We start from the raw sequence: 62,138 nt of genomic DNA, 5'->3' as shown, positions 1-62,138 counted from the left end.
AGTCAGATCATGAGAAGTTTTATATGAAAACTGTAGCTGTAGTTCTTGATAAGGTTTACAACTTTTTAGTTAATATTTTTAACTTAATGTGGCTTATGGACCAAATATTCGTTACAAGATGTCAGATTTGTGCAGATCTTGACTTCTTTCAAGATGTATATATTGCAATTCCTGCCGATCGAGATAGTCGTGGTGTGGTGAACACCCTTCAATCACCCTCAAGTGCGCTCTACGGATCAGTCATCCGTGTTAGGGCTTTAGGATAGAATATCATGAATTGATCATCACCAAATCATGGGTTTATTTTTCTTTTATTTGTAATGTAGTTGGCATTTGAAAGCATATGTGTTAAGGAGAGAGGGATGCGCCTAATCGTCAGGCGTATTATTAGGAACCCCATACAAATCGGGCGGCCGATTTTTTTTTTTAAAGAAATGTCTCATTGTCCACTAAAAACGGTTACAACTATTGAGATGATGAAACAAAATTGAAACACACTTCGTAAAAATTTCACTGTATATTAAAGCATCGAGCTTTTATATATTGAAACAACAATAAGTTTTGTTCAAAATACCCCAAAACACCACGGGCGGCATGCAATATATTAATTTAACATAGGTGAAAATTGAAAACATATTAAATGAAATATCGAAAAATCGCAAAAGAGTACAATTTCAGACCTGAACCTTCCTCCTCTCCGTGGCTATAAAACAGCAATCAAAGTATCTGATGGAACATTTCTATCCAACATAAACAAACATATATGTACTTTTATTTTATTATAATATAATCATGTGAGATCTCGTTACAACAAATTAATTATGGCAAACACAACGGTCAAATTGGATCATACATATTGTTTGAAGGTTGTTAACAACTTACATGTATATATATATATATGCATGTGAGGAGAGAGAACGTTGATGCTGCTCACGGATGATGCATATGGGATCGTGTCATGTGCATGTATACCTATGAATTAGATGCCCCATATTTTGATCAGGATTAACCGGGTGCCAGTCATAATCATTTTCAGCATCACTAGAAGAAGCTCGTGCCAGTTCATCGATCGACGTTGCATCTGTCATTCAGGAAAGGGTGAGCTTCTCCATGCCTTTAGACCTCAGCAATCGAGATCATCCAACAAAAAAGAAAGATATATGTTAGGGTGGGTGTCCCCTTTATTCCATCAGAAAAGAGCAGCACATATATTGTTCTTTTCCTCGATCGTAGGTAGCCCATCTCACCAGTGTTGTTTTGTAATTTAGCCTTCTTTTTTTTAGAACATATTAGCCTTCTTGATCTATTATTTATGGTGATCCCTTTTCCAGGCAGATAGTTCTATGATGTAGTTAATTAATTACTGGTCAGTAGTAGTGTACCACGTACTAGTACACTAATCTATGTATCATTGGAATTTGGAACTAAAAACGTGCATAAAATGAGCAACATGATCACCTAGAAAAACAATGCCCATTGGACCGGATCTAGATCACTACGGTTGCTATAGCAACAACAACTTAAGCAATACTTTTTCCATCCCAAATTGATCATCATATAAGAGAAAAGGAGAAATCTCAAATTGATTAAAGAGTATCATGCATTAATTGCAGTGCGAACGACCCTTCGGTTCACACACACGTTGAATGCTTATGTATATATTCAATCAGCTTTGATGTGATTTGCAAATTTTGATTTTGCATGTATACATGTAGCTTGGGATTTGTGACTCTTTAGCTTTTCAATGTTGATTAAATAGATTTTTGGTCTTTATATCAAGACCTTATATGATAATTAATTTAGGATGGAGGAAGTAGTATTTATTATCATCGGATGTAAATAAGATGGTCCAAATCAGCGAGATGGATTATAGCAAAATACTGTAGTTAAGAGTAATGTAGCTCAAGATCTGAACCGTTGATCTTCAAACTTGATGTCCAAAATTTCGTGTAGTCGGCTGCCCAACACATGAGCTTGTCTCAACACATGAGACGGTCGTGACAAAGTCTTTCGATAACCTTATTTTGGTAGTGCCCGCTCCATGAACTTTAGTCTCCATTGCACTCTAGACGTATAGTTCCTAACAGTGAGGGGAGTTCTGGTGTTCCCAAGGAAGGAGTAAACCAATCATACACGACGTACCACAATTCATTAGAATTAGCCTTCTTAGTTATCCCCTGTGCAATAAGCTTTCTGCTAGGTGATCTGAATTCCATTGGACCCCTCTCATGCCTGATCATAACCTTTCATGTGGTATGCATAACTAAAATTCTACATCAACGGCTATCAGGGTTCGGAATTTTGGTCACCCCCTTCCCTACACACACCCAGCATTAAACACATTTCGTCTGAAAATTTCATTTTTTTTGAATTTTTTAATATCTATGAATTTATCTGAATTTATTTAAATTTGGTCAAAATTTTTGAAAAAAAATAAAATATGTTCCGGACTGAAATATTCTGAAATTCTGTGTTGGATCTTTTGCACTTCCAAAATTGTTAACACTGACCGCTATATATAGAGCTTAAAATACCGTCTTTTAGGCGCCATTACGAGCACATGATTTCTATATTGTTCTCGTTGAGCTTTTTTAAAAGTATTTCTAAATTCACTAGGGCAACGTGCTTCATATATATCCACGAGTGATAGATATATTACTCACTACAATGAGGAATACTTAACGTCGCGCAGTGGTGACATCGAAACAAAGCAAAATTGGAAAGGCGGCAGATTAGCACGTACAAGATAGATCGAATTAACGCATAATTGTTCATACAGAATAACTGGAAAAATTCCTTTCTTGGCCACTTAGAAATTCGCATATATGCACCCTTTCGTCGTCTTCACCAAAGAAGCTCGTTGCTTGTTTGCTTGCACGGCAGACAATGCATATTTAATATGGACGTCATTACGAAAAGCATATACACCCGCTGTTTTTCCATTTTGATATCATTGAACTTTCTATATTTCACTGTTTGTCTTATTTAACATTTTCATAAATATACATAATTATACATTATTATAATTTTTAAGTAATGAGTCAAATAATAACGATATGCTACCTCCGTCTCTAAATGTTTGACGCCGTTAACCTTTTGACACACGTTTGACCGTTTGTTTTATTTAAATTAATTTATAAAATATGTAAAGCTATATAAGAGTATATTTAATAATAAATGAAATGATATAAAAATAATTAATAATCACGTAAATTTTTTGAATAAGATAAATAGTCAAACGTGTATTAAAAAGTCAACGCTATCATAGAACGGAGGGGGTAATTGACAATTATATAATTTTTTTAAAATAAAACGAATGATTTAGGTAGGCCAAAAATCAAAAGTGTTAAAGTTAAAAAGAGAAGGGAATATAATCACAAAACCCCGCGCCGAGTATTTAAACGACACACAGGACATTTCGTAGTGCTCTGAACTCGATCGGTCGCCGGGATGTCGAGCCACCGTCAGGCGTCGCCGTCGTCGTCGGAATGCCGCCCGCGCGCCGTCCCCGTCACGGACGTGGCTCCGGGCGGGCTGGCGGGCCTGGAGTTGACCCCCACGGTGAAGCGCGGCATGCCGGTGTTGATCACGCCGTCGCCGCACGGGGGCACGAGCGCGGCGGCGGAGGCGGCGCCGTTCCAGGGCATCATCATCTTCAAGGAGAGCGAGGACCCGGCGGCGGCGCGGAACAGGTGGTTCAGGGAGATGCGCGGGTGGCTGATGGTGGTGGCAACGGTGGCGGCGTCGATGTCGTACCAGGCCGGGCTGAACCCGCCGGGGGGCTTCTGGCAGAGCAACGACGCCGACGGCCACCTCGCCGGCAACCCGGTTCTCCGCGACGTGTCGCCGGGGAGATACAAGACGTTCTACTACTTCAACGCGACGACGTTCGTGACGTCGCTGGTGATCTCGGTGCTGCTGATGAGCGAGCGCTTCTACCGGTCGGAGACGAAGGTGGTGACGCTGATGCTCGCCACCTTCGTCGACCTCGCCAGCCTCGTCAGCGCCTACATCGCCGGCTCCACCCGCTTCATGTCCTCCTGCATCTACGTCATCGTCATCACCGGCGTCGCCTTCCTCTGCGTCATCGCCATGGGAGAGTACGCTACGCACACACCAGCTGCACGCCCGCACGCCATGAATCTTGCATTGCGATCAGTGATCAGGACGCATGAATTAACGATGGCGACGAACTGATTTTGATCGTGTGGCCTTTAATTTCAGGGTGCTGGAGAAGATGTGCGAGTTCATCCTGAAGACGTCGCCGTGCATGCTGAGCCTGGCGACGCGCAACTGGTGCCCGGTGCCGAGGGAGGTGGTGGACAAGGCGGCGCAGCAGGCGCAGGGCGACCTGGACCGCGCAAACCAGAGGAAGAAGAAAGCGGCGGCGGGGAGCAACCAGAGGTGCTGCTGCTGCGCCGCCGCGCCGCCGACCGACGACGACGTCTGATCTCGTCTCGACCGGCTCGATCGTTGCGTCGATCTGCCACTCCGGCAGATTTAATTTGATTTCTCCTTAATTAATAAGCTTTTTGCAGGCGTGCATTCATCGTTAACATTGTTCGGCTCATGAAAATTATTATTATTTTTGTCTCCAATCTGTCCGGGCAGTTTTTTCATGCTTAAGTATAGTACCATGTTTGGGTGAATACATATCTATCTTGACTGTAAAAATGAATTATAACTACGGAATGACTATTCAGCACTCAGATGCTGCCATATCTGGTTCAGGGTTTTCCAGATACCCAATAATAAAAGCATGCTCTAATTTATCCCATTCAGAACGAACTGTAAGAACTGTGCTTCGGTGGTTCCTCCAACATTTTCTCTATTTTTAAGTCATTATCCATATGGACACGACTACCTAGCTACCGCTATCCCGATAGGTTTATCGCGCGTGGTGGCTGCCCCCTTTCCCTAAAAAAACAAATTACATTCAAAAAAAAAAAAGGAAAGCACGCGTCCACGTGATCCCTGTAACCCACATTCTCGCCCGTTGATTGCAGTACCCCCAAGTCGCCCGTGTAAACTTTAATAAATTGGGGCAATTTCGTTTCTGCCTCGGTTTCATATTCTAATATTGATTTTATAGTTTTCGTTTTTTGTCCTTATTTTTTTTAATTGAACGAACCGATTACCCCTCCTTTGGATGAAAGGACTAACTGTATTAAATGATATGTTAAATGACTATTTTGTCCCTGCATGAGAATATCAATTTGATCTTTTTTAGTTCTTTGTGTTGTTACCATCTGTTCTAAATCATAAAAATATACAAAAGCAATATATTATTAATTCAAATGACATGTTTAAAAGCTTATAATTTTTTAAAAATTTTGACAGAGTTTCAAAACTATGTCAAATTTTTTTAAAAAATTATAAGTTTCATAGAAATATACAAAAGCAATATATTATTATTCCAAATGTTTAAAAACTTATAATTTTTAAACAGGGATAATTTCGTCATCAACTATTTTGGGAATTAAATCTTTTATTTTTTAAACTAAATATATTGGTCAACTAACGGTCAACATAAATTCTATCTAAAATAGGGGCAAACGGTTCATTCGGATAAAAAAAGAGGGTCAAAACGAAAACCCTAAAAAGAAGGGGTAAAATCAATATTAGACTTGAAAATCAAGGTAGGAATGAAATTGTCCCTAATAAATTCTAAAACTCAATGAATTTCCTACTTCAAAGAGGATATATAAGATATATAGACATATTTACATATACAAATAAAAGAGAGGAAGCAACCTCACTTGAAATAAATTATACCATTGGAATTCTATCAATTTTTGGAAAGTATTGTGGTGTATAAATCGAACCCTGTAATATTGATTTTTCAATACTAATACCACGAAATGAATAGTAAAAAATTAGGATACTAGATAGGATCCGTATCATGTTGGTTTGATAGGACTATAGCATCTAAAAAATACTATCATACATACTGGGATACTGACAACCTTAATTCAAGTGGAGAAAAGATGTGGCATTATATTTTTACTAAAACTGTTTTCTAGAAACAACACTAACTAATACCGGAGAAAATTCTGATGGAAGGCTGCAACTGGAAACTCTTTTAAACCGATCAATGGGATATACCGTATTTTGCATGTCATCGAAATGGTTATGAAAAAATAAAAAAAATTATAAAAAAGATTAATGTGTGATACTTCACTACAGAGACATGTAAGATTAAATTAATCTTCTATAAGTTGTAGAAAAACAAATATGAATATATACATAGTAAGTAATCAGAGCTTAATTTATTCTTTTTGTTACAACTTATAGAGGTCAAATTTTGATATGTATATATGTTTGTCAAGAGATGTATTACCTATTAATATATCTTGGTTTTTTTTAATTTTTCATAACGCAAAGCGAGAGGACATCGCCTCGAGGGTTTAGATTCCATCTGCAACTCTCCTCTCCTGATACAGAGCTACAACACGTGGCATTAACAAAAAAATTTAAGCAAATTGACATTTTTCTCTATCATCTTCTTGGCACCCCTCCTAGAACTACCTGCTGGTTATGTGTCGAGTGGCTATATATACCACCTGAGTAACTTTCTAAAATACTTGAATGTAGTTGTAGTATAAATATAGTATAGTTGAGATTTAACTTGTGTATATATAGTTACTAATATAACTAGTATATAACTAATATATAAGTTTCATAAAAATAAAAAATCCCGCAGCTTTAGTTCTACTTAAATTGAAATTTTATTCTAGTTACGTTATATCATAGCTACATACTACTTACATTATAATTACACTATAGTTATACTGCAGTTACATTTGTAAGGTTTTAAAGAAAAATCACTCGGGTGATTTATAGAAAAACCATGTGCCGATGGCAAACCACAAAAAAAAAAAAAAGGACGAGTTTGTGTAGAATTGTCCATTGTGCAAAGTACCAACAATCCAAGCTTGCACTTTACGGGCTCACGGTAGTAGCGCGGAACATTAAGTATAATATAATATTGATTATTTTATGGGTCTATTAGGAATAGACGTATAGATAGATCGAGTATAAAACCAAAGTTGTTTATTTGTTTTGATTTTCTTATGAACGTGATATACTGCACGTGTAGAGAAGCGGTGGGGTTATTATACGGTTGTCACATGGCATAGAGCATTTGTTTTTCTTTTGTTTTTTTTCAGGGAGGGGAAACATTTATATTTTTTCGGTTTTCTCAGGCTAGGGAGTGTTTTTCATTTCAGTTTTTAAAGATGGAGTGAGCTACTTGGGAGAGAGGTGCTGTGTGATAAGAGGAAGGATGGTTGACAGCGCTTTTAAGTGGCAGAGATATACGCCGGCCCGGTCCCAGGTCCCAGGTACTATTAGTACCTAAACCATGAGAGGCAGTTTTTTTTAAGAACACGGGTGTATATACAGCTATTACTTGCATATCATCTAAATAGTCATAAAAATATAAAAAAAATTTAAAAAGATAGTTTAATATGAGTTATATCACTCCACCAACATACAAGTTTAAATTCATCTTCTACAAGTTGTAGCAAAAATAACAAAAACAATTATGAATATGCGTATAGTTAATTTCAGTTTTATTTGTTTTTTTCTACAACTTGTAAAAGTTGAATTTAAACTTGTATGTTTATGAAGTGATATAACTATATTAATCTATCTTGTCAATTCTTTTATATTTTTTAATAACTATTTAGATGACATGCAAGTACACTCGTGTGCTAAAAACTGTTTTCCCCTAAACCACGCAAGTGTCACCTAGTTGGTCGTGGAGAAGAGATCGACGGGGACTTGTGGGTTAGTGGCAAACCGACCATGGATCTTAAGGTATTCCCGGATCTCAAGTTTTGACTTGTTATTTTTCCAGAGCCTCCCAAAATTCTTGGCTTGTCTAGAACTAACTAGTCATGCGTTCTATGCACCTGAGAGGATATTCCTGGCTTGTTTAGAAGTTAGAACCAGACATATCTCCACAGCTAATGCCTCATCATCTGCAAAATGCTCAAGCAAAATTGGTAGCTCAGAACCTAGTACTTCCCTTAACCCCTACGTCACAAGAAATCAGAACGTATGCACCATAAAGCCTGCGAAAAATTAGCTAATTAAGACAGCTTTAACCATTGTTGGATCATCGATCGCATTTGTACCTACTACATGGCTTCAAATCATCCACTGAACATGGAGGAGGCGGCGCCGGAGCGCGCAAACTCCTCGTCGCCGGCGTCGACGCATCATGACCAGCGGCCGCAGAGCAAGGGCCTGCTGGAGCGGATGCACAAGTGCCTCCTCCTGCTCGCCATCCTCGCCGCCACCGTCACCTACAACGCCGGCCTCAGCCCGCCCGGCGGCGTCTGGGCCGACGACGCCGACGGCCACGTCGCCGGCGACCCCGTGCTCCAGGTGTCCGTCCAGTCCGTCCCAGCGTTAATCTCTGGCTGCTCATATGAATTAAGAACTGTGTTGAGCGAGCTGGCCGTGATCTGACGACGTACGTTGACATGCATGCAGGCGCACTACCCCGTGAGGTACAACATGTTCTTCTTCTGCAACGCGACGGCGTTCGTGGCGTCGCTGATGATCACCATGCTGCTGCTAAGCAGCACCTTCAGCTTCCACGGGTACAGGCTGCGGGCGCTGCAGGCGGCCATGGCGCTGGACCTGCTCGGCCTCCTGGGCGCCTTCGCGGCGGGGAGCTGCCGGAACGTGAGGACGTCGGCCTTCGTGTTCGCCGTCGTGGCCGTCATCGCCGCCTACCTCGTCGCCCACCTGCTGCTGCACTTCTTCATCCACAGCAACCGGTGCCCCTCCGACCGCCACGAGGTGGTGGACCTTCTGAATCTTCACCGGCTGTGCCCTTCCTGCTGCGTCGGCGCCGCCAAGGACGGCGCGCCGGCGGCGGCACAGGCGAGCACGGAAGTACCTGTGGTGTAGTAGATGTTACTAGCTCGATCCCTCTCCATTTCCCCCTCAAGCAGACCTCATTTTTCCGTCGTTCCACACTTCCACGTATACCAATACAAAACTGAAATAATTATAACATCCATCATTTTTACAGGCTCTAATGTATTTATCTTCACTTTTTATAAACATGAATATACTTGTTTCTAAATACGTGTTCCCAATGATCTAAAGTAAAGACTGAAATATAAACTATCATAAAAATCCTTTAAAGCTTAAAAATTTATATTTTGGCTTACAAGCATAAACAGAAGTTGTTTTGAATAAATCGTATTAATCCATTTTTCAAATTTGTAAAGTTTTACGTTGTTATCTTCTTCTTCACACCTTGACATAAAAAAGTAAACACATGTTGGCTTTTTTTTCTAAAGCCTAATGTCATATTTGCAAACGAAAAATAGTTTGTAAATAAAAAATTTATATAAGTGTTTTTGACAATTCAAAAGCATGGACTGAAAATAAACTTTGATTAAAAAAATCCCTAAAATCAATTCTAAATTTAAAGCTAAAAATTTAAATTTTGACTTATAACCATAAGCAAAAGCGAAAGAACGACTGTGTAAGTAAATTGTGCACTGAGTTCACAGCATTAAGAAAATGTGAAGTAGTACGGAATATGATCCTCAAGAAGAAATTAGTAGAACCGTCACAGATCTTTGATCTTAATCTCCTTCGAAGTTTGGAGAAGCAAAGACCAATATCTCACACAAGATGTCTGGAATATACTGTATGCTGAAACACACCTTGGCAGTGGTAGATGTACAAGTACTATTTCAAAACTCATACAAACAGCGGGGATTATTACCTATATTCCCCTTTATGAGCACATCACAAGAGCAATTCAATCAATCATTCATTCGTGTATAAGAATCACACTAGTAGTAGTAATTCATACGCGGTATTAGCCCTTCCTCTGCTTCAGTGATGATCAGTGTCAGCGTTCTATGTCGCCGCCGCCGTCAGACTTCGGGGACGTGGCCGCCGCCGCCGGGAGGCCACCGCGGACCTCATCGCCGCAGGCAAAGGCGATCTCCTGCAGCTTCATCGACGCGGTAGAGCTGAACACCAGCAGCGGCTTCTTCCTCGGCACGGGCACCGGCTCGGCCTCGCGGTTCAGTATCTGCACCACGCGCCGCATCGCCGGCCGCTCGTCGCAGTTGGGGTTCGCGCAGCTCAGCCCGACGAGCAGCAGCCGGAGCATCTCGTCGCGGTCGAAGCCGCCGGAGAGGCGCGGGTCGGCGGCGTCGATGAGGCGGTCCTCGCCGTGGAGGCGCCACACCCAGTCGACGAGGTTGACGTTCTTGCCGCCGGCGTCGTCCTTGTCGATGGGGCGGCGGCCGCAGCACACCTCGAGCAGCACGACGCCGTAGCTGAAGACGTCGGTCTGCTCGGTGGCCTTGCCGGACTGGAGGTACTCCGGCGCGAGGTAGCCCATGGTGCCGGCGGTGAGCGTGGAGACGGGGCTCTTGTTGTGGTCCATGAGGCGGGCGAGGCCGAAGTCGCCGAGGCGCGCGCTGAGGTTGCCGTCGAGCAGGACGTTGCTGGTCTTGATGTCGCGGTGGATCACCCGCTGCTCGCACTCCTGGTGGAGGTAGGACAGCACCGACGCGATGCCGGCCGCCACCGTGTACCGCTCCGGCCACGACAGCGTGCACGGCTCGCCGTAGAGCGCCTTGTCCAGGCTGCCGTTGGGCATGTACTCGTACACCAGCAGCAGCTCGCCCTTGTCGTCGCACCACCCCACCAGCTGGACCAGGTTCTTGTGCCGGAGGCAGGCGATGACGGAGAGCTCGGCGACGAACTCGCTCCGGCTCTGGTGCGCCTGCGTCGACCGCTTCACGGCGTAGTAGGCTGTTGCGCCGGCGGATGATGCGGCGGCCGTCCCCGCCGGCATCGCCGCCTTGTACACCGTCCCGAACGCGCCTTTGCCGATCACCCTGCTCGCGTGGAATCCCCTGGTCGCGGCGCTGAGTTCCTTGTAGCTGAACTTCCTCGGCCCCTTGACCAGCTCCGGCAGGATGCCGGCATGCTTCCGGGAGGTGAGCTCTATCAGCTTCTTGATGGACACCCAGGCGAAGAAGACGAACGACACGGCGAGGGCGACGGGGCCGAGGATGCTCACGGCTAGCCCGAACCTCTTCTTGCGGGAGGCGGCGCCACCGGCGGTCGCCTCGCCGGGGACGGACGCGTTGCTGGTGGCGTTGGAAAAAGAGGAGGAGGAGTTGGTCGCCGACGGGAAACCGAACGTCTGGAAGGTCCATTCCTTGATGGTATGCTGCTGCGTGCTCCCCTCCGTGGACGCCGAGAAGCCGACGTACATGGCGTCCCTGAGATACGGCGAGAGGTCGACGGCGACGGAGAGGACAGGTCGCGTCGGCTTGGCGCCGGAGTAGCTGAGCGACACCTGGAGCTGGTGGTCGCCGCCGTGGTAGTCGATCCACGCCGTGGTGAGGTTGCCGCTGTTGAGGACGACGCCGAACGCGGCGAGGTCGACGGCGTTGATGGACATCGGCGAGCCGAGGTCCAGCCCGACGTGGTTGCCGCTCGGGTCGCCGAACTCCTCGTTCAGCATCGTATCAAACTCAACGGCGACGATGGCGGCGGAGTCGTTGCTGCTCCTGGCGGCAGAGGAGGAGGAGGAGAAGGAGGAGGAGGAGTTGAAGAGGCCGAGGTAGCCTCCGGTGGCGCCGAGCGTGGCGCGGTCGGGGGAGATGAAGAAGGCGATGCCATCGCCGCCGGTGGAGCCGGCGTTCTGGTTGGCGATGACGAAGGAGAACCTGGCCGCGAACGACGCCGCCGCCGCCGCAGCGCCGGTGCCGAACGCGACGGCGCGGCTGCAGAGCACGCTGCCGGCGGAGGAGGACGGCACGCCGGTGTCGCGCGTGAGGCCGACGGAGCCGTTGCGCAGGAACGAGTCCCCCAGCAGCGTCAGGTCGGAGAAGGCCAGCGCCGCCGAGTCGAAGCTGACATTATTGCTGCTGCTGCTGCTGCTCGCCGCCGCTGAACCCGTTAGAACGAGCGGCAAGAGGAGGACGGCGAGGAGGCTGGGAGCTGCCATGGGTGGTGGCGGGGAGGGAATGGGATCGGGGACATGGGATTATCAGATTATGTGGGGGCGCGCGGTGTCCGTGGGATTCCGAGGTGGTATAATGCGGGTCGCGTCGGCTCGGCGGGTGGACACGACGAGCAGAGTTGGCTACTGCCTCGCTCGTATAATAACTTTATTTTTTATTTTTTTTATCTATTATTCATCTTATTTAAAATTTTTTAAAAATTAGTCTCATATAAAATATTATTTATATTTTATTATCTAGAAATAATAAAAATATTATTAAAAAAATTAAATAAAACGAAAAATTAAAATATTATATAAAAACTGAAAAACTATCTTATTTTGGGGCGCGAAGGTAGTACTTGCTCCGGCCGGTTGCGGAGGGAATCGAACCAGAGTTTTTTTAATTATTTAGATGTGGGTAACGGTCGGATTGGCGCGTTTGAACGTAACGGTCGGGGCGGGGAGCAGGTGACTGTACGCGGCAGAGGTGGGGCCATATCGAGATTGGGATGAGGCTGACAGGTGGGGACGGGAGTCTGGTTGGTTGGTCGGTGGATGGGGCCACCACCGTGTCCGATCTGACGTTCATGTCCGGACTCGGACTCCCGAGCAAACATGTGTCGGAAAATGTGGAACGATTCCGGCTGCCACACAGGCCAGCGAAAGACCGAGGAATGGCCGAAATCGCAAAATAATTAATGATTTTGTGTTTAGAGTGGTATTTTAAATGCGTCAGTACGTAGAGTGATATATTTGCAAAATCCTATTTTAGAAATGACATAATGTCCAATTTCTCCTTTCTATATATGTATACAAGAGATTCTATAGTTTTTTTATAAAATTAAGAGAATAATAAAAGTGCAAGTCATGTTATAAAAGAGTAGTTAGCAAATAGAGTTATACAAGTTTGTTGGTGAGGAACAAAATAGTATAAAAGTTGGTATGTGAAAGTTGATACAGAGAACAAAGGCGTTGTTTAGTTTGCAAAAAAATTTAAAAAACATCACATCAAAACTTTAAACATACATTTAAAGTATTAAACGTAGTTTAATTACAAAACAAATTTCAGATTCCGCCTGAAAACCGCGAGATGAATCTTTCGAGTCTAATTAATACGTCATTAGCACATGTTGGTTACTGTAGCACTTATGGTTAATCACGTCCTAATTAGGCTTAAAAGGTTCGTCTCACTATTTCCTCCATAACTGTGTAATTAGTTTTAATGTTTACATATATTTAATACTATATATTTAATGCTTTATTTAGATATCCAAAAATTCAATGTGATGTTTTTGGGAAAAAATTTTAGGAACTAAAACGGGGCCAAAGTATTATGTCGGGTTCACAAATTCATTTATATTTTTGAACAAAACTAAATAGCATAATCTATTATATATTAAGGGACAGTGCGAGTAGATCGTTACCTCAGTCCTCAGGCTTCGACTTGCAATCAGAAGACCTGGACGCTATGTGTTCTGTTATCGATGAAAGATGATGCAAAAAGATTATTTGACTTATTATAGCTATTTAATGGTATAAACTATATATTAAAAATATAGTTTAGAAAAGTGAGATAATGAATATATAAATTTTAGCAGTTCGGAGAACGTGTGTCCGAAAAATAAGAAATAATCTGGGATAAGCTGATAAAAGAACGTAACCCTGATGTTTATATTTTTATTAAAAATTGAAAATCTTATTTGTCATGAAAATTGCCACCATGCCATGTATAGTTTAGTTCTATCAGTCAAGTCGTAATGCATACCTCACTTCCAACATAGAATATGATGTTTGCAAGAAAAATACGAGACAAGTTCAATTCATTGAAGAAAAACAGCTTGTAAAGCGAGAGGAACTTCTCTTTCTTAAAATATTAAATTGTAATTTACCAAACTTCTACCATATTTCATTGTACTTGACACGCTTGATTCATTGTTTTCCTTCAACAAAATTTTAACAACATTCGGTTTGTAAGGTAAGTTTAATTTCTTGCCGTTTCCCCCACCTTTCTAGTTTTCGAGCAACCATTATGTGTGCAAAAATATTAGTGAAGTATTTTTATGCAGAAATACTAAAAAGTGTTCTGACTGTTTCTATATGTATATTAGACACAATTGGGTTTAGACATATATAAAACCTATTTATTGATACAAGGATGAATTTAAGTAAAATCAAAACATAACAGAGAGAGTATTTTGAACACACACATGTTATACCCAACATGGCATCTAAACTATGGGATTGTGTTCGATATCACACACTTTGGAACGTTACATGATTGTAAACGCAATGTTGAAACAATTTAAACCATGTGAGTGCCGGTGTTTCAATATATACTCCATTCATCTCAAAATAAACAAACCTAGAACTAAATTAGATATATCTTAGCACTATAGATTTAGATAAATTTAGATAGAGTTAGTATTTGGATTTTTACTTGATATCCTGTCACAAAGCCACTCTCTCTTTTTTTTTCTTTTCACGTTATAATACTATGTTTAATCAAGAAGTAAGAGATGCTGACAAAAATCGTCGATGACGCAGAGAAGGGGAGAATTAATACAGTTGAATTTTTCCTAGCATTTTCCTAGGGAGAAAATTAATAATTAAACGACCTATAATATATACACAACTACAATCGTAAGATTAAACAACCGCTATGCCAGAAAAAAAAAAGGCTTTTTGCAAATGGGGATCCCAGCCACCTAAGAGCAATGGCATCCAAAAACTAACGGTTTTCACAACTAATGAACTAACCGTCTGTAAATAAATAATTATTTTTGCAGACCACGGTGTCATCCGCTACTCTCAAAAATGGAAGTCGATTCTTTGAAGCAGTGGATAAAGAGCATTGTCTATAATTATAACTTTTCCAACAAAATCTAGAAAAAAATCCAAAAAACAAAAAAAGTCGTCTAATCCTCCATCCTAGCGTCGGCCACTGGCTCGTCGTCTCCGTCAATACCATCGTCACTGTCATCGTCACCTTCACCAGATATGACCTTCCCACGGTCACCGTGGTCGGATCCGGCCGTTGTCATCGTTGCCACCAGACCCCACGTGACTTGCCGTTGTCGATCTCTGTCGGACATGGCCTTCCCATTGTCCCACGGCCTGATTCGCCACTGTCACCAACTCCGCAAGCTGCCCTCCTCGGGATCGTCGTGGCCGGATCTCGCTGCCATCGTCGTAGCTACCTCCTCTAGTGTGTTGAGCTATCGTCCTATCCACCACCTCGATCTGTCGGATCCCCTAGTCTTGTTATCATCCCCACTGGATCCTCGTGCCATGGCCGCCGAGCTGCCACGTGCCACTCGTGAGTACTGAAATAGGGGAGAGTACTCTAAACCCTCGAGGGGATGCCCCCTCATCTATTGTATGCTATCCAAATAGATATAAAATATTTGAAAAAAATTGTAAAGATAGATTAATATAAGATATATCACTATACAAACATGCAAATTTAAATATGACTTCTACAATCCATAACAAAAATAACAAATTGAACTCTGAATAGTATACATATACTCACAGTCATATTTGTTATTTTTATTATGGATTATAGAAGTCATATTTGAACCTGTATATTTATGTAGTAATATATCTTATATTAATCTATCTTTATAATTTTTTTTAATTTTTTAATAACTATTTAGATAACATGTAATAAACGAGTGGACATTCCCTCGAGGGTTTAAAATCCACTCCCCTGAAATAGCACCGTGGTCTTTTGATAACTGTGAATCTGGGGACTAGGATGATGTCCATCACAGATGTATTTCAGGTATATATCTGAGCGACCGCCACTATACCTGTATAATGGATCTGGTTTTGTTTCGAGAGAGACGAATCTATGTGCGAGAGGAAGTTGACCTTGCGCTCTGGAGAAACGGCGATCAAGCAAGAGGGCCCACACGTCAGCATCACGACGCGGCAGCCCAGCCGGCCAGGTGGAAGCCGGCGGCGGCGACACGTCGCCGCGCCCGTTGGACTCCAGTCGGCACCGACGATATCGACAACGACGACGACGACGTCGACGGCCGGCGTGCGTCATGGCGGTCGTTTCCTCTATCTCCAGCCTCCAGCTACCGCAAAACGCCATCGCCGGCCGGTCAAGACTACCTCCACTACGTACGTATATACCACACTGCACATGATGATCGTTTTCCATGCGTTTGCTGCATATTTATTTGCATGCATAGCTCCAAACCCATCATTCATGGCGGCCACAACTGATGCAAAGAGCTAACCGACACAGCTCAGTGAGCACGCATGACGACGACGTCTCTTCCAGCTCTCCGGCCGGCCCAAGTTGCATGCGCGAGGGAGCTAGCGTCACCCTTGGAGTAGTTAATTAATCTTGGCAATTAATCACCACGAAACGCTCGTGATGAATTAATACGATGAGATTAAGTCGAGCTCAAAATGATTCTTCTAGCTAGGCAACGATGGGAATATGAACGGAGTTCGACTAATCAAGAGCAGTAGTGCTCTTAAGCTAGCTTAATTTTAATCATTTTATTACATATGAATCTATGATGTTTTGATCACCGGGAAGTTTAACTTGATCGGCTACTGGTAGCTGGGGCCGACTGGCGCCGGCGAGGCGCTCGACGACGAGCTCCCCTCGTCGGCGGCGGCGCAGCCCCCGCGGCTGCTGCTGCCCTCGCCGTACGGAACTCCTCCGTAGTAGAGAGCCACTGGTGCCGGCACGCCACCGAACACCTCGTGCTGGCCGCCGACGACGACGTGAGGCGCGCCGCCGCCGCCGCCGGGAAGAGCAGGCAAGGCCACGGGGTACCCCTGCACCGCCACCGGCTGAGCTTGTGGCGCGTACATGCTCCGCGGCGCCTGCGCGTACAGGAACGCGTCGACCTCGGACGTCGGTGGCGCCGGCGGCGGTGGCGCGGCGACGACAACCTCGGAGCCGGCGGCGCGGTCACCACCACCGGCGCGGGCGCCCGACCCGCCGCCCTCGGACTCGCGCATCCGGCGCAGGTAGACGCCGAGCGGCGGGACGTAGTCGTCGAAGCCGAGGCGGTCCATGGCCCAGACGAGGTCCTCAGCGGTGACGGTCTTGCGGTGCTCCCGGTGGCACCGGTCGTTGGCCTCGCCGGTGACGAAGCTGATGAACTCGGAGACGCACTCCTGGATCACCTCCTTGGCGTCGTCGGATATCTTGGCGTGGGGCGGCAGCACGCGGCGCATGATGCGGATCACGTTCGCGATCGGCATCAGGCAGTCCTGCTCCCGGACCACCATCGCCGGCGCCGGCTGCTGCTCCGGCGGCGGGCCTCCGTTGGCAAATGCGGGCTCCATTTCGGGGTTAGGGCTTTGGGGATGGAGAGTGGTGGTTTTATATAGAGATTTGGTTGTTCCCCCTTTGCTCTCTAGAATTAAAAGTACTAGAAAGAAAAAATTAAGAAATATCTAACATAGTAACATGTTAATAAAACACCATTAGAGCGTCTACAAAGGTTTTATTAGCCCACACTCTTCGTCGTCACGCGAGTAAAATATAATGACTAAGAGGAGATAGAGGGGATGAAAGAGAAATGTTGCTGCTATATGCGCCACATCCAGCTGGATAATTATTGTCGTTACGATCACGTGATATTCTAATTAAATATTTGAGCGTGATTTTCTAATAAAATATAAACAAGAAATGAATAAATGATTGTTTTTATTAACGTAATCTTTATGACTCATGTATACATTTTGTCATAGTATTTTTAAACTAAATATTTTTAAAATAATTAGTTAAATTTTAAAAGTTTGATGGTATGTTTGCACAAAACGATAGGAATTAGATGGAGTGTGACAATGACTTAGAGTGGCATATAAAGAAAAATTTATTGCATAGAGTGAATAAAAATAAAGAAGACTAATAAATTTTTTTTTGCTGTGTTAGATTAAAAGAAACGTATGTAACTCTATATTTATATATATTGATTAAAATGTTATATTTAGCTCTATCTTTGTAGTACTACACGTAACTACGTTGATTTGTTTAGGAGAGTGGTTTTCGATAAAAAAAAAGTATCCTTTTTATGGTCAACCAATATTGTTTCGAAACGTACCTGGAACATTGGAATTAATTAACGTGGAATTAGGGCATCATATGAAATGTAATATTATATACTACGGAGTACATAGAATCAGTGGAGGGTCTAACGGGCGTTGACCCTTGAAAAATGTCCGGGTTTGCTGGCGTGTGATGATAGAGCAGGAACACTTGACTTTTTTTTTATGTTGGGTACCTCTGGCGTGTGAAAAATGTTTCGGGGTTGAGAAAATTTTAATTCGGGCCAGACCAGCCAATGGATTCATTGAGAGTGCCAAAACATCGTGATTGTATCCATTTGTCTTACGCTGATGCTGATGGAATAGACTTATAGATTTCCTCACTCTATCCCTGCACAAATTCTTGTACAAACACACACACACACACATATATATATATATATATATATATATATATATATATATATATATATATATATATATATATATATATATATATATATATATATATACATGTGCACACACGATCGTGCTATTTCATGCGCAACATGCGGAATAGCTATATATGTAGCGCGCCTTTCGAACGCTCCCATCCTATTTTCTTGTTTTCTCTCGTCCACCAAGTTTAAACTAGAAATATTACTTATTCGGGTTGACAAATCAGCATTGTCTCATTCGATTAAGATGTGTTTGATTCTAGGGATGAGATGGACTGGGATATAACCAACTTATCACTGACCATGTTTTATTGATGGATGAGTTGGTAAATCATCACTCGCTTGATTCATCTAGAGTAATCAAATTACTCTCGAGAGTGACATGGCTAAATTGGTGCACGGCGACGTGGTCCGTGTCCTTGAGTGTCTTGGTCACCCGCGCCTCGTTCCCGGACGGCGTGGTACAGCAGGAGGCGCTGCTTGGCGTCGGCGGCGAGGCTCGTGAACGTCGGGAGGAACGCGAACGCCTCCACCACGTACGTCGTCGGCCGGGCAGAATACGGTGAGCCCGCCACCGCTAGCTCAAGCTCCGGTGGTGGTACATACAGCTCCTCCACGTCGCCGTCTGAGAAAACAAGGCTGGCGAAGGAGAGGCAGGCACCCGCTCATGTCCGCCGGCCCGGGTATCCGCACGCGGCCGACGGCATCATCAGCCGGGAGCCGCTGCGCCTGTCGACGGCGAGGACAGCAGCGATGCTGCTGGTGGCGGAGCTGTCAACCTCTGGAGTGAGAAGGTCGGCGCTGTTCATGGCGGCTCTGAGCCCGCTGCTGTTGTGGCTTGCGCCGACCGGACACAAGGTTGACGCAGAGAGGAGCGTCAGCAGGAGGAAGACGGTGGAGGCATATATTGGGGACTCCGACCATCGATCGCCATTGTCTTGCTTGGTTGGATGTGCGTGTACAACATTTTCAGTACGTGTGGTCCAACCTGTATAATCTTTTTTTAAAATACAACAAATATAACATTTGCACAAGTATAGAATTGATTAAAAGTATTGATATATTAATAATGTATTTTTGTTTTGTGGGATTTTTTTTCTTTTTTTTTCACATACATAGGTCTTGGCTTAGGATATTTGTTTGGGTCCCAAGACCATCCTATATATACACCTGCACCTATAAAGGGTGATTGGAAATGGAAAATAATTTTATGAATAAATTTTTTATATATGTATTCTTAGCGATTTAAAAATCAAGATTGGACAATAAAATTTGATGAACAAAACCCTAAAATCAACTTTAGATTTAAGGGCAAAGTTTTAAATTGTCTTATAAGCGTAATAGTTAAGTAGTGTACAAAACCCTCCTTTCGGAATGGAGTCACCAAGGTGAAAAATAATTATGTGAGAGATCATCGGTTTTTATTTCTCCTCTTTTTAAAACCATCCAAAAACGAATGACACCTGATCGATCGTCCAACCAACATCTATGGTAGATAATTCCACCGCATTGGTAGCTAGATAAAAATGCGTATCACATGAATGTGCCAGTATGGTTTATTTGTTGCTAAATCTGTGTGCTGCCCCTTCTGCTGATTAGCTGGTGGCCTTGTGGCCTTTGCTGATAGTGAATCAAACAACTGGAACAACTGGGTGAGACCTGAGAGATGTTGGTAGCTGGGATGGAAAATGTGGGATCTCAGCTTTATTCCCATGACAACTAAGCCACTCCCATCTTTTCGCTTTTGTTTATGTTTATAAGTTAAAATTTAAATTTTTAACCTTAAATTTAAAATTGATTTAGGGGGTTTTACTATAGTTTATTTTTCAGACTTAGCTTTTAGATCGCCAAGTATATATAGAAAAAAATATTCAAAAATTATTTTTCGTTTGAAGCCCAAACAATCACCCTGATGAGTCAGACTACTAGAACCATTTATGTTTTTATGAGTTGGACTAGTATGGTCATTGGTCAAAAGATTTTGGTTTAAAAATAAGTTTTTGGATGGTTTGTTTTTAAAAGTAAAAATAAAAAAAATAAAATTGTCTTTGTGACTGATTTACACATGTGTCTATATTGCTGAAAGTGATGCAGTGATGGAAAGGTGCTAGGTGCACTGTATTGATACCTCGAGTGGTTGTAGTCTTGGTCTTTTTTTCTTAGCAAGTTTGAGGGGCTCTCTCTATGCCTACCAACTCTATTTTAGTTAAGCATTCACACCACCATTCAAATTTGATTATCCATATTTTCGTTTGGATAACAATCTAAGCTAGACTTATTAGTTCATATATGTTTTATTAATACTTCATCCTTCATATATGTTTTATTAATATTTTGTAATGAACTTCTCTCATGTTGTTTTTACTCGCTTCTCTTGAGATGTGATGTTGAGATATAGGGTGAGGAGAGAGAAACTTCATATTTGGAGTTTCTCTTTTCAATTTGAATAATACTCTATTTTTTAAGGATGGAACGAAATATGTGCTGGAATAATTTTTCCCTCACATATTCTATTTATAAGATGACAATGGTAATAAGTACCTGCTGGTAATGCTCCTAGTCCCATCTACTCCCTCCATACTTAAAAATAACTTTTAGGGATTAGTATAGACATTGAGTTGTTTAGATTTATTTTAAAATTTTGATTCTTTGTGGAGATAGAGGAAGTACTATTGTAGGGTCATATTTCCTGGTAAAACCATTTTTCATGTCAATAAGTTACCATACAGATGGGATGTGTGTATGTGATGCGATCCAGCGTGGTGCTAGCACTAGGTGGAGATATACCTAGATACAAAATTGAACAATTTTACAGTCCTGAGAAGATATTAAGAGGTACCAAATTTTACACTAAAACTTTGATACCTCTCAGTACCTATTCAAGTACTCTAAAATTACTAAACAAAATTTCCATTTCATTGGGTCTTTTTACTGATTTGGACCCTAGTTGTACCATGTATTGGTGCCGTATAGGGGTGGATACTGAGTTGGCTCAGCTCAGCCTAGCATGTCTCTCTTCTGATGATCCAAACGAGCTAAAAGGCTGGCTCGTTTGTTGGCTTGATCGAGACAGCTCGTTTAGCTCACAAGCCAAAAGAAGAAGAGCATATGTGTATCAGTGTGTATGCCATGGAAGGGGCAGAACGGAAGCTCATTGGGGGCAGAGGCCAAACGAGGATGTGATGTTCACCAAACGCCTTCAGAGAGATGTGCCACTAGGCCCACTACACGTAGTGGATGGCTTGAAGCAGGCCAAGCCACAATGTTGATATTGAACACAACATTGTCATGTCAACTGCTTCCTCTCCACCCTCTAGTTCCTATGCACTGTCTCCATCACCATCAAAATTTCAATATACTACCTTCGTCCCTAAATGTTTGATGCCATTAATTTTTTTATACACGTTTGACTCTTCGTCTTAGTCAAAAAATTTACATAATTATAATTATTTTTATATCATCTTATTTATTATTAAATATACTTTTATGCATATATAGTTTTATATATTTGACAAAAAATTGAATAAAACGAAGAGTCAAACGTGTATTAAAAAGTCAACGGTGTCAAACATTTAGGGACGGAGGAAGTATATCCTATCCAGAGCCGAGATTTGAGCTTCACTCACTTGCCGTTGTCGAGGATCGACTCCCATCCTGTGAGGAATAGGCTACCGCCGTAGAACTCCTAAGCCCTTATCCCTCCTCCATCGCCAGAGCTCAAATCTAGGACCCCTCCTACTCTTGTTGCTATTGGGGCTTGACCCCCTTTCCCTTTGGAGCCCGAACAGCTGCTACCACTGAAGCTGAGACAACATATACGTGTGGGTGACAGTGGACAGTAGGACTGTGGTCGGCTATGGCACAAGGGCATCATGAGAAGAGGGCTAGGGGTGCATGCGTTAGGGCATGCACTATGGGGCGCACTCTCTCATGTGCCACCCAAGCCCAGACCACGAATAGGCTACCTAACCTACAGTGTAGGTAGCCCAAGCAAATCTGAGGGAGCAGACTTAAAGAATTGGGATGAGATTTCGCCTCCTCTCTGGACGAGGCGACGCGCAGAGATTGTTGACTCTACAGTGCGGCTCGTAGCTTGAGCTCAGCAGCTCTACGCGCGGCTTCACGTCGAGGGTGTGGTATCCTCCTTAGGAGGCGAATGGCTCTGCAGAGCGCACATGCAAGCCGAGCTGGAGCCACCGCACCTACGTGGCGAGCTGGAGCCGTGCGCCACATAGGTGCACTGTGAGTGCTCTTAGGTGGGGGAGAAGGAGACGAGTATCGTTGCATGGGCACTGATGGCTACCTATGCTTGCCTATGTCCTTCCTGGATCCTGCTAAGGTACTGTATTTTTTCTTCTCCTTGGGGTTATTGTGGGCTGCTATTGGGCCCATGGCTTTGATGGGTTCTTGGCTGCCTGTAGTTGTAGGGCTCTAGCTCGTTTGATTCCTGAACAGCTTGCAATTCATCTCTTTACAAGCATTGTCACTTAGAGTTGTTATCTCGGTTCCACTAAACCGTTGATCCAAATGAACTCTCTCAAAAATTGCAGATAGGAAGGTCATGTTTTTATTTGAAAAGTTTTTGAATGTCAGCTGGATCAGCTTAATCAGGTTGAAACCATGTGTCAAATTGAAAGGTATTTATTCATCCAAAATTACCATTTGAAAGTTTCATCGTGCGGAAGCGCCGATTGAATGTTTTGATTTGATTAGTGTGCTGAATGAAAGTTTCCTTGTTTTGAAGTTTTTTGATATTCAAGTTCAGCATTGTACCTTATTTAATTAGGCAGTGGCTTACTTAATTAGGTCTCATTAATTGAAAAAAACTAATGAAACGTAATAATAATGCAAAAATCCATCAGCCACGTCACAATAAAAATCAGTTATCAGTCAAATGCATTCAATAGCTGAATAGTCGACCCCAAATGTTTGCACAAGCAAGTGAAATGAACAAAATCAAGAAATATTGTGTCCCTCCCGATGAGTAATGCGTCCTTTTGTTGTCCACCTTAACGTCTCATCAGGACACTCCACGTTTCCCTGTATGGCATCTTAGTAGAAGATGATTGTGGCAACGGCAGTAGCTACGCCGGCGATGGCAGCACCGGTTCGGAGAGCAGCAGCACCTGAGTTATCGGCGTCGGCCACATCAGCAGCAGGTCCATCGGGGGTGGGGCCTGCCACGGCAGCAGATGGCTCAGGGGGGCTGGATGCCTCGCTCCCAGCAACCACAGGTGCCTCAGAGCTCTTAGTGGTCGGTGCGGTGGCGGCGGTGGGTGGTGGTCCGGCCTTCCTCGGTGCCGGTGCGATAGTAGCCGGTGCCTTGGCAGGGGTGGCGCCATTTGATGCCCTTGGCGACTCTGCTGGGGCTTGTGCCGCCTCACTAATGACGGCAAAAGCGAGGATGGAGAAGAGGATGACGATCGTGGCACGCGACATCGTATTACTGGTTAGGGATGGCTGATGGCGATGCCACAGCGAAGGTGGGGGGGGTGTAGGATTTTTTTTCCTTGACTTCGTGGGGGGTGAATTGGAAAGGTGAAAAGTTGAGAAACTTATAGGGAGGCTGGTGGCAGCCGGGAGGGGGTCAGAGGATGAGAGGAACTCGCGGGAGAATTGCTGGAGGAGAGGATCGGTGGCTCCCCGGCTGTTGCGCGCCAAATTTTGAAAAGGCAGAGGCACTCTTGAGGGTAGATGGTGCATGCATTCAGTGACCCATTTGTACACCTGCTGCAATCATGGAATTATTGGGCTTTTTTGTTTTTCATTAGGACAGGCAGTTTTATTTAGGCCCAGAGATTCGTGACACTTATCAAGCCCAAAGGAGCATTTTGTATCAAAGGTTCAGAGTACATTCAACCATGGACAATGAGTATGAAAAATAAAATCAGCAACTGTCTGGGATTATATATTTCAGGTGGTTATCAGAAAAGGAGGCCTACAAGTTCACTGATTTGACAATGGAGAGCTCAGAACTGAATAAACATTATCCCCAATTAAATAAGTGTCCAGTTTCTAGTGCTTGATCGATTACCGTCAGTACGGTCTCACACGAATAAACTCGATCAAGCACACATACACATAATTACATCAGCAATTCAACATTATCATACATACACTAGAATATGCACTTGGCGCATCATAGCACAAGGACCTGCAGTTTTAACCGTGCCTCTGCAGCTAAATTCAGATGCTCCTCGTTTGGGTTCTCTCTTGCTGCAGCAAGAGCTCCGGCATATGTAACCCTTTCTTGCTCTATCTTCTCAACCTCAATCTTGTCGATTTCGCTCTGACATAAAAACGTGTAATGCTTAGTTCAAGTGACTGCTCAAAATTCAATGCCGAAAATCGTCAGTCTTCATCAAGTCAAAATTTCTGCGGGTAGCCACCTTAGTAAACTTGTAGAATCAAATGACTTACATATCTCCAGAAATTTGATCCGATTATAATGTTAGTATAAATTGTAAATGGATTTCCTTGGGTAACCCAAATATCAACCATATATCATGGTTTTCAAATTTCAAACACCAATACGACTCGATTTCGGGCTAAAAACTTTTACATGATTATTTACAGAGAACACTGTTTTTAACCATGAGCATGGTAACAATATTTTCAAATAAGCTAATTACCACACCTAACATAAATTTTACAGTGAATGCTACATTGCAACTTTATCCTTAGTAAAAAGCTAGGAGGCATAGAGCAGTGTTGATACATGAACTTGGGTCTCTAGTTAAACTTGCATCAGTCAAGAAGTAGTGTCAGAAGGCATAGATCAAGAATGTTTACTTACCGCTGATTGAAGTGACTCTAATTCATAAGATGATGGCAAGCTACCATCTTGGAGATCACCTGAAACGTTCTCCGAAATTTTTTCAAATAATGCCATCAATGAACCTATCTCAAATTCCATATTAGAGACATCCCCTTGAAGATCTTCTACTTTCTTATTTGATGTCCTCACCTCCCATTCTAATTTCTCTAATGATGCTTGCTTGTCTGCAAGCATAATCTACAGAAGAAAGTAGAACAAACATGTTACATGATTGTACAGGCTTTTAGCACTAAATCAAATATTTAACACAAGAGAACTGTCAGCACAAATGATTTTACCAAGGTCGAGCATATTATTATCAGGTGACCAATAAGGTCGTAAATTGACAAGCAAACAAAACTTTGTATGAAGAATACATGTTCTATTAAATTGAATGGCAAAAGCTTGAGTGTGCACATTTTTATTGTTTCTTATAATTATACATGAGCTAATCATATTAAAAAGTAAAGGTAATAAATTTAAATACTTCCATGAACATCGCTGAAAAAAATCTAAATAGTGATTGTGCAAATTCTAGGATAACATATGAAAAGAACAAATGTGGTAATGAATGAACAAAGCTCAGAAACAGAATTGAGTTAATGCAAGAACATAAAGTACTACTGGCACAACTGCCCAAGCAACTGCTCTATGGTATGTTATTTGTCTGATTTCTTGAATTCCGAAATAAACATAGCAAATAATTGTGGTGTGACCATCTAGAATGTAGTTAAGCATCTCATTCATTTCTTTATTTTGTAATTCCAGAGGCAAAACAAAGCATTCCGACATTCTTTAGAGATCAGAATGAGCATCATCACAATAAATTGGAAGTATTGGAAAATAAGCATTTGGTAAAAGAAAAGAAAAGAAGGATAATAGTTTACAGGTATAAAATATGACAAAATGCAGTGGCAGGTGGGCTGCCAACTTACCTTTGCATTGTGCAACTGAGAATTGGTAGATTTGATCAGTGCTTCTTTCTCGGCGACCTGGCGTCTCAGCTCATCAACAGTCGAATATAATGCATTCATCTCACTCACCGAACTCTCAGCGGATTTCAGTGCTTCCTCTTTCTCAAGAAGTGTCTTCTGCAGCTCTTCAATCTGGTCGCGTAGCAAAACAATCTCATCCTTGTCCTTGGGTTTATTTTCTCCTCCCAACAGACTTATCGGCGCAACGGTGCCATTCTCACCGTTGGAATCCGTGGTGCTCTTCTTGCCCGTCTCTCCAGGATCTCTCCTCTTTTTCACCGACACACTTTGCGGTGACTTTGCACCTTTTAAATCCGCGTTCTACAAGATGAAAGCATCCATCTTGGAACGATCATTATGAAAATCAAAGAGAAAAGCAAACAGGAGTGTTCATGCTCGACAAAGAACAGAACAGACCGATCTAGGACACCCTTTTCTTTTTTTGAAATAGAGGACACCCTTTTCTCAACAGTGCTACCTAAAGCAAAATGATCAACTTTGATAACCCTGCAAGATCTACTTCTAAAAATCATACTAGCATGAACATGAAATTTCCTAGCAAATCCTAACTACTAAACCCTGACACATAAACCACTCACATTCAGAAAAAAAAAAAGCATATAAAACTATAGCAAAGCAGAACAAAACTACCATATCTGCACCATCCAAAACAGAAAAAAAGAAAGAAAAAAGAAAGCGGGGTTGCCACCTTCTTGGCCGGCGCCGGCGTGTACACCATCGACGCGCGCCTCGAGTACGACGGGTTCGACCTCCGGTCCTGCACCCCCACCAAAGCAAAACACCCCACGCCGGTGAGATCTGCTCCGCTGACAACGCCCCGCCCCGCCCCCGCCGACGCGAGGAGAAAACTCACCATGAGCGACTCCACGAGCGGCACCATCTCGACCAGGTTCTTGAACAACACCCGATCCACGCTCCTCCCGTCGCCGCCGCCGCCATCGCCGCCGGGGGCCGTCTCCGGCGGCCTGGTGGATTGGTCGAGCATTCCTTCCGCCTCCTCGTTTCGAATCCCGACCCGAACTCGAAACGGAAACGGAGAAGAAAAAAAAAGGGAAAGAAATAAATGGATTGGGAATTTGTGTAGTTGGGTTTGGGAATTTGATTCCTCGAGGTCGAAGGGAAGGGAAGGGAAGGGAATGGGGAGTGGTTGGGGAATGGAGATGTGGGTTTAACGCCACGAGACGTTGGATTCCGACCGCTTGTGGTGTGCCATTTAACTGTTGCCACTTGAAATGACATCTAACATATTTATTATCTATTTATTCATAATATATGAAATGACACCTAACATATTTATAATCTGTTTGTCCATAACATATGGGCTTTTATATGTCTATGATATATTGGTCCAGTAATAAATATATTAGTATTATTTTTAAGAGTGGCGAAATGTTAATTATTCTGTAGATAGGATAGGGAAGTAAGCTTTAACTGCTTTGGTAAAGGGAAAGGAGGTGCCACTGGTGTGTGGGCCCACTGCTGATTACTGAGACCATGCTTGCTGCTTCTATATGATATTAAATATGCTGCTGCAATCATGATTTGCAATGCTTTTTACGAGCATGACTCCGATTAGGCTGCTTTCATTTCCTACATGAAAATAAAGATTATTTGTTTTTTCTTTACATACTGAATCTAGCAAACAATTATAAGAGCAGGTATAATAGCAGACTATAAGCTAGCTATAAACATATTTTAAGGAAATAAGAGATGAGAGGGACGATGAGTGGACTACAGATTTATAGCCAGCTATAGCACGGATTGCAAGACGCAGTGTGTATATGATAGATGAGACATAGTAGTATATGTTTTATAGATAACTATTTTATGAATTTGCTATTATATTGGATAACTATTTTATGAATTTGCTATTATATTGACTATAGATGAATTAGAGCTAGTAGTTGGCTATAGATAAATTGGAGCTAGTAGTTGGCTATATTATTGAACTTGCTATAAGGGTATGAATAAAATAGATAGAACTTTAGACCATTTTCCATTGATCTTTAATATAAAATTTAAGAGAGATTTAGTGGAGACTCTTATGGTGGTGTAGGCTTGAGCCTCCATGGTAGATCCAACTCCAATACTAGACTAACAGTTATTCGACTATAGAGTTAAAATCTATTTTAGAAATATAAGATGATAAATTTTTTTGTGAATATTTCTTTGTAAAAAGAAAAATATACCTTTTAGCAGTTCAAGAAGTATAAGTGTAAAACTGAGAAAAAAATGATAATAATCAGCGAAAACAACAGATATGAACAAACGGAGGATTTACATATGAATGGATGTATGGTACGTATTTATCCTTTGAAATGATGATTTGACACCGATGAAACTTGAGTTCGTAGGAGAATTAATTCTTTAGGACACATCAAGGGAACTGTTGTTCAAGTTTGGAGGAAAATCCTTTGTACAAGAGCTTCTTAATTTGGAAAACACAAAATTTACATGATTTTTTTTTATAAAATAGCTCAATTCCCGTGAATTTTTCTTCAAAATATTCCAACTCAAATTACCTATTCCCTCCATTCTATAATATGCTATTGTTTTTTGCAATGTCGGTATTTGAAATTTTGACTAATAATTGAACCAAAATATAATATTATAATGTTTGCAACTGAAAATATATTTATATAGTGTTAATCTTGCAGCAGTGGTTGATACTTATGAAAGGCATTAACGGTCAAAGTATAATATTAGTAAATAACTAAAATGTAATATATTTTAGAATGGATTCATTGGTTGAATTTTAGGAAAGGTTTATTTGTAGGAGGATACCAAATATGCAACCATATAAGGCCCTAAAAATTGTAGAGGCCTCTAAGTTGGACTTTGTAAGACAGGTATATGTACGCTTTGACTAGCATGTTCAAGTAGTTAGATGTACTCCATCACTTCAATTGAGGTTCTTTCATTGAGAGTGTTGGTTCTTTTTCTTCGTCTATTATCGATCATGTCACAACTCAACCAACACCACATGTTTAATGCACATTGCGCTCAACTTACTGCAACCCTACCCTCTGTGTTACCATGCCCTAATCTTTGTCTACTTCTGGTTTATATAGTGTTATTGTCACGTTATGTCATACATATCTACATAGCACATAGCATAGCATGAAGCACAACGCACCCCTAGTCGCCAGTGGCAATAGCACTTCACCTTCTAGTCTTGTTTCCTAGTTTCGTTTAATATTTTTGATGTTTACTAAATTATTTCAATATAGCAACTATGAAGCAGTAAATTCCACTCTAGCGTACACTTTAATGCTTAGTGGATTCTTAAATATTGCAATATGCATCACTACATTTTGTTCTGTTAATCATGGGCTAGTATATATTGTTAACATTTTATTTCATCGCTTTAAGTTTAGGTCTTGTTAGAATTTCTCATAAGATTTCCGAATTTCACGGGATGGCCCTATTTGAGAATAACAAAAAAGCTTGTTTGGACTTTTTTTTTTGGTGGAGGTGTCCGTGCATGTCTTGTTGCTCATAGTTAGAGGATATACATGGCCAATACGTAGATAAATAAATAAACTTAAGAGTAAAAACATTCACCCTATCTTTTAGCTTATGCTTATGTTTATAAACCAAAATTTAAACTTAAATTTAAATTTAAAGTTGATTATGGAATTTTTTTCACCAAAAGATTATTTTCTGGCCTTTGTCTTCTACAACAATCACCCCCTCTACGACATTTTTGCTGACCTTATAGTTTATTTAGTTCGAAATACAAAACCGAAAGACAAAAAAAAATCCAGTGCCGACAGAGGGTGTACGTATGTACATTGGAGAGCAGTTTGCAAGAGGCGATTAATAGTATAGTAGAGAGGAGGGCGGCCGGGTACGGGTAGCTAGCTTGTACGCCACTCAATTCTCCGTCCTGTACTCGATCCCCATGGAGACAAAGATTAGGCCGGCCGGACGAGGTACTGCTTAGCTAGCTGCTACGCATGGGCCCCTTTTCTTTCTCCCAAGTATCTGTTACTGACTTCTCAAACTGCTAAATGAGATATTTTTATAAAAATTTTCTATAGCAAAGCTATTTTAAAAATCATATTAATCCATTTTAATAACTAATAACTAATTAATCATATATTAATCTATTATTAGGTTTTTCACGCCGGTTAACAAACTAACCACTGAACACAGCCTTCTTTTAGTTTTTATTTCTTGTCTTTTTTATATGCACGTTTTTTTAGCTGCTGGCGTAATATGTATCTTATAAAATTGTTTTTATAGACATTTATCTTTTTAATTTTTCTAAAGTGGATATTCAATTTATAGTAGTGATTTTATCGTCTATATCATTAAATATAGAACAGATCAAAAAATATATTATATATAGTTTACAAAAGAGCACTCATTTTTCGCAGGCATGCTAACTGAATTGCTAAAGTGTGTATTTTTGTGAAAATTTACGATAGAAAAATTCTTTTAAAAAGTATATTAATCTATTTAATTTTTTATAATTAATAATTAATTAATTATATACTAATTTATTACACGTGTCAGATATCCGACCCTCCTTTTTACCCAGCGGAACGCGGACGTAGTTAGTTGGCGTGTTGTCATTTGGATTTTTGCGGGACGGCTGAGCGGATTAATAATTAATGATACAATGGCCGGACAAAATTCGTAATCACGAGTCGGACGCGATGCGTGCGGTGCGTCCATCCATCTGTACTCTGTACTGTACGTGTACGTGACCGCGCTGCTTGTACCTCAAACCAACCACCTTCGCGTACACACACGCACAGTTCGATCTCGATCGGCTCATCTCTCAAAATGCCGTTTTGTCCAAGCATGGACGTTTCTCCTGCTTTACCACCCTCACGGACCATTTTTAATATAAATTTTAGGGACACGATTAACTAAAGTGACATGTGAAACTAGGATAAAACACTTTTCTCTTCATGCATAGTTTTATCTATTATTGTTTTCTAGGTTACACGCAAGACACAAGCTATCTAGATAACTGTACATACAGAGTTTTATCTCTATGAAACTTATTTTATCTCCCTCTTCGTTAATACATGCCACATCATCAAAAATATCTACACGACACCCTATTTATTGCCCATAAAACTCCCATTAAGACTGGCCTTAGCACACCCGCGAATACGCTCCCTAACACACACTTAGAATGACGAAACCAATGATATATGTCTGCTCTCACTGATTTTTTTAGAAGACTTGTTTGCGTGTGTGTAAAATTTGTGACAACTAAGATTTAAACCTTGATGAGTGGAGTTGTTCACCTAGGACTCTACCACACACACATGTGCTTCCCCGCTCTTCTAATTAATTGGTATCACTGTCTTCTTTACATAGTATCCTCTTTGTTTGCTTCTCTATGCATTATGTCATTTTCCTTTTCCATGCTTTACCTAGTCTTCCATAAGTAATATGTTTAAGACATTTCTACTGATGTGCTTGATGACAATTTACTTGATCTTTCTTAGGTATATGCCATCGTTCATGTATCCCCACTTCCCTTTTGGAGCAATTCCCTATTATTCGACGACGAAGTTCTCTAATAAAATGGGTGAATAGCTAACACGAACTTTAAACTTTCGCTCGAAGCCAATTTAGTCGTAGGTGTTTTATTATAAAACTTATATATATGCTTCAAATAAGTACTTGAAGTTTATCATATGGCTTAATATATTTTCTAGTCTCATCGAAACACCACTTAGGTTGTGTAATAAAATAAGTGAATAGCTAATTCGGTCTTCCAAGGTAAATTTAGTCCCATACATTTTGTTAAAACTTATATATTGTCTAAATAAGCACTCAAAGTTCGTCACGTGGCTTAACATATTCCCTAACCCTACTGAAACACCACTTAGGTGTCCATGTCATTCATACCTGCATGGTTAAAATTAAAACGGAAAGGAAACATAAGGGGAAAAGAAAACGAACAAAAAGAATGTTGTGATAAGGACACACAACATGATCATTATGTTCTTTCTTTGTTTCTTTTTCAATGGTAAATGTATGGTAGGAATAGTGTTAACACCAAAATTTGGTACGATTCTTTAGTGATTCGGTTAAGGAAAGAACCGATCTATATATAGAAAGACCGAATTCAAGAAAGAATCATAAAGACTGAAGCAAGGCAGTCTTATACTTTATGAAAATATCTCTTGTAATTACACAAGATTAGTTATTTTCCTTTTCTTATTAGGAAAGTCTTATCTCGTATTTGATACGGACTTATATCAACCAGATGGTATACATATATACACCTAGGGGCCTTTGTAACCTATCTCCAATTATTAATACAATACTTCCGCATCACCAACATAGCAGTAGATTTCGTCGGGGCGAGCTCTCGGTCAAGCTGCATCGATTAGGTCTAACCTCCGACACTTGAGTGAGTTCTCATCATCCTGATAGTCATATCACCTAGATTAGAACTTTCTCGGTTAGGTCCAATATTTTGATCTAGTTTGTCTGATACTGGTTATAATATCAGTTTTAGTTTAAGTTATTATGGTATCTTCAATCTTTCTAGTTAGTCACCTGGTAATTGTATCGGCTCGATTGAGACTTTCTTGGTTAGGTCTAATATTCTGATCAAAACCTATATAATTGCTAGTGATTGCTAGGTTAGTTTTAAGTTACTCTATTATCTTGAATTTGTATGGTCAACCACTTTGAGTGATTTACATTGACTTGATATTTATTGTTTGATACTTTCAATCTTGTACTGTTTCGATTAGGTCCGATATATCATATTGTATTTATCAATAGTTTACATTGAGTTAATTTATTTTGCTCATCGTTTTATTGGAGTTCTAGCTAATAAGTTATTAGACATCGGCTTATCAAATAGATCGCCTGCCTAGTTGGCTGTAGCCGATGATACATGCTAGTCTTGCATACTCATTGTATTTATATCAATCATATAGCCGATTGTCTTACTATAGTGCTCATAGGTCAATTGGCTAGTCTTAGCAAGTCCTATTGACCCACCGATCGATTAACTATTTGATTTAATTCTTTCTATTCTCCTTGTTAATTATAAGGTCAAATTGACTGGCGCGTCCCAAACCTCAATGATCAAGGACATGCACTGGAGTTAAGCAGACCTCCTAGTTCACGTGTAAGCGTGAGTTTCGTATAACAACAGAGCAATTTTTGCTTCAACAAATAGATATTTCAATTTTAGCCATGCATACGAGGATGACATGACATGTCTACGTGGTGTTTTTGCTAGGTCCAATCGCTATATAAGCTGGATGAAAAATTTTGGAGACTTGTTTAGACCCTATAAAACATCAAGAACTAAATTGAACTCAAATCAAAAGTTTGGGGATAACATTGGCTATTCACTCTAATAGAAAATACTTGAAAATGGTTATATATCACATGCATAATTACAAGGGTATAACACATATATCGTCATATATAGAACTTAAGTCAATTTTCCTTGCAAAGAAGATATCAGCACCATAGTCACTATACATCTATACCAAACCATACTTTCGCCAACAACTTCAAACTATTGGAGGTCATAGCTTTGTTAGATGTGAACTTGGTTGCCAATAGCTCCCTGTCAGAGATCTCCCCTGTTGGGAATGTTTTGTTGGTAATGAAGTCTAATTTTGACAACCTTTTTTTTATTTTGATCTTTGCCAACAATGCCCACTATCATAATCATGACTATTAGATGATGGTCAAATACACTCAATATTTGTAAAACCCTAACAAAATTGTTAGCTTTGGTGTTTGTAATGTAAACACCATCATATGACATCAAGCTTGTGGAGTATATGACGGCTCTGGGCATCATAATGTAAGCCTTATCTAACTATAAAGGAAGGAGTTGGGTTGAACCTTGTAATTAGAGATTGATTATTAGGTAGACCTTGACAATTATGTTGATATGTATTCCAAAGCTAGTGATAAAGTCTTAGCAAGTACCTCCTTTACAAGATTAGGGAATCTTAGTTGTGTTCAGTTTGGGTTTTGTGCCTCTCAACTTATAAGATGGTAAAGGGTCCCGAGATTGGAGCAACCAAAACACAAACCACTAGACACAAGCAATACAATCTAGTAGACCCCTTCCAAATATGAGTAGATTGCCTCTCATCGAGAGCCTCAACTTGTATAAATCTGCTCGTTTTTAGTCACCATCTTGTTCTAGATTCAACATGTAGCCCCATAGTCATTATTATTAGTGCTCCAAGTATAAACAAAGCGCCAAAATCCATGTTGTCAAGTTAGATTGCTTCAATCACTAATGCTTCCTATATGATTCTCTAACTAGGATTTGTAGTCGGAAAGCTATACAAGCAATCATGATAATCCAGTTCACCAAATACATGTAGGGCTTACTATAAGTGGATGAACACCAGTAGCAGAGATCTAATGGGACCCCTTTAAGTTCAGCTAGGGGTATGAGTGTGCCTTGAGTTTCATGTGTGATGCGAAAGAGAGCGATGTAAGTGTTGATAGGATCTAGCCATGAAGAGACACAATACCCTACTTAGCCTCGAGTCCTCTGTCCTTTCATGGTTTAGGACCTCCTCTTATATACCATGGGGTGCCTAAGTGACCGAACAAGGGAAGTGAACGTGAAAATACACCCGTTAGGTTACAATTCAGCTATGATTAGTTTGGATGGCATGCATGCCCTAATAGGCATACTTATGCGGAGTCGGCAAACAACCTCCATCGGTTTTTGCACCCCCTCAATTGTCAACTTGTCTTGTTGTGGTGGTATGCCATGGAACAGAAACGTCAGTGCACATACACCTGCCACATGTCCTAGTCACTACCTGATCATGCATAGATGATATGGCGTGACACATATGGGCTTTTTTTACCATCTCATGGCCCACCTACCAGCACTCAAACAAAGTAGGCGAACAAAAATGGGATTGTCTAGGATTTTGACCATGCACAGAATGATACACAGAACAAGCTTCGATTATTTCATGTAAGTTGATTATTACAACTCTAGAGGTTATAAAATTCAAAGTAAAGAGATCCTTACAAGAAAAACTACTAAAAGACTCCATAGGCAAAAGCTCAAGTGTAGACCAAGCCTAGATCAAGTCTTGATCTTAGAAGATCCCATCACCTTTTGGATTAATCTATATGTCAAATTTATGCAAGAATGAGTACTTGCGTACTTAGCAAGATATAATCTAGTTGAATTAGAAAAATACATAAAACGATACAATAAGTAAAAGTAATAATCATTTAAAAACAACATCTCACCATCATACCTCCAATAAATTTTATATTATGAAAACTAATTATACCAGAAGAATATAGAATCACCTAATGACATAACTCCAAAGACCGGAAGTACGACACATTCGAATGATTTAAATCACATCTACAGAGACTGCCCAGCTTTACCCACATGATAAAATGAACTGATCAGGGTCAAAAAAACATAGTCGTTCAAAAAGTCCCATCTACTACTAGTTACTGCCCAGCAGATACTTGGACTATCTTAGTGGTCGAACTCTTTCCAGCGCCTAAGCAAGGTACTTTATCGTTACACTTTCATGGTTGCCCACTGTTGTGTAAACGTGATAGCCTAGCACCTCGTGCCCCTTCCGTATTTTACAACCTAGCCTGCTTATTAAAACCAACCCTATGCCAAGGTTAAAATTGGTCGTGTGGACATACGTCAACTATATCATTTTTCAAGGTATAATGGGATTATTTAAATCCATGGATCCACCATAGTAGCACAGTTCATGCATATACCACATATGCATAACCTCTCATCACAAACCAATTCCACTGGATCCTTAATAATTTATAACGGGTTTTCAAAGAGGATAACCACATGAAATGATACCTCCATGTATCCTAACATGTCCCCAGACAACACCATAAATCTCAACATAACTTCATACGATGATTGTGTACTAAAATGCAATTTAATATGTTCCACCACATTGTTATTCTGAAGTATGAAATTACATGCAATGCATAAATGCTTTTAAATAAAAAGGATTTACTAAAAACCTATAATGCATGAAATATAAATTATGGGTTTTTATATGAGCAAAATTTTAGTATTTCTTATACCTATTTACTAGGTGTAAACACTAAATTTTGGTAAAATTCCTTGTTGGATTCGGTTAAGGAAAGGACACGATCAACCGATGGTAAGTTTATCTAGAAGAGTCCGAATGCAAGGAGAAACCGTGAAGAACAAGGCATGGCAGATTAATTCTCTAGAGTTAGAGTCTGACCGGGACTTGTTGTTTCCTTTTATCTATTAGGAAACGTGTATCATATCTAATAAGGACTAGAGTTAGACTCCAATCAGAACTAGTTATTTCTTTATTATCTATTAGGAAACGTGTTATCGTATCCGACATGGATTAGTATCCACCCATGGGTATAAACATATATGCTCGGGGTCATTGTAAATCATCTACATCTACATACACAGACCAATAATACTTTTGGCTCATCGCCACCCTCCTCACCGAGGTTTCATCACCGGCGAAACTTGGCACCCGATACGGGGCTACATCGTCTCGATCTCCAGCAGAGGGATAAGCCCTATGTTCCGCCGGCCCCGACGATCGTTCAGTCTGATCTTCTGATCTGCTTGTATGGTGCTAGTTATCGTATTGGTTTCAGCGTAGGTTACGTTCGTATCTTAGTTGACATGGTCGACCACTTTGGGCAATCTACGTTGGTTTGATATTTGATATTTGACATATTCAATCTAATACTGTCTCGATTCACTCCGATCTATTAGATCACATTTATCAAATGGTTTATATTAGATTGATGTATCTTACTCATTGTTTTATCGGAATCTAGCCGATAAGTTATCATTCATCAGCTCATCGGCTTAATAGCCATCTAGATTTGTTTAGTATATATCCTAACATTGCTAGGCATAATCGTGAACTGTCTTGGTTTGATCTGATCTTCTATGATTATTCCTAATAAGCTAAGATAGATATTTTATAGATCTTGGTAGGCGTTATCAGTTGATTATAGCCGATGATCTTTGCCAACCTACATGTTTATTATATTTATATCAATAGAGTAGCTGATTGCCTTACTGCATTATGTTTACACCAATCAACTTTATTTATTTAGATCAATAGTTATTTATGTTACATTGGCTTGCAAGGATTACATACAAGTTGGTTTTAGCCGATCGTAGCAAATAATACATTGTTTATTTAATTATTCAAGTATTTCTATTGGGTTTCTAGCCGATCCGAGCTTTTAACAGCCGATTGCTCAGCCTATTAGTCCGTCGCTGCATCAACATTTGATCGACTAGATTCTTAGTTACCTATCGACCTGATAGCTGATTGACTTGTTTTACTATTTATCTTGTCAGCTACAGTATCAAACTGACTGGCACACCCGCTCTTTCTAAGAATTTAGTTCCTGCACTAGAGCAATCTCAGAAAGTCTCCTAGGCCTACGTGTGTGACACGTCATCAGATCAACTTTTGACGTCAACACTAGGTGATAAAAAAGGAAAGTAAATCAAATTATAAAGAGAAAGTAAAGGTTATAAATGCAAAAAAGTTATGGATTTCTATATGACACAGTTTTATTATATCTTGCATTGGCCTTGAGATCTCCTGTAGCTTTAATTGAAGTTGGCAGGGCCTACATCTGCTCAAATCCCCTATGCATAAAGAAAACAGATACTCTTAGGTAGTATGCTGATTCTATGACCCCAAAATATGATTGAAAATAAAGTGGATTAAAAATAATGTGAATAAGTAAGCTAATGTTTAGAAAAAAAATTAAATTGACCAAAATCAATATTATATGATTTAATTATACAACATATTATATATTTTATAAAAAATATGTACATTCTAAAATTTAATAGCATCTTAATCTTATGACATTATCCCGAATCTATGATACTAGCAAACAAAAAAGATACTACCTAGTATCTCGATACTGATTAGCTTGCCATGGAGTAGGGAGGACGACAATAGATTAGGTAGTAGCGCAAGATCACGTGCGTGATGATATGAGATAGAGAGAGTGAGACAATGAGAGAAGACAATAGGCTAGGTGGTAATGCAGTATCATGGGTGGATCTCGATTGGCATCATTAGGAATTTTAGTGTTTGTAAATAGATGTTGTGATGCTATATAGTACGTGGTCAACTTGTTGTCCTAGTGTTATATGTGTGGGCTTTGTGTGACATTGCTCCACCTTGTTTCCTAGAATATTTATGTTTCGGCTAGTTGCATGTTGTTTCCTTCGATTGCGAGCTGTTTGAGCTGGCTCGTCAAGACTATGGAACCAAACCCTTAGCTCATCTCGTTAGTAATTATCAATGAGTGAGCTAAATTGATCACGAGCCAAGCGAGAAAGTGAGCTACAAGTTTTTGTCCAACGCTAGCTACAAATGAAGCTATGAGTTTATTTGAGCGAGTTTCTAGCGGCCGCAATTTCACGAAATTTCCAGAAGTTAAGATCTCTCCAAAACAACACTCAACTTTTTAAGAACATAGAGTAATAAAATACCGAAAATAAACTAAAGACAAGAAACTAAAAAACCCAATAGCTTTTCCTAATTATCTAACCTATAGTGCAGTAACCATGGTTCTCACTTCTACGTCCTCACCTCTTAGATCCAACGGTACATAACAGTTTATCTCAAAATAAAGAGCTCGGATAGTTCGTGTCGTCCCTCACCCGATCTACCCTAGCAACGCGCCCTCCCCTTCCCTCCGCCCCAGCGCCGCCTGGCTTCGCCCCCTCACACCGCCTCCATGCCGCCCGCGGCGCCTCCACCGCGTCGCCGCTCCTCCACCGCCTGCGCTTCCTCTGTCGTCGTCGCCGCCGCCCTCCACGCCGCCCGCGGCGCCTCCACCGCGTCGTCGCTCCTCCACCGCCTACGCCGCCTCCGTTGTCGTCGCTGCCGCCCTCCACGCCGCCTCCGCCCCCCGTCTACCCCATCCGTCCTCCCCTCCCCGTCGCCTGCGTCGCCACGACCACCCCAACTAGCGCAGGCCAGATCCGCCAAATCCACCACACCGCCCGTGCCGGTAGATCCGCGGCGCCGCCCCTCCACCGTGGCATCCCCGCCGCAACCGTCGCCATCCCCGGCCACTCCTGTCGTCACCCTGCCATCCCCACCAGCGATAAGCCACCCCCGCCATCCCCACCGTTGTTTGGTGAATTTCTACTGCATTGCCTGAGTTTCTTTTGGATATTTGTTGCAATTTGATTAAAATCTATATGTTGTTTATATTACTTCTACAAAAAGACTATTGGTTGATTAAAGTTGATGAATCTGACATGATTACAACCAGCAAAAGTTCTAGGTCCTATATCTCTTTTTCTTATCCATCTTATTGGTTTACTAATACATCTATATGTTGCTCCAATTATGTAATTATGCATAGTAAAATCTTGACCTGCAGTCCTCTGCATGGCTCAACACATTTTGCTAGCGCCCTGCGTCTAGGAGGCTTGAGTCCAACTTTGCATGTTGCTAGAAATCGCTTTCAATGTCAATACTGGAAGTCCTGTTAAGAGGCATAGGATTTAGATATTAGAACTCTCTCTAAAAAATGAATCCAGGTATTAGAAATACATATCTGCCCCTCTTGTTTGGTAATTTGGTTCGTAATATTCCCTCCTTGCTTATTGGTTAGTATGCTCTGCTTGAGTTATGGTCCTTGCTTGGATGATCATGTACCATAAGACCTCAGCTCTATATGTATACTCTGTTTTTCTCTATTAGACCAAATCCACTCTGGTCATAAAAATCACACAACTATACTTTTTGGATTTTTTTTATAGTGAGTACATTATCTCAATTGGGTGAATATATCAATTGTCTGCCTGAATTGCTTGAGCATCATATTTTTTTTTGGTTCTCAAATTTTTTAGTGTCATGATATTTACCCCTTTTTTCTCATCAATTGTCTGCCTGAATTGCCTGAGCATCATATAAATGCTTGAGCAGAAATTGACCCCACATCTATGCTCTTTTCGTGAATTGGCCATCTAGAAGTTCTTATTTTATACATTTTGTTAGTTGCTCCAAGTGTTCAAACATCTGGCACGAAATGGCTTAGCTTGTGTCATGTATATTATCTCTTCTGAGATTCATTATATCATGTGTTAGCAGGACGACTTAAGAAATTAACATCTTATGGATTTGGGTACATAATCTCTTAACCAAATAATCAGACTTCTAATTTTCAAAATAGTGTTTGGTGGTTGTTTGACCAGGTAGAATTTGATAATACTTCCCCTACTTTGATTACTCTCTTGACCGATGCAAAACTGATGGCTCGTACTGATTTTAAGGATTTAGAACAACCATCACTTCGTGGTTATTATACTGATCGCCTCATTACACTATGCAAAGTAACATGTTATATAAATTTAAATTTTGGGCTATTTGCGTTAAATCTCCTGGAGCAAAAAGGATTTCTATGCCAATCATGGATGTGATTATGAATTGCAGTTCTCAACTTTATATCGTCTCCAACGTAATTCTTTTACCGAACACTTTATATCGGTCAGCATATATCGAGATCATGTAAGCAACTGTGGTGAAAATTATCATGCCCAAGAATCTTCTGCATAAGTTTCTTGCTTTACAAGATTGTTAAGTGGTAGATGATCATATTACTTGCTAAGCTAATCAGAAAGTTGTTGGGCGGAACAGAATCTGCTCCTTATTTACCCATGACTATGCTTTTAAGAATACATCCATAGAAACCGCAAGCGTATAAATTTATAATACAAAAATATTTGTTTATTAATTTGGAATTAACCACTATCATTTACTTTTCAGAATAATTCTAAGCCAATGTTAGGACTATGTGATGACCATTGGCATGTTGAATATGGTACAAGACTATTAGTTGTGTTATAACTGCTTGTGGTACCTTTTTGACATATTGTTTTGTAACTAATAGACGATAGCTATTATATTTTTTTTATTATGTCTAGATCATTTTTTTTGTGTTACTCTTGCTAATAATTGCTCATGTACTACTATAATATGCATTTCGGTTGTTTGATGTGTGATTTTATATTTAAAAATGATAGTATAAACATTGTTATTTTGTAATTTATTACCAAACATATTATAACACAGTAGCGTTATCACGGACGCATTACTAGTATTAGTAAAGATAAATAAACAATCTGTTTGGGTCCAAATTAAATTATTTAATTAATATAGGCATATGTATAATCTAATCTATCCTATAGTGATAAAATATATTAGAAACTTTCTATGGAATATAAATTTGTATTAGAAACTTTGTATATGTTATGCATAGACAAAATCGTTCTATATATTAGAAGCTTCCAATAAAATATAAATTTATACAATATATAACTCTTATAATTATGCTATATATACACATACAACACAACCAAGGTGCTGCGTTTGATTTAAATTTAGTAAAAATCAACTTTAAATTCAAAATATAATTTTATTGATTTTTTCCAAACTATACTTACTTGCTTTTTTTGGCCCGGAACTCAAATCAGAAATTGATGTTAGAAAAGACGGTAAGTTATATGAATTTAATATTTAATATTATTTTAGAATTAAATATATAGAGTCATTTGAAACATGGGGTCACTTTTATTATATTTGTTATAAATCTAATAATAATTATAGTATGTTATAAATAGATCCGTGACATTTGTTATAAAGTTGGGAGGAGGTACACAATGTATGCATAGGAAATTAAAGCCCAGCCCATTCCTAGGTGAATATTTATATATAGAAATGTAGAAGAAACCCTAGATCCGAATCGAGAGCAGCCAGCGTTCAGCTTCAGGTGTTGTACCGCGAGGCCGTCCTCGATCGCCGTCGAGCATCCACGCCCCCCGCCACCGTCGCCATTGCCGCCGACAAGCAGGGCCAGCTCCGCCCCAACCCGCACCGTCGTTGCCTTCGTGTTCTCACTCGCTCTAGCATCTCTTTGAAAAAAAATTGGCCGCACCTTAGCGGCGCAAGGCGGCGGCTGCGCGTGCCCCCAGTGTAAGTCGTCCGCTCTCTCTCTCTGCTCTCTACCTAGCCGTGGACCAGATCTGTTCTATTTTGTTTCCATGAGATGAATGCCCCTAGCTGCCATGAAAATTATCTTCAGGATCCCACTGTTTTTTTTTTGTTTCAGCAGTTTATTCGCAGATCTGGTAATGGAAATTAGTTCAGAAACTCACAAGTTTCTGAAAATGACATTAGTATACAAATTTCTGATGCGAGCAAGCATTAATTTGGTGGGCAATCCTCACATTGCTAGAGCTTTCAATGGTCTCCCATTCACCAACAAGCTGAATTGGGTTGCTATAGTGAGAAGTTCCCCAGCCAAATGTAGGCTTCTATCTTCATTGTCTTTCGATATTATGAACTTTGTTGCCTTGGTTTTTGGCCTTATATGTAAGGCTTGAACTTTCCATTATGTGTCAGTCATGAATTTGCAATTGTATGTAAGACTTGTATATATATATATATATATATATATATATGTCATCCACAATGTGAACCAAAAGCAGTGCAAATTGAAATAGCAAAAGACCACTTAGGTGGGTCTCATACTAAGTACTGGATACATTAGGGATGCCCTTATGTGGTTCATTTTTGTAATGGAATGCACATTAGTTTATTAGTTATACTGCTGTTCTAAAAATATTTTTGCCATTAATATATTAATTATGGCTCTAATTATTGTGTGTTATTCGCACAATTTACTGTGGGAGGAAACCTGACCAACACAAGCTGTGTGGGCATCCATGTCCATCCATTCAACCTCCATCACTTCATCCAAAGTATGAAATGGTTATTCCACTTCATCCAAAGTATGAAACTGGTTATTGTACCCCCTAAAGTATGAAAACTGGATGAAATAACCTGCTGAAATGGTTTTATAGGTGGTTTTGCCATGTAGATGATGATGTGGCAGCGGTATTGTTTTCATGGGACAAAGATTGGTCCATTAAACCCAAGTTGAACCAACTGTTTCTTTTCACCCACTGATTAACAATCCCAAAAATTACATATTATCACTAATGCTCATCATTCTCAAGCCGGTTCACTTTTGAGAAAAATAGTACTGAACTGACTATCACCATGTCACTGCCCACCCATATTCCACATGGCCGAGACCATCGCCATGTCATCATGTTCTCAGCAAAACGACCTACAAAACCATACTAGGGCATTATTTCAACCGTTTTCTGTAGTTGAGGGAGGCGGGGGGGGGGGGGGGGGGGGTTGAGGATATCCGGTTTTGGACTTTACGGGGTTAAGTAGACCAACCTCAATACTTCAGAACTTGAAATCGGAATTGGTTACTAATGTTAATTTTTTTCCTTCATATGTATCCATGCTTAATAATTTGAGTCGACAATATTGAATTATGCACCCATTATACTCTACAACCTTTTCTTTTTTAGATCTTGGCCACACTTATTTCAAGCTGACTGCTTATGTGTACAGTTGATGGACCCTGAGGTCTAGGTATCAATTTACTTCCTGGAAGAGTTCCAGGCATGAGAGCATACCTCTAAAATAATGTCCGTGCTTACCTGTGTGCTTGATAACATGGGCTCATCCTGTAGCAGATCTCATTTGTTAAGTGAGGCCGAAACAGCTGAAAATGCCAAAGTAAGTTAGCATTCAGACTAACTGATCAATTAAATGCTAACTCAGTCTTCATTTGAGAGCTTTCGCTTGGAATTTATTCTAATTCAGCTGGTAACAGTCTGCAGACATTGACCGGCGAATTTTGCAAGAGACAAAAGCAGAACAACACATCTACAAGCTCTTACTTCTTGGTATTGCCACCTTACCCAAATTTAAGTGGTATTTTTCTTATCACAATTATTGATTCTACCTTTAGTATCTATTGGTTCAGAAATGATTTTGTTTCTGTGGTTCCTTGCTATCTCCATAAGAAAAATCTTTCTCACATCATTTTTGAATAAAAAAATTGATAACTAAATGGAACCTAGAAATTTTAGTTTAAATTTATTCTCAATTGGACATATCCTTTTTTCTCCCTCTCAATCACTTCTGTTTCAAGGTGCGGGGGAATCAGGGAAGTCTACAATATTTAAACAGGTAATGTTTGTGCTATATTCTATGGTGAACCATAATCTGTATGCTCTCTGATGTATTCATTCTGTTAATCTGCAGATTAAGCTCCTCTTTCAAACTGGCTTCGATGAGGCAGAACTTAGGAGCTATACGTCAGTTATCCATGCAAACGTCTATCAGACAATTAAAGTATGCAATACTAGAAAGGGTGTGTCTTTTTTTTTTCTTATTGTAAAGTGGGGATTATGTAGGATATTTAACTAGCGATTTGTCTCTGTTCATATCTAAATGCGTTCGTACTTTTCTTTTCTGTCAAGTAATGAGTTAAATGTGAACAGGTACTATATGATGGAGCAAAGGAACTCTACCAAGTGGAATCAGATTCCTCAAAGTATGTTATATGCCCAGATAATCAGGTTTGTATCTACTCTTTACTCAATAGTCAAAGATAAATCTGGGTGTACAAACATTTTTTCTTTACATTTCTCTTGTAGTTAAGCCGCACATCAATTATATTGTATGATTAGGCTATGAATTAACCTGTTAAAACCTTGTTGACTGTGCTAGGCTCTCTTGCCATCTTATGTTTTACAGAGTCATTCTATAAATGAAAAGGATATCTATTGAACTGTATGATGATAGGCTCAAGTAATAACTTCATTTCAAATGCCAGTGTTACAACATTCAATTTTTTAAAAACTAGATTAAAAAAAATTGTGCGTTGCACATTTTACCTTGGTCTGTTGCTCTAGAATTTTAAGGAAAATCTGTCCTTTCTTAGCCATTGGAAGATAAATATCAACCAGTTTCAAACTGTATGATTTACAATCCAACTTTATTTCTTAGTGACATTTACTTTGTTGGTTTATCCAATCATTAGGAAATTGGGGAAAAGCTCTCAGAAATTGATGGCAGGTCGGGTTATCCACTTTTGAGCGAAGAACTTGTACATGATGTAAAAAAGTTATGGCAAGACCCAGCCATTCAGGTGAAAACAAATATCCATTCAAAATATCTATTCAAAATTTGTGAAGTTAATCTTTGCCTGGCCAGCAATACTGAACAGTGCTCTGAATTATAGGAAACTTATTCACGTGGAAGTATTCTTCAACTTCCTGATTGTGCACAATACTTTATGGAAAATTTGGATCGGTTAGCTGAAGCAGATTATGTGCCAACAAAGGTGTGCTGTCCTTGTTCATAGAGAATTATTTGGATATTCTTGGATGTTTGTGCTGACACCGTTTCATGTTGTCTTTTTAGTTTACTGGGTCAGAGGTTGTCAAATGGTTAACTATGTGTACTGAGTTTAGGTTGTCAAATAGTTGTAAAAAAGGGGCTCTTACAAGAGATGTTTATCCTTTTATTTTAAAGAATATAGGATGATGTTCTTTAAAGTTCAATATTGGGAATGAGTTAACTATTAATATATTAATTGTACTGATATTATGCACCTTGAGCTTTTGAGCTCCCACATATTCCAATTAACTATTGTGTGTGCTAGGTGAATCTGGCATGACACCATATTTCTGCATTTATGGTTTTCATGAGCGTTATTAGGAGAATCTGATGGATAATTTGTTAATGTAACTTGTCTTAGAGTGGTTTTGAAGGGCTGGTAGTTGATCTCAATACTTAAAAATGCTTGAAGTATTATAGTTGTGAACATTCTGAATCGCTCTGCAGGAGGATGTGCTTTATGCAAGAGTACGGACAAATGGTGTTGTACAGATTCAATTTAGGTAATCATCTGATATTATTTCTGCACATTTCTGTTGCTCTACCATGTACAAAGTGACAAGTTTAAGTCATTTTACCTTTTTCATATCTAAACCTGAGATGTTGCATACATAGCTGTATTATAAGATGAGTTGAATCATTTAGTTAACTGGATTGTCCTTCTGCAGCCCAGTTGGAGAAAACAAAAGAGGCGGTGAGGTATATAGGCTGTATGATGTAGGAGGCCAGAGGAATGAGAGGAGAAAGTGGATTCATCTTTTTGAAGGTGTTAATGCGGTAATCTTTTGTGCTGCCATTAGTGAGTAAGTACAAATTCTCTGTTTGTTGAACTTATCCTAATCTGCTAAGTTCTTCTCATGAGCTTTTTGTTCATTTCAGGTATGATCAGATGCTATTTGAAGATGAAACAAAAAACAGAATGATGGAGACCAAGGAACTCTTTGACTGGGTTTTAAAGCAAAGATGTTTTGAGGTCTGCATGCATCCATCTCTGCAACCTATGAGCTCATGCTTTTTACTCATTTTGAACCTAATTCTGGTGTGATATTGACTACCAGAAAACATCATTCATGCTGTTTCTTAACAAATTTGATATATTCGAGAGAAAAATACAAAAGGTATGGGCTTTCCATTCACATGCAAAGTTTAATGCTACAATGTTACCAACATTTATGCTCTCTTTAAGTAGGTTCCTTTAAGTGTGTGCGAGTGGTTTAAAGACTACCAGCCTATTGCACCTGGGAAACAGGAGGTTGAGCATGCATACGAGTGAGTTCACTACTCCCTCACAGATGAGCATGGGCATTTGTCATGTTGCTGCACGGTGCATGTGCCCTGATAAGTTCTTTCATTTACTATTATATACTCTGTTTCACAATGTAAGACTTTTTAGCCTTGTCTAGATTCATATGGATGCTAATGAATATATATATATATTATACACATTCATCAATTGATAAATTTAGGCATGGCTAGAAAGTCTTACAATATGAAACGGAGGTAGTATATATCAATCAATGTTTAACATTACCGTGGCTTATGGTCTTGAGGGACGTTATACAGATTTGTCAAGAAGAAGTTTGAAGAGCTCTATTTCCAGAGCAGCAAGCCTGACCGCGTAGATCGCGTGTTCAAAATCTACAGAACAACGGCCCTGGACCAGAAGCTTGTAAAGAAGACGTTCAAGTTGATCGATGAGAGCATGAGACGCTCCAGGGAAGGAACTTGATTTGAGATCTCAGAAACTAGGTTGCTGTAAGTTGTAAGTCACACGGGAGAGGTAATTAGGACGACGGTGAGAGGAAGAGTTCACATTGGCACAGCTTGTATCTGTTGTAATTCTTTTGCACGTGAACCATTTGGTTGATCTTTTTGGTGCTTACTGTTGGCAGTTCAGATCTGTGTCCTATTTTTTTTGTTCTCTACGTAGGAATAAATATTATTGACACTGCCGCTAATGTCGAGCATAGTGTTTAAAGATTGTAAGCGGTTTATATTTACCAAACTAAAGAACTCTTCTCTTAAGATAACTCGTTACTTTGGGCTATAGCCACCATGTATAAACTAAGAACAAAATTTTCTTTTCAAATAACCAGATTCCTCATAAACTGAGTAGACTTTCATCAAGGAAGCAACCAAATAAGGCCTCGCTAGCTAGATAAAAGAGAAAATCTAACAGCTATCGTTGTTAGGGTTCTATCCGTACTTATTTGTTAAGTGTTATAATATGACCAGTTTATTTAACGATGGGATATTTTGTAAAATTTACACTTGTCAATGAAATATCTTAGACTTAGATATTTGTTAATAATATTTTTATATTCTCTAAATAAAACATACATGCGCAAAAAGGAATTACATAGAGCAATCTTAACCAAAACGAAAACCGTTAGGCTGCAGAGTTACTATCAATCTTAAGCTTATCTAAAGAAGACCTTAAACATACGAGCAATTTACAAAAGGGGATCTTTCTTTATCAATCTTAAGCTTATCTAAAGAAGACCTTAAACATACGAGCAATTTACAAAAGGGGATCTTTCTTTAGCATAAGTGATGGAATTCTACAGGATGTTTCCTTGCACTTAGGAATCATTATCATTTGAATTTATGGTGGTAATAAAAATGTATAGTCTCATGCATTATTACATAAATCTGTATAGTTAAAGCAAACATAAAGGTGGTCCAAAATCTTGCTTGGTAGCGTCAGAGGAGGCAGAGTGTAGCAAACCTCAAGCTCGTCTAGAGCTTGCTGCCACGTAGACTGTGCATTGCTGCCTCCGCTGTCGTCTCTGGTAGAGCTTGCCGCCATCGCCGCTCCGTGGAGCCAAACCCCCGAGGCCCCGTTCAGTTGGTAAAATTTCAAGTATTAAACGTAGTCTAATTACAAAATAAATTTCAGATTTCGTATAGAAAATGCGAGACAAATTTTTTGAGTCCAATTAATCCGTCATTAGCACATATTGGTTACTATAGCACTTATGGCTAATCATGTACTAACTAGACTTAAAAGATTCGTCTCACGGTTTCCCCTATAACTGTGTAATTAGTTTTAATATTCATGTATATTTAATGTTTTATTTAGATGTTTAAAGATTTGATATGATGTTTTTTTAGAAAGGTTTTCGGTTCAACCAATGACTAGGTTCGACCAGTGAACCAATGACCAGAAGCGGGTAACCTTCGGTGCGGTTTTTTTTTAACTAGGTAATGCTTCCAGAAGCAAGAGCCTGCTACTGCATCAGCCTGCAGATCTGCGTCCAAATGCTATGCTGTGAACATAGTACATGCAGGTGATGCGGTTCCTGAGCCAATCTACGCACAGTCAATTCTATTGCAGTGAACAGGATCACCTGATGGGAACAGTCCTTGTCTGAACCGATGCAGCTGAAATTTTACATCAAATCCCGCCTGCTCAGCCACCAATCAGAGATGGATCCTGTCACTGGAAGCCATTCGGCCTTTCTCCGCGACCATTGTGTTGCGTGGTAAATGATTCACCTAGGTTCATTTTTTGCTTGTAAAACTGGTTAAGACATCGGTTAATCTCAGCAGATTTATTTGCACTGCTGCTGCATGTCTAATTTGTTGCGGCGAATTACTGCTTCAGACTCGATATATCAGGCCATAAAATGCTTACGGTGGTGAGAAGAAGCCTAACATGCTCATTCAGTAGCTGCGTATATACTCATGTGGCTATCGGTTTCACGTAGTTCACATGTCAAAAGGCATGTAAAAAGTCAGACGAGATATTCATGAACAAAAATAATTTATAAATAAAACTTTTATATTTATGTTTTAATGATCTAAAAGTTAAGATTGAAAAATAAACATTGGTAAAAAACACAATAACAAGCTCTAAATTTAAGATTAAAAATTTAATTTTAGTTTATAAGAATAAATACAAGCGAAAAGATTAAGACGGTGTTTGTTTCTAGAGACTAAAGTTTAGTCCCTAGTCACATCGGATGTGTGTAAATTGTAAACGTACACTTATTAATAAAACTCATTAATAATCTTGGACTAATTCACGAGACGAATCTAATGAGCCTAATTAATCCATGATTAGTCTATGTAATGCTACATTAAATATTTGCTAGTTATAGGCTAATTAGGCTCAAAAAATTCATCTCTCGGATTAGCTCTCATTTATAAAATTAGTATTTTATTAGTTTATATTTAATACTTTAAATTAGGCCTTGTTTAGTTACCAAATTTTTTTCCAAAATACATCACATCGAATTTTTGAACACCTAAATAAAACATTAAACATAGATGAATAAAAAACTAATTGCACAGTTACGGAAGAAATGTTGAACGGATCTTTTGAGCCTAATTAGTCCATAATTAGCCATAAGTGCTACATTAACCAACATGTGCTAATGACGGGTTAATTAGGCTCAAAAGATTCATCTCGCGGTTTCCAAGCTAGCCGTGAGATTTGTTTTTTCATTCGTGTCCGAAAACCCCTTCTAACATTCAGTCAAATATTTAACGTGACACTTCTCCTAAAAATTTTCTCAATCTAAACACCCCTTAATATCCAAACAACCGATGTGACACGGAGCTAAAAAATTTAGCGCCATGTAAATAACCCCTAGTGCAATAGCGAGACGAATCTATTAAGTCTAATTAGTTCATAATTAGCGAATGTGATGCTGCAGTAAATATTTACTAATCGTGAATTAATTAGGCTTAAAAAAATTTTATCTAATAAAATAGCCTTTATTTATGCAATTAGTTTTATTCTCAGTATACTCCTAATTAACGTCTAAACATTCGATGTGACAAAAACTTTTAAAAAAAGTCACTTGATCCAATCGGCCCTTAAGGGGTTGTTTAGATGGGCCTCTAAGGGGTTATTTAGATGGGGTTATGTCACATCGGATGTTTGAACACTAATTCAAAGCATTAAATATAGATTAATAAAAAAATTAATTTCATAAATAAGTGGTAATCCGCTAGATGAATTTTTTAAGCCTAATTAAAGCATGTTTAATCCATAATAATTTGAGGTATTAAACAACACAGAAGTCACCGGAGCGGTCTCATCGCCGACGGCGACGTTGCGACGCCTGGGTCAAGAGCCCAAGGAACTCATCAACGCGCTGTTGCTTCGCCCAAACTCACCGAGATCCAGTTCCATGGAGACCGAGTCGTCGTCGAGCAGCAGCAGCAGCTGCACGCACTGTAGCTCGATGGATCAACCGCTCTGACGCTGAGATCGAGGATCCTGAAGCTTCACTGGCGATGATATGATCTGGGCCATGTCGTCGCCATTAATTAATTATTCGTCCCGTAAAGATGAAATTTAAATTTTTAATCTTTAATTTAGAGTTGGTTTTGAGTTTTTTTATTAAAGTTTATTTTTCATCATTATCTTTTAAGAATATATATAAATGTTTTATTTATAAATTGTTTTTTTTCTAATTATACCGTTTGATGTTTTTTATGAGAAAAAACAACAAATGATCTCAAGTGCCCTTGCTTCTGTTCATCGTCCGTGTCGTGACGGATATATCGGTGACGACGGGACGGCAGGTTTTCAACGTGACGACGGCTTCTCGCTGAAGGTTTCGTCGGCTAAAAGCAATGTATGTGTCCTTTGATCTGGTTCGGCCGTGGCCTTTGTGTTTAGGTGATGTTTAGATCGAGAAAATTTTTAGGAGGAGTGGAACGTTAAATGTTTGAATGGATGTCGGGAGCGGTTTTCGGACACGAATAAAAAAACGAATTTCACGGCTAGCCTAGAAACCGCAAGACGGATGTTTTGAGCCTAACTAATCCGTCATTAGCACATGTTGGTTACTGTAGCACTTATGGCTAATCATAGACTAATTAGGCTCAAAAGATTCGTCTCAAGATTTCTTACATAACTGTGCAATTAGTTTTTTCGTTCATCTATATTTAATGTTTTATTTAGATATCCAAAAATTCGATGTGATGTTTTTGGAAAAAAATTTTGGGAAAAACGTTAATCACGTTTGACAAACACGATGCCCTTGCATGTACGCAATTTCGCTGGTCACCGGCAACTGACTGCCGTATAGAAGCAAGTACCTGACTGCAATTCGTCTCCGAGACATGTTCAGTTTTGGAGCTTCCGGAAATGGTTGCTAGCCCAAAATCGGGAGACGCCGGCCTAACCGGAAGAAAGTCTTTTTACATCCAAAAAGCAAGCTCATGAGATGAAGGATCGCTCCCCTTTTAAGTTGGTGCCACTTCCCTAGTTTTCCAACGTGGGACTATTCCTAACAATGGTTTGAAACCATACACACTTCAGCCGCTAGAAAATTACTATGTCTATCCCTAAATATTTGACGCCATTTACTTTTTTATACGCGTTTGACCATTCGTTCTATTTAAAATTTTTAAAAAATATATAAATTTATATATGCATAACTTTTTTATACACGGTGACGACGAATCTGTCATCCACCAACTATATTATACATATATTGTTTGACTAACTATACTTCTTCCTGTATATAATATTTTCTATATTTTTCATCTCCAAATATAGGTTCGAAACAATGCAACCATGTGTATAATTTATATTTCTACGTAGCAAAGCACGTGTATTTAGCTAATAATATGAGCATTTTGACTATGTAAGTTGGACAAATGTTTGTTCACTTGTCTATGTGCATGGTTAGAATCCCTAAGACCATCCTCAATATATATTCTAACTTTATATTAGTATGGCCCCATCTAATAGGAGGTATTACCGTGTGAAGGAGTCCACATTGTTTCTTGGCTTCGCTCGAAAACTATTATTTTCTAGGATTTCTATCCCATGGTTTTTCTCGTGACCCTGGTGTTGTATAATTATTGTTTATTTGTGTGTTGTCGGTAATAGCAAAAAAATCGGATAATTGTTATCTTTTGTCACCGTGATTACAATCTAGTAATAAGGGTGTATATTTATTACTTACTAAACACTTTAATATGGGGGTGATTGCAAACGACATATTTGTAACGAAAAATAATTTATAAATAAAACTTATATATACGTATTCTTAGCGACCTAAAAGCAATGCTTGAACATAAACTTTAGTGAAAATGGAAGGATAAAAATTTAAGGTTAAAAAATTCAAATTTTAGCTTATAAGCATAAAAAAAATGTGGTTGATGATTTTCCTTATATTTTACGACGGATATAATACAGACGCTGCTACGCATCGGAGACGGCCGATATTTGTGAAAATGCCGGACGTTATTCAGAACCATCCGATTCCTATTGATTTTTAGTCGGTTAATTAATCTAAAATTAGAGTTGCTTTATTTTTGGTGGATCATGCAGATGGAGTCTTGTCTTGAACAAACGGTATACCAACCATTTAGAATGTGTTTAAAGTCCTCGAGAGCATGTGCAATAATACTAATTCCCTGTCATTCCAACGCTTCTTAGTAGTAATAACTGTATTTTTCGATTTCTATATATGTTTAACACTTTGACCATTCATCTTATTTAAAAATTTTATGTAAAAACTTTAAAAAATTAGCTCACCTAAAGTACTATTCATATTTTATAATATATAATATAGTAACGATAAAAATATTAATTACAAAAAAAATTAAATAAAACTAAGAGTTGAAACATTGTATCAAAAACTGAAAAATAAACTTACTTCAGGGTTCTACAGTAGTTCATGATTTGACCATGTCTGAGGTGTTAAACATTGTATTCCATGTTTCCAAGAAAATCTATCACACTTCGTGAACGAGTGATGTAAAGGAGACTCTAGAGAAATTTACTTCTCAACAGATGTGATCGCTTGGTTCGAGTTTGCAGTCTGTTTCATGGAGTGACACAATTTCAATGCGATGACTTCACAGGCAAACCTAAATAGATTTCGCCGGTTTGTAGAAAGCGATAGCATGTCTAGCTAGCGTCTCACCTTGACAGTCCATACACAACTCGATCACTCATGCATTCCAATTAATCCCCGTTGGGTCTAGTTGGGATAGGGATGATCCTCCATTCCTTGCCCCCATTTTGTTAATTTGGACTCCCCATCAAGAGCTTTTTGGAACGCACGAATAAAAAAACATAAAAATATGAAAAATATAGGAGTACATATGAATGCATATGCGAAACATGGGATTGAAAAACACTGGAAAAATATCCCACATGTTTTTTTTGGAACATAGAAATAGATAAAACACATGATTCCTGCTAATTAAGTATAAAATATAGTTTCAGTTGCTTTGATGAATGTTTATAATATGATTATTTGAAGTCACATGCATTGATTTGCCTTGGACTTCTCATAGGAAAATAAAAAGAGCTTCTAATGAATGTTCAAATTCCGATTGGATTTCTATGAAATCTTGGGCAAAGAAAAATTTCCTATGCCCTTTTCCTCCAAATCAAATGTGTGAATAGTAAACAAATCCTATAGAAATTGGATCCTTCAAATTTTCTCTAAAATTCCTACTATCCAAAGGAGGCCAAAATGGTATATTGGTCCAAGAGTCTGGTGTTCATATGCTCGTGTCATGTGATTACATGGTTATATATATGGTTATGTTCTTTTATGGATAAATGATGAAAAATTATCTGATTTTTGTTAGATACTTAATGGTATACACCATGAAATTGACTACTATGAAATAAAAATCTACTTTATAAATATGGGATGATGAACTTTTATATAGAAATATTTTATAAAGAAAACGTATCGCAAAAACCGTGGAATAATATACACTGTAGCATACAGCTACAAAAGAACGCAACTGTGCTTCGATGAATGGAAATGTTGTGTTCTAGCTTATTATATTGATTAGTGGACATATGTTGGTAAGTTGATATATATAATGTGTGGAGGACATGTGTGTTGCATACATGATTTACAAATTACATACATCATTTAAATCCGAACGTACGTAGAGCTGTCAATGAACTGAGCTTAAGCAAACTCATATGCCCTAGTTTAATCTTGACACGAACATTTAAGCAATCTCGGTAGCCGAGCTCGGACGAAAGTAGTATAACATATATTTTAATAATAATTAATATTTTGATCAATATTATTATTTTCTAATTAATCAAAGTAATAAAAGAATAGAAATGGACTAAAACAAATATATTGCTAATGTATGCTAATTTATTTTCTAGATAGATACTAATATATACTTATATATATGACTGCAAACATTGTAAAATATAAACATTTATATTATTCATGCGCCACGATATAAGCATTCTTAAGTTGATTCTCGTCATTTCAATTAGTGCCAAGGCAATAAGATTCTTGGAAATGGAGTCTAAGCAATAGAAAATTAAAAAATTATCCACTGAAATGATTAAAAAAACCTTTGTAACCTTAGTATTTGCTAAGCAACCTAAAACTACTTATATTTTTTAAGGAAGGGAGTAGTTTATCAAATTGATAAGGTGAATAAACAATAAAAGTTTTGTGAAATCAAGCTCATTAGAAGCTTGAGCTCTATTCGACAAACCTCACAAGCTTTGGCCTAGACTAGGGCTTGACTCACTTGGAGCTGCTTATGAGCATTGAGCTTCTTTGACCGCATTACCTAAGAACCCGTTCGGTTCCTAAAATTTTTTGGGAGAGAGGTCACGTTAGCGTGTACGGTCACACATTTGAAGTATTAAACGTTGTCTAATTACAAAATAAATTTTAGATTCCGCCTGAAAAGCTGTTGACACTGAAAATGACAATCAACGGTCACACACATAGGCTACCGCGAGATGAATCTTTTGAGTCTAATTAATCCATCATTAGCACATGTTGGTTACTGTAGCACTTATGGCTAATCATGTACTAATTAGGCTCAATAGATTCGTCTTATGATTTCCCTTATAACTGTGTAATTAGTTTTAATGTTCATGTATATTTAATGTTTTATTTAGATGTCTAAAGATTTAATATGATGTTTTTGGAAAAAGAAAGTTTTTAGGAACTAAATAGAGCCTAAGTTGAGGGCGGAGATAAGAAGATATGTTAACTGTTGCAATTGGCAGGCATAAGGATGGGGTATATTCCCTAGTAGGAAATTTTTCTATTGCCATCTCTAAGGGCATTCACAGTGGAGGGTACGCCCTCATGTGCCACGTAGACAAAACTACTTTAGAAACCACTCACTTAACAGCGCAAGCCACATAAAAGTGGGACCTACCATAACTTTAAATGGGGACCCGCCGTAGCTCACTCCTCTCTCCCAGCCGTTCTCCCTCCCTCCCCGTCGCTCACTCTCCTCTCTCTCACGACCATCCCGGCACCCGGTGCCCCCTCCTCTATCAACGGCCCGGATTTGTGGCCCGGCGCTCTCCTCCTCCTCCTCCTCCACTGACGCCCGACGCCCCCTCATCCTCCTCCGCCGCCTGCGTGGATCCAGCGGCCCGACGCTCCCCTCCTCTGCCGACCGCCGGCCGCTATTCTACACACATATATATATATATATATATATATATATATATATATATATATATATATATATATATATATCTACATTGTACACATATATACATTGAAAATACTATCTTAGACAGATGTACACATATATATATATATATATATATATATATGTATATATACATATATACATATATGTATATATAGTAAGACTAATTCATGCACCCCTTTGTATAAGCTATTCTACACCCCCTTTCTTTGAAGACCTCTCAAGGCCCATCCTATCTCCCACCCCCTGCCAAGACCCAAAAACTACCCTCAACTCATTTAAAGGTTGGTCAAAGGGTTAACCCGTGAGTCAACCCCTTTATGGGCTTACCCTCATGTCTATCTATACTCATCTCTCGTCTCACAGGAATTATGCAGTAACATGACAATAAAAATACAGTAACACGACGACTAATTTGCAGTAACAACGTCAAAACATAGCCATGAGGTACCTTTTTTTAGAACAATTTTTTTCAAATAATATGGTACAAAGTTCTTAAAAAATAATGTATGAGTTGAGAGATAAAATTTTTAAAGTTCAAAATCTTAAGAAATATCTATAAGTGTATAATGATGTGCCTTCTATGCAGTAATAACGCTATGTTGCTACAAAATACGTGTACTGTTACTCCACAATTACAGTAACGTTGTGATAGGAGTGCAGTAACATCGCGATATACGTGCAGTAACGTGTGTGTTGCACAGTTACGGTAACGTTGTGATAGAAATATAGTAACATCACGATAGAAGTACAGTAATATCATGACTGTACATTGTTGCTACAGTACTGCTAATGCATATGAGAGAGCTAAAAATATTGTATTTCCAATCTTTAGAGAGCAATATCTCATGTGTTTTGATATTATTTTTCAAAACCGTTTTCACCACATTGGTTAAAAAATGTGGTTTAGAAAACTAGATCCGTCATGACTATATTTTGACGTTGTTACTGTATTTTATAAGACATGTTACTGTATTTTTGTCTTCGTGTTACTGTACTTTTTACGGGAGTTGGCAAAGGTGGGGTATGGAGGAAGGTCAAATGACGGGTTTAACCGTCGGGATTTAGCTTTGACCAGGCTAGAAGATGGATTTTGGGCCTTTGAAAAGAGTGGGGAGAGGGTTTGGGCCTTATGAGAAGAGGGAGGCATAGAATAGCTTATTCTATGGGGGTGCACATATTAGTTTTGCTATATATAAATATATATATATATACACACAAAAATATATTATATATATATGTAAAGTTTGTATGTAAAAATTTTACATATAGAAAGTTTGTACATTGGAAGTTGTGCTCGCGCAGGTATGGGTGTTTGTATATTAGCCTTTTCCATCTTTAATGCTACTATTCCTCTAGTAGTATGTGCGTGCTAACTCTATGGGTCAATTTAGTAATACAAATAAGATATCGTAAATTCTTTTAAATGCAATCATATAAAGTAAATTCACATGTGTTAATCTGATTATTTATAGAATCTTTGACAAAATAGTAGTGACTATTGTATAACTTTTAATCTGAGTTAGTGACTATTGTAGTTTTGCATAATTAATTATAGGTTAGCATACATTTTACTTACAACTTTTAAAGTTTGGACGATAATTCAATAACTTGCAAGACTGAGTTTATACATTAACTTCAAAAACATTGTGATAAAAAATTGATACACTAATTTCTGAATCATTACAAAATCAAGTTCATGCATTGTAAGGATAATTTTAATTAAATAATTTATTTATATTAGCTAATATTAACTCAAAATTTAAACTCAGTAAAGCTAAATTTAATGAAAGCAATTTATACAAACATGTTTTTCATCCAATAAAACTTTTCATCTTTTTATGATTAATAAAAATTTCTTTACATTTGTATATATCAAATAAACAAAACAACTATTTGACTCTTGTATAATACGTAATTCAAAGTCTAATTTTTTATGAGTTAAAAAAATAAATTTCATTGTGTCTTCTTATATTACATACAAAAATATTGATATCAAATATTGAGTGATCATATAATGCCTAGCATATATTTGTCACATGAATTCCTTTCACTTGTTATTTTTATGCGGTTGCAACATAAATATGTCCATGTGCATTGTTCCTAACACTGGGGTTCGTTGTTATTATGTTATAGGTTGGTATTACTCAGTATTCAGATGAAAAACACTGTATATACGAACGAAATCGTACGATCGGTGTACGATTTCAGCCGCCCTCGAATGAAATCGTATGATCCGTGTACGATTTCAGCCGCCCTCGTGACGATTTGCCGCTACATGCGCTGCCAATAACCGTATATACGATCGTCATACGCATAGCACTGCTCTTTTCAGATTGCAAAATCGATTCTCTAGTCGTACACAACAAATTATGCGTCAGAGAGATGTCATGATGATGACAACATAGAGATGCCTGCCTTGGCAATCCACAACGTTGCAGATGGAGTAAGTAGTGTTTAGATTGAGAAAATTTTTGGAAGAAGTGTCACGTCAAATGTTTGATCATATGTTGGAACAGAATTTCAGATACAAATGAAAAAATGAATTTCACGGCTATCCTAAAAACCGCGAGACGAATCTTTTGAGTCTAATTAATCTATCATTAGCACATGTTGGTTACTGTAGCGCTTATGGCTAATCATGGACTAATTAGGCTCAAAAGATTCGTCTCAAGATTTCTTTCGTAACTGTGCAATTAGTTTTTTGGTTCATCTATGTTTAATATTTTATTTAGATGTCTAAAGATTTGATAGGATGCTTTTGGAAAAAAAATTAAGAACTAAACAAGGCCTAGTACAAGTGTGTTAAATGCATGTGGTGAAGCCGTCGCCATGCCTGCGGAGCTAACAAACCGCCCAATCCAGAGGAGTGTGCGTCACATGTACGCACACGCCATGGCCGGCGAGCCAACCGTCTCTCCTCCTCCCCCACACGGAGAAGCAATTGACGTAAGCTAACCTAGTTTTTGTCTCCCCTCTCTCTCTCTAGATCTCTCGTCAACAAACAAGACTCGTTTAGGTGGCAAAAAAAAATTTTAGATGTTTGATCGGATATCAGAAGATTATTTTAGCGATTAATTGAAAACTAATTATATAGGATATCACGAATTTACAAGATGATTTTTTAAACCTAATTAATCCGTCAGTAGCACATGTGAGTTACTGTAACAATTATGACTAATCATGGACTAATTAGGCTCAAAAGTTCGTGTCACAAATTTTTTTTAAACTGTATAATTAGTTATTGATTAACTATATTTATATCGAACATTCGAACTAAACTGTATAATTAGTTATTTATTAACTATATTTATATCTGAACATTTGGACCACGTTTAGTTGTCAAAAATTTTTGGGAGGAATATCACATCACCGCACATTTGAAGTATTAAGCGTAGTCTAATTATAAAAAAAATTTTAGATTTCGCCTACAAACCGTGAGACGAATCTTTTGAGTCTAATTAATCCATCATTAGCACATGTTGGTTACTGTAGTACTTATGATTAATCATGTTTTAATTAGGCTCAAAAGATTCGTCTCGCGCATAACTATATATAATTAGCTTTAGTGTTTATGTATATGTTTCATTTAGGTGTATAAAGATTTAATGTAATGTTTTATGTGTTCAAATATTTAACGCGATGTTTTTGGAACTAACCGGAGCCTCGATGTGGGAGCGCAAAATTTTTTAGGAACTAAACATGGCCGACCGAGAGTGAGGATTCAGAGAGAAATGGAGTGTCTGTGTTTGAACAGCACGCATCGATTCTCACCTGAAACCTAATTAACCACTACTGACCGTGACAGCCACACCGACTAATTAATTGATTATGGTTGATAGATAGCTACACAACTCACTACACACAAGAATCTCATGGGTTATCAAGGAGGTATTATTTTCTCAATAGATTTTTTTAATTATCCGATTTCAATTTTGAACGTATAAATGATCGAATTAGTTACTATAAACATATGAAAATTTGTATAGAAAGATAAGGTATATATAATTTTGCATAAACTTGCCATTAAAAAGTTTGGGAATCATACGAACACGGAAAATCTATAATCAGATCGGCTGTAATTTTCTATACATCAGTGCAAAGCTACAATTTAATTAGGCTAATTAAAACTAATTTATTTACATATGCACCCAAAAGAATCATATGTATAGAAGAAGCCAGCGGCTGCAGGAATAAGGTAGTGGTACTAATTAAGCATTAAGGTGGTGGTTAACAATTAATTAAACAAGTCGTTAATTAATCGTTAACCATGCACGGCTCAGGCAATTAAGCGGCGGCGCCAAGTCGCCGGCCGGCCGCGCGCACGATCGTCAAAGCAAGAGGACGCACGGTGCTAGCTAGGGCAGGTAGATCGTCCCGTCGTGGTCCGTCCAGCTCGCCGGGTTCCAGTACGACGGGTCGCCGGCGATGGCGCCTGCGAGGTCGAACACCCCGGCGGCGTCGAGCGCTGTCGGACTGGGCGCCCAGTCGGCCGCCGCCGCCGGCCCGCCTGACGACCGTGCGGCGAGCGGCGCCGCGATGTCTGCGGTGAGCGACGCCGAGGACGGGCGCCCCGTGGGTGTGAGCGCCGGGGTGACGTCCTCCTCTGCCTGCTTGGGCTGCGCCGAGAAGGCGGTGAAGGACGGCAGCGGCGGCGGCGGAGCGAAGAGCGACGCGAACGCCGCGGCCTGGTCGGCGAACATCGGACCCGGAGGAGGCGGAGGCAGCGACAGCGACAGCGCGTCGTCGTCGGCCCCCGCCGCCGCGAAGGCGACGCTGCTGGTCACCCTCTCGCAGGCGCTGCTCGACTGGGTAGCAGCAGCAGCAGCAGCAGAGGAAGCGTTCGACGCAGGCACCGCGCACGCCGCGGTCGAGCTGTCACCGGCGATGGCTGAACGCGCACTCTTGGCGCCACGATGGCCCGTGTCGACGTCAGCGACGACCGAGGAGGAGGAGGAGGAGGAGGGCGCCGGGCGCTTGGGCTTGCGGCAGCCGCCGCCGACGGGGACGTTGCGGAGGAGGCCGCCCTTGGTCCAGTAGCGGCGGCACGCCTTGCAGAAGTGGCGAGGCTGCGAGAGGTTGTAGTTGTTGTAGTAGCAGAACTTGGTGTTCGCCGAGTCGCACCGCGGGCACCGCACCTCCTCCTGCGGCGCCGCCGCCGCGCCACCGAACAGCCGGCCGGCCAGCCCGGGGACGGGGTGGAACTCCTGCATGTCGATCGCCTCGCCCCGACCGGCCGGAGATTCTAGAAGCTTCCGGAAGGGCGCGCGCGCGTGCCGAGCTAGCTAGTGAGCGAGCCAGCCGCCAGCGCAGGTCGCGCTATGCGATGCTATCCTGTCTGCGCGGCTTGGGCTCTCCGTCGTCACACAACGATGAAGTGGATGGTAAATAAATAAATATCCTTCCGCCGTGAGCCCCCCCAATCTCTCTCTGGGAGGGTTACCCAAATGCCGAATTTGCCCTCGCCTCTTGGAGTGTGTGAGGGAAGGATTGTCCCAAATGCCCCTTGAAATTTTATAACCCAAAATTTAAAATTTAAATTTTAAATTTAATGTTAATTTTGTGACTTTTATTGAATTTTATTTCTAGCTTTGGCTTTTATATCACTATGAATATGTATATAAAAGATTTATTTGTAAATCATTTTTCGTTTGTAAATATGTCATTTAATTTGTTTTTTACAACTCTAAAGATAATCCCCATGGGTAGCGAGTGCATAAGAACCGGGGGTTTGAAATTTTGGTATATACTTATACCTGGGATTAAAATACTAGTAACAATCGTTTTCTGACCAAATACATGAATTCTAAAAATATAAACGGTTATTTCAAAAATTTCAGAAAATAATACCGTTATCGGACCCAACTGGCATAACCAAAATTTCCCGAAATTTTGGGAATTTCGTTCCGAAATTAGAAACCCTAATGGGGATGTGTCTGCACGTGGGACGCTTGATTGTGTATGCAAATCATTTGGAACATATACCTATTATTTCACATGTTTATATTATAAGACATTTTAACTATGTCTAGATTTATCTTATATATTAATGTGTGTGTTTTTAGAGTTATAAATGTATATGCATTCAAACAAGAAAATATTGCGTTAGTAAACAGTGGTAATTGA

At 39.6% G+C, this 62,138-nt stretch overlaps 8 protein-coding genes across 11 annotated transcripts; 3 read left to right on the top strand and 5 right to left on the bottom strand.

Annotated features, from left to right (window-relative positions):
* Positions 1–3,450: 3,450 nt before the first annotated feature.
* LOC102711163 lies at positions 3,451–4,685 on the top strand. The gene is made up of 2 exons (XM_006656827.2): positions 3,451–4,100; positions 4,225–4,685. Exons 1-2 carry the CDS (start codon positions 3,451–3,453, stop codon positions 4,448–4,450), a joined length of 876 nt encoding a protein of 291 aa, XP_006656890.1. The 3' UTR covers positions 4,451–4,685.
* A 3,487-nt stretch (positions 4,686–8,172) lies between these two features.
* Positions 8,173–8,925, top strand: LOC102710884. The gene is made up of 2 exons (XM_006656826.1): positions 8,173–8,394; positions 8,503–8,925. Exons 1-2 carry the CDS (start codon positions 8,173–8,175, stop codon positions 8,923–8,925), a joined length of 645 nt encoding a protein of 214 aa, XP_006656889.1.
* A 757-nt stretch (positions 8,926–9,682) lies between these two features.
* On the bottom strand, positions 9,683–12,010 carry LOC102710600 (probable L-type lectin-domain containing receptor kinase S.7). The gene has a single exon (XM_040525017.1). The coding sequence runs from the start codon at positions 12,008–12,010 to the stop codon at positions 9,887–9,889; it is 2,124 nt and encodes a 707-aa protein (XP_040380951.1). The 3' UTR covers positions 9,683–9,886.
* Positions 12,011–16,579: 4,569 nt separating this feature from the next.
* On the bottom strand, positions 16,580–17,326 carry LOC102710313 (nuclear transcription factor Y subunit B-9-like). Its single transcript, XM_006656824.2, has one exon. It carries the CDS (start codon positions 17,324–17,326, stop codon positions 16,580–16,582), a length of 747 nt encoding a protein of 248 aa, XP_006656887.2.
* A 5,985-nt stretch (positions 17,327–23,311) lies between these two features.
* On the bottom strand, positions 23,312–23,989 carry LOC102710031 (classical arabinogalactan protein 11-like). The gene has a single exon (XM_006656823.3). It carries the CDS (start codon positions 23,905–23,907, stop codon positions 23,521–23,523), a length of 387 nt encoding a protein of 128 aa, XP_006656886.2. The 5' UTR covers positions 23,908–23,989; the 3' UTR covers positions 23,312–23,520.
* Positions 23,990–24,437: 448 nt separating this feature from the next.
* On the bottom strand, positions 24,438–27,409 carry LOC102709750 (protein MICROTUBULE BINDING PROTEIN 2C). Its single transcript, XM_015838256.2, has 5 exons — positions 27,134–27,409; positions 26,969–27,037; positions 26,221–26,580; positions 25,265–25,483; positions 24,438–24,757 (listed from the first exon to the last, which is right to left on the bottom strand). Exons 1-5 carry the CDS (start codon positions 27,263–27,265, stop codon positions 24,608–24,610), a joined length of 930 nt encoding a protein of 309 aa, XP_015693742.1. The 5' UTR covers positions 27,266–27,409; the 3' UTR covers positions 24,438–24,607.
* Positions 27,410–42,035: 14,626 nt separating this feature from the next.
* On the top strand, positions 42,036–47,480 carry LOC102719211 (guanine nucleotide-binding protein alpha-1 subunit). 4 transcript variants are annotated; one of them, XM_006655939.2, is made up of 14 exons: positions 42,036–42,287; positions 43,746–43,913; positions 44,011–44,083; positions 44,332–44,369; positions 44,445–44,534; positions 44,684–44,761; positions 45,226–45,333; positions 45,427–45,528; positions 46,032–46,087; positions 46,253–46,387; positions 46,464–46,557; positions 46,643–46,702; positions 46,774–46,853; positions 47,148–47,480. In XM_006655939.2, the coding sequence occupies exons 2-14, from the start codon at positions 43,821–43,823 to the stop codon at positions 47,311–47,313; spliced, it is 1,173 nt and encodes a 390-aa protein (XP_006656002.1). In that variant the 5' UTR covers positions 42,036–42,287; positions 43,746–43,820; the 3' UTR covers positions 47,314–47,480. The 4 variants fall into 4 exon arrangements, with proteins under 4 accessions (XP_006656002.1, XP_040381437.1, XP_015693729.1 ...); XM_040525503.1 differs by lacking the exon at positions 42,036–42,287 and adding an exon at positions 42,513–42,620; XM_015838243.1 differs by lacking the exon at positions 42,036–42,287 and having other exon boundaries at positions 43,823–43,913; positions 44,445–44,553.
* Positions 47,481–60,039: 12,559 nt separating this feature from the next.
* Positions 60,040–61,365, bottom strand: LOC102709472 (dof zinc finger protein 4-like). The gene has a single exon (XM_040525359.1). The coding sequence runs from the start codon at positions 61,223–61,225 to the stop codon at positions 60,371–60,373; it is 855 nt and encodes a 284-aa protein (XP_040381293.1). The 5' UTR covers positions 61,226–61,365; the 3' UTR covers positions 60,040–60,370.
* Positions 61,366–62,138: the final 773 nt, after the last annotated feature.

Source organism: Oryza brachyantha, chromosome 6 (genome assembly GCF_000231095.2).
Source record: "Oryza brachyantha chromosome 6, ObraRS2, whole genome shotgun sequence".
In the NCBI taxonomy this organism is placed as follows: domain Eukaryota; kingdom Viridiplantae; phylum Streptophyta; class Magnoliopsida; order Poales; family Poaceae; genus Oryza; species Oryza brachyantha.
This window is presented reverse-complemented; position numbering and strand designations above follow the sequence as displayed.

Excerpts from the sequence above, each read along its gene's own strand:
- LOC102710313 (XM_006656824.2), bottom strand. The coding sequence starts at position 17,326 with ATGGAGCCCGCATTTGCCAACGGAGGCCCGCCGCCGGAGCAGCAGCCG.
- LOC102711163 (XM_006656827.2), top strand. The coding sequence starts at position 3,451 with ATGTCGAGCCACCGTCAGGCGTCGCCGTCGTCGTCGGAATGCCGCCCG. Across the intron at positions 4,101-4,224 it reads TGCGTCATCGCCATGGGAGA|GGTGCTGGAGAAGATGTGCG; the intron begins GTACGCTACGCA and ends CTTTAATTTCAG.
- LOC102709472 (XM_040525359.1), bottom strand. The coding sequence starts at position 61,225 with ATGCAGGAGTTCCACCCCGTCCCCGGGCTGGCCGGCCGGCTGTTCGGT.
- LOC102719211 (XM_006655939.2), top strand. The coding sequence starts at position 43,821 with ATGTCCGTGCTTACCTGTGTGCTTGATAACATGGGCTCATCCTGTAGC. Across the intron at positions 43,914-44,010 it reads AAACAGCTGAAAATGCCAAA|TCTGCAGACATTGACCGGCG; the intron begins GTAAGTTAGCAT and ends AGCTGGTAACAG. Across the intron at positions 46,088-46,252 it reads GTTGTACAGATTCAATTTAG|CCCAGTTGGAGAAAACAAAA; the intron begins GTAATCATCTGA and ends GTCCTTCTGCAG.
- LOC102710600 (XM_040525017.1), bottom strand. The coding sequence starts at position 12,010 with ATGGCAGCTCCCAGCCTCCTCGCCGTCCTCCTCTTGCCGCTCGTTCTA.
- LOC102709750 (XM_015838256.2), bottom strand. The coding sequence starts at position 27,265 with ATGCTCGACCAATCCACCAGGCCGCCGGAGACGGCCCCCGGCGGCGAT. Across the intron at positions 27,038-27,133 it reads CGCTCGTGGAGTCGCTCATG|GACCGGAGGTCGAACCCGTC; the intron begins GTGAGTTTTCTC and ends GTGGGGGTGCAG. Across the intron at positions 26,581-26,968 it reads CGCCGGCGCCGGCCAAGAAG|AACGCGGATTTAAAAGGTGC; the intron begins GTGGCAACCCCG and ends TTCATCTTGTAG.
- LOC102710031 (XM_006656823.3), bottom strand. The coding sequence starts at position 23,907 with ATGTCGCGTGCCACGATCGTCATCCTCTTCTCCATCCTCGCTTTTGCC.
- LOC102710884 (XM_006656826.1), top strand. The coding sequence starts at position 8,173 with ATGGAGGAGGCGGCGCCGGAGCGCGCAAACTCCTCGTCGCCGGCGTCG. Across the intron at positions 8,395-8,502 it reads CCGGCGACCCCGTGCTCCAG|GCGCACTACCCCGTGAGGTA; the intron begins GTGTCCGTCCAG and ends ACATGCATGCAG.